This window comes from Phalangium opilio, unplaced genomic scaffold (assembly GCF_054372755.1).
Source record: "Phalangium opilio isolate 3A_F unplaced genomic scaffold, DU_Popi_V2 ptg000032l_1, whole genome shotgun sequence".
In the NCBI taxonomy this organism is placed as follows: Eukaryota; Metazoa; Arthropoda; class Arachnida; order Opiliones; family Phalangiidae; genus Phalangium; species Phalangium opilio.
This window is the reverse complement of record NW_028324159.1, coordinates 6,320,331-6,392,419: the sequence shown is the minus strand read 5'-3', so window position 1 is coordinate 6,392,419 and position 72,089 is coordinate 6,320,331. Positions and strand designations below refer to the sequence as shown.

Genomic DNA, 72,089 nt, shown 5'->3' with positions numbered 1-72,089 from the left:
CTAAGAGGTCCGTTTACGTGCCATTACTATGCATACCGTTTACGTGCCATTACTATGAACAAATGAGTTTTTTGTTTACCCGGAAGAGACAAATCGTCATCTTTTAAAGTGTAGAAATGGGCCTCATTAGAGCAAAATGAGTATATTCAAGAAGGGATTTATAAAGGAAGGCATAAGTCGCGAGATTTTTCACTTCTACTCTTACGCCAGTGTCAGTGGACAAGAAAGCCCCGCCCCTTTCATGCCCTTCATTGCTCTGCGCTTTCCTGTTGGATCCCGTGGGGATAGGTCATACAGTCGCTAAGGACGTTCTACGACTAGAGAAAAAACAAACCTCGAGCGAAGGAAACAGAAAATGGAGGCTGCCGCCGTTGCTGAAACTGTACGACGGTTCTTTCTAATTGGCATTAAGAAGTTAGTTAAAGATTTTGAACCTATCTTGAGAGATTTTGAGTATGCGTCTCTACGTGAAAATCGTTCATTCTAAAACTATTTCTAAATCGAATCAAGTGTTCTTTATTTATGATTTCGTGAGTTCCAAAAACCAAACCAAGGCTTAACGAAAAGATAAAAGAGATAAATGGTAAAAAACATAAAGTAAAATTCCACCCCACCCATGAAGGGGGATTGTCGACTATCACGCGCGAACCGGACGCTATGATATGCCTTCTTATATAAATCCCTTCTTGGTTTATTTTTATTCCTTCAGATTTTATTTTTATTACTCAAACCATTACTATGCATACGCATATATTATATATATATTCTTCAAATGAGCTCTTTGTTTACCCAAGAGAGAGATAATGATCGTTTTCAGTAAAGCAAATACGTACTCTCAATTATTTTAGATTTTAGGAATATTAAGGGGATTTAGATTTATGGCAGATACCAGAAGGTGATAATAGAAGAAGGACAACACTCTGAATCCTCTTAATACTTTAGATACGCAACGTCATTCTTCCCAGCCACTCACAATGTTTGTTTGCTCTCCCGCTCATCAAACTTCAGATGGGCATGGCTTCGTATTAGGCTGAATTCTATTTAACTGTTTGCTACTAAATCCTCAGATATCAAACAACATACCTTGAATTCTCGACGAGGGGTAAAAATCCACAAGTGCACCTAGGCAAATAGTTAAGCAGCACTGATAGAGTAATGATTAGGGTACTATTTATCGCATATGTGATTCGGTTTAGTGCCCTTGCTCCAAAATGTTAAGGGATGTTGAGAAGAGTTACGTTACACTTACCCCGCTTTGTGGTACACTTCTCTCGAAGAAAAGTATTTTATACTTCTTCGGTTACTGAAATAAAGAGAAATAAGAGAGTATAATGCTTCGGTCAAAATTTAAGTTTAGCCCTGCTTCCTAACTTGCATGAGAGTCTTCCTGTTTTTCACTTTTCTAGGCCTTCAAGTGGCCAATCAGGAGGCTAAAGGTTAGATATTGTGTTTCTGAAAAGCAGCGCGAGACAGTATTTTTAATAATAATAGCTACAAAACTTGTTAAGGCATCGAAATTCCGATAAACATATCCTCACCTTACAAAGCGAACATACTACTTTTTGTCCCGTATATTTGATAAACCTCAGTTCAATTGCACAGTGTTTCGGAAAAGAACTATTTAGTCGGCGAACCTACGAATCAAGTCGGGACCAATTGATTTTAAAACGGCATTTTAAAGTCGGGCAGTCATTAGTCGGCTTCTAATATCTGGGATTTGATCACCTGCCGTTGGTGGCTTCTTATATCTGGGATTTGATCACCTGCCGTTGGTGGCTTCTAATATCTGGGATTGATCACCTGCCGTTGGTGGCTACTAATATCTGGGATTTGATCACCTTCCGTTGGTGGCTTCTAATATCTGGGATTTGATCACCTGCCGTTGGGGGCTACTAATATCTGGGATTTGATCACCTGCCGTTGGGGGCTACTAATATCTGAGATTTGATCACCTGCCGTTGGGGGCTACTAATATCTGGGATTTGATCACCTGCCGTTGGTGGCTTCAAATATCTGGGATTTGATCACCTGCCGTTGGTGGCTTCTAATATCTGGGATTTTATCACCTCCCGTTGGTGGCTTCTAATATCTGGGATTTGAAACCTGTCGTTGGGGCTGGGAATTTCTAAGATTTGAAACCTGCCGTTGGGGGCTGTGAATATCTTGGATTTGATACCTGCCTTTGGGGCTGGGAATATTTGAGACTTGAAACGAGCCAATGGGGGCTGCTTATATCTTCGATTTGAAACCTGCCGTTGGGGGCTGCTAATATCTTATACGTTATTAATAAAAATGTCTTCGTGGACAAAGACTAGAAAAAGTAAATGATAAGAGAACAAAATGGAATGACCGAAGTAATAGATATTAAATTTTTTCAGTTTAAAGACATGATTATTATACTTATCTTCGTTTTTTTCACCAAAATTACATTTGCATTGTTTTCGAAAGACAGATTATTCATTCTATATATCCTTTTTGGTATTAACAGTTTTCGAATGAAAAGGATTAGAATAAATATCCGAGTATGGATATGGTTTATTTTTAAAGGTTCCTCTTTTCGAACTTAAGAGAAAACGTTGTTTAAAACGACTAAATGCTACCGAAGTTAGAAATCTTATCTTTCATCATGACTGACATTTTAAACGTCGCTTTAGGGTTGGTTTTGAGTCAGAGCTGTGTGAACCTCAAAATAAAATATTGAAGCCATTAATCAGATAGTTTGGCCGCCATGTTGGAAAATGGACGCCATCAATGTCATATAGATACAGTATATGGTTCAAAAATTATGAAAATTGGTAATAATTATGTTGAAGACCGTCTAAGCATCATACTTGAATTTTGAAGACGTGCTACTGATAGTTTGGGCGCCATCTTCGAAAATGACTGCTGGAAATGCTAAATATATTTCAAATAAATAAATCTTTTTGAAATTCCTGTTTTGAATAGATGATTTTCATTAACGTAATAAACAACAAAAAATGGATATCTCGAAGTCGAAATTATCGACGCCATCTTTAAAAATGGCCACATGAAAATCATTGCCCTAAATTCTGAAAGAAAGAAATGTTATTCTAAGCTGTTATTCTCAACATGTTGATTAGAGAATATGATTTAATATGGGGTTTATACATTCTACTGTTGTTTAAGATTAGAATTTTAGACAAATCTCTAGCATTTCATACATATTCATCGTCATCCTGAAGATTTTTCATAATAATTGCATGTCAGAACCCTTGATTAGGCGCTACACATAGCTGGGGGCCTAATCAGCGCCCCTCCCCATCATATACCAAATTGAACCTGCGGAACCGCCGTCATGGCACACGGGATCGGCCAGTGGGACCGACAAACGCCACTTGTGCAGGTGACAGAAGCTGGACACCGTCAGCGGCGAGCCCAGTCAGGAGGTGGTCGGTGACAGGGAAGGATTAAGGCAGCAGAAGACTCGAGGGGACAGGGGAGTTCTTTCCAAGCACAACAGTGCCATACGGCCCAAACAAATAGTGTATCCACGACCCCTAGAGGGTTGCCAATAGCGGAGGCGAGCCATGGCAACACCTGAGCGGGGGCGAAGCGGCCCAGCAAAAACTTCACGGAATGGGCAAGGAACGGTCTGAACCAAGGGCGAACCCAAGGAACTCCCGAACCGTCACACCGAACTCGGGCCCCCTCCGCCACGATAAGTCCTTTGAGTTAAAAAGGTTATGAGAACATTTCTTTCATTTACGTGCTGTAACTGGGTGTGGTTATGATAAGGCGTGGTTTAAAGTAATGACAGATAATCAACATCTTACAAATTTGTTGCGCTTTTTTAATGACCATATTGCATCTAGGGAAGCAATAGCTGCTGCCGAAGAGAGATTTCTTTTCGCTTTTTTAGGGTGATAATTGACACGTCACGATTCAACTATGTAGATATTACACGTATAATGGAACCGTTGTCACATATACTGTCAAGTCCTCATTTGATCTCGCTAAGCTTAATCCAACAACCGACACCGCAAAACTACATTTTTTCCGAGCGTTTCTTCAAGTCCAACAATAGCTAGGAAACGATTTAATCCCATTTACACCATTCTCCTTCCGGCATCAGATTATTTTGTAACACTCATTATTTGTACCTGCAGTCTGCAGAACATCTTGTATAAAGAACTGTGAATGTAGACGATCTGGATTAGCTTGCTTGGCAATGTGTGGTCATTGTCAAGGTATTAGCCGTAATAAAAAATCTTCAGGATGACGAGAAATATGAACGAAATTTTACAAATGTGTGTTAAATCTAATCCTTAACGACACTAGAATGCATATACCCCATATAAAACGGTTTTTCATAACCAAAATCCGAGTTATATGGCTTTCCTTTTCTTTTTTCGAGATTTTAGGATAGTAATATTTCAGGGACCATTTTTGAAGATGGGTGGATAATTTAGACTCGAAAATAGTTATTTTTATGGCGTTTTATACGTTCATGAAAATCATCTACTCAATAAAAAAATATCGAAAAAATTTATATATCGGTAATATATTTGGACTTCGAGCAGTCATTTTCGAAGATGGCGCCCAAACTATCAGTAGCACGTCTTCAATATTCAAGTATGATATTTAAACGGTCTTCAACATAATAATTACCAATTTTCATAATTTTTGAGCCATATACTGTATCTAAATGGCATTGGTGGCGGCCATTTTTCAACATGGCGGCCAAACTATCTGACTGATTGCTTCAATATTTTACTATGAGATTCACACAGCTCTGATTATAATACCTATCAATTTTCATAATTTTCCAACAACATGGTGAAATATACTGTACCTAGCATTCACGGCGGCCATTTTCCAATATGGCAATCAAACTATTGAACACAGAGCTGTAAAATTTTGCCAAGATGTTCATGTGGTTCTAATCATAATGTGTACCAATTTTCATAATTTTTGAAGAAGAACGTGGAATACATTGTAGCTGTAATTCACGACGGCCATTTTCCAATATGGCCGCGAAAGCTCGCGCTCTACAGCAGGGGAATTTTAGTATATTTTTTGTTGGGTGAAAAACAACACATGTACCAATTTTCATCTTTATGTTCAAATGTTCTAGGTCAAGCCGTTTTTTGGCCTATCTGTCCTGGCCTATTACAAGCGTGGAGTAGAAATCGAAAGATTTCGACCTAATTAATATCGTATTTTCAAGACAATGTTTAGTGATGTTATTTTTAATTTAAGGGTCTAATTTAAGTTTGAATTCTCATATTTAAATTTATTATTGTGATAAGAAAGCCATAATGATAACAAACACAGACTTAAAAAATTATACTAGTCTTTTTGCTAAAAATAGTCATATTTCTGTGACTGGTAATAAATCAAAATTCCTAATTATTCTTAAAATTGTGAGACTAGCAACTGATAGGTATTTAATTTAGAAATAATAATTAGATTCAGGGTTTTAAAGGGCAATAAATTGCTCTCTAGAATTTTATTCAGGTTTTATTACTTAACTACTGTAAATACTAATTTGTGATATAAATTTCCTAGCTTAGTGGTAATAAGAAGAATGTTGTACCTAACTAGTTGGATTTTTAATGAACAGAATTCGTAAAAATATTTGTTTTAAATGTTTAGGGTTCGAAACATAGTTCATGATAATCTGCTTATTTTGAAAGTATGTAACATTTTGTTTAAAATAACCTCCTTTTTGCCGCATCAATTAATATTTGTTTATCGGGTCGTGGAGTTGGCGCCATATTATCTCTTTAAGAAGAGGTCTTCATCAAATTGGCCAGTGGGATTTCATCTTCATCGGTTAATTTACGTTTGATAATATTTTCGATAATATCATAAATAAACCTGTATGACTTTGGCTCTTTGATAGGCCTGGGATGCCATTCACCAGTCGCTTTAGAGTGAAAATATTCAAATTCTTCTTTTTCGTGTTTGGGGTTGTTGACTGGCTAGCGTCCTTTTCTCTCTCGAATTAATTTTTCAGTCCACATTGAAGTTGTGATCTAAAGCTGCCAACATTGTACGCGCTTCCATGACATCTTGGTCGAATTCTCGGTGTTTAGGGCAGTATTTTATTACGAGGCTGTGGTAAGATTCTAGTTTAGAAGTATGGGAAAAGGCCCAAACTTGCTTAAGGTCTTTTAGAGTTTTATTTTTGTTAACAACGTTGTCTAGCGCTTCATAAGCAGGTGTGTTGGGTTTTAGCCATTTTTTTTGCCTCTTGAACTGGCAGAGTATCGTGGAGGCACTGTTTATAATGTGGGAGATCCGGAAAACTATGAACAATAGTGACGTGAAACATAACAGATTTCCACATATCAGTTAAAACATCTCGATCGACATGGCAATTTTCAGCCGCATACCACATGTGGCGAGAGAGGGATTTAACCCAAGATTGAAGATCATTGTTATGTTTTTTCTTTGCAATGGCGGAAATTTGTTTATTGACATTTTTAGACAAGTGCCAGACATCGAATTGGTGGTTTATATTTGGATAGTAATCCCTTAAAAAAAGCTCTAATTTGTATATGTCGAATGTCGACCAGTTGAGATTATGAATATTTCAACACCAAATGTTTCCAGTTTTTTAGGCACCTTTTTAAACCTTCTAATTCCATATTGCTGGATTGTAGTCTACCTCTTTTTTGTTTACAAATTCGTAATGGATACATTTATCTGTGACTTGATCAAGGAAAGTGTAACCGCAATATTTAGCCAAATGTGCAGGAGAATCAAATCTACCATCTATTGATATTTTTACTTGGGGACAGTCTTTCAACTTGCTTATGACATCATTTAGCTTTTTTCTCCAAGCAGCACGAATTTCGGGTATTACGTAGTTCTTTTGAATCGAAAAGAAGCATTATGTTTGAATACCTTTTAATCCCATAAATTCAAAAACTGAGTGTGTGCGCTGGAATGTAGCTCCTGATAGCAATATACTCGAAATCAACAGTAAATTGCCAGCCGGCATTTTTCCTAGCAATGGTTGCGAGCGCCAAATGAATTCATGGCCAGTAAGACACGTCATAGTGATAGTTAATAATGACCCTCTGCTTTCAGATTTGAAATCTTCAGTTGTGTCAATAGCACTATCACAATTTGGCTCATTACACCTCAATCTACATGGCAACTGGTTCAGTAGGCTCTTAAAAACAATATATTTGTTTTCTTAAACGATCTTACGAGGAAGAGATTTTAGAAGAGGTGAATAGTTTGAGGATGACACTGAGCTTGAAGGACTAGGTTCGTACAATGAAACATTTGGCGAGTTTGTAGCAATATCCGAAACGATGGTTGCAGGAGATGAAAAAATATCTTTCAAATTTAGCGATATTACAAACTCCCCAATTTCATCATTTGTTTTTGGTGTACTTTTTGCTGGAGTGGACGGGTACTGAAGCTCTGGGACTGGTGATATTGTACAAATATCCAATGTCGTACTACTGTATGATTGGTCATTTGATATTGCTTTAATATTATGTTCTAATAGAGTCAACAATTCCTGCTTAATTTTATTTTCGGTACATGTTTCAGTGGCGCAATCAATCTTTAAACATGGGCTAGTATTTCTTTCAGTTTCAGCCCACAGGTCTAACTCTGTTTGAGTTCCTATTTCCACAGATTTGGATTCCGCAATCAACGTGGTTTCACTTTCAGAAGGTACTTCGTTATCTTCAAACTAGGGTTGTAAATTTTCCGGAAAAATAAAACAAGGAAAATTTTCCGGAAACTTTTCCGCTAATCGGAAAAATATAAAACTAGCAATTGAGTGAGCTATGAGTCAATTCATCAAACTTTTGAAGATATTTCGATAGCTTCTTCAGTTTTGTTGTCGTGAGTTCGAAATTAATATAATAGATACATTTTAATATAGAAACTGCAGCCTTTTTATATAATTGAATTACGAATTTAACCAATTACACCTCGCTGACTTACCAAATGTAGTTGCATATCATGAGATGACTCATTTTTCGTGCAGTTAATTTTAAAACTTTTCAATACAGATGGGGGACACTTTTTGCACATACCAGATGAAAAGTGGCGTTTCATACGCGTTGCGTTATTTGCATAACATTGTTTACAATATATACATTCTCCAGTTATTTTGCCATCTTTAGTAGATTTATTAAAGTACCGCGAAATATTAGTGGTTGATTTTCCCATAATTTGTGACTTTTAGCAGGGTAAACAAACTATTTTTCCCTTCCGAATTCACCGAAAACAAAATAATGAATGTTTTGACCAGAAAGGCAATTGAAAAATTTCAAATTTTTAACTTTTTAATTGAGAAACCGGTAGCGGAAAAATACGGAAAATTTTCTGGAAAAATATAGCTCGGTCATTTTCTGGAAAATTGTCAGAGCGGAAACTCTTCCGCGGAAAATTTTCCGACTTACAACCCTACTTCAAACACTGGTTCTAACAGAGTTTCTGCTAGGTCTACCATCGGAATGTTTCGTGTTGGTATAGAACCAGGTTTTAGAGTTACAGTTTGTTTAGATAAGTTTAGGCCAAACTATCCGTTGGCAGGCGCAGTGGGTGCTGGCTATCTGTTGGCAGGCGATGTGGGTGCTGGCGATCCGGTGGCAGGCGAAATGGATGCTGGCGGTCCGGTCCGGTCCGGTGACAGGTGAAATGAATGCTGGCGATCCGGTGGCAGGCGAAATGGATGCTGGCGGTCCGGTCCGGTGACAGGCGAAATGAATGCTGGCGATCCGTTGGCAGGCGAAATGGATGCTGGCTATCCGGTGGCTGGCGAAGTGGCTGCTGGTTATCCGTTGGCAGACGAAGCGGGTGCTGGCTATCCGTTGGCAGACGAAGCGGGTGCTGGCTATCCGTTGGCAGACGAAGCGGGTGCTGGCTATCCGTTGGCAGACGAAGCGGGTGCTGGCTATCCGTTGGCAGACGAAGCGGGTGCTGGCTATCCGTTGGCAGGCGGAGCGGGTGCTGGCGATCCGGTGTCAGGCGAAGTGGGTGCTGGCGATCCGGTGTCAGGCGCAGTGGGTGCTGGCGATCCGGTGTCAGGCGAAGTGGGTGCTGGCGATCCGGTGTCAGGCGCAGTGGGTGCTGGCGATCCGGTGTCAGGCAAAGTGGGTGCTGGCGATCCGGTGTCAGGCAAAGTGGGTGCTGGCGATCCGGTGTCAGGCGAAGTGGCTGCTGGCTATCCGTTGGCAGGCGAAGCGGGTGCTGGCGATCCAGTAGCAGGCGAAGTTGGTGCTGGCTATCCGGTGGCAGAAGAAGTGGGTTCTGGCTATCCGGTGACAGAAGAAGTGGGTTCTGGCGATCCGGTGGTAGGCGAAATGGATGCTGGCGGTCCGGTCCGGTCCGGTGACAGGTGAAATGAATGCTGGCGATCCGGTGGCAGGCGAAATGGATGCTGGCGGTCCGGTCCGGTGACAGGCGAAATGAATGCTGGCGATCCGTTGGCAGGCGAAATGGATGCTGGCTATCCGGTGGCTGGCGAAGTGGCTGCTGGCTATCCGTTGGCAGACGAAGCGGGTGCTGGCTATCCGTTGGCAGACGAAGCGGGTGCTGGCTATCCGTTGGCAGACGAAGCGGGTGCTGGCTATCCGTTGGCAGGCGGAGCGGGTGCTGGCGATCCGGTGTCAGGCGAAGTGGGTGCTGGCGATCCGGTGTCAGGCGAAGTGGGTGCTGGCGATCCGGTGTCAGGCGCAGTGGGTGCTGGCGATCCGGTGTCAGGCGCAGTGGGTGCTGGCGATCCGGTGTCAGGCGAAGTGGGTGCTGGCGATCCGGTGTCAGGCGCAGTGGGTGCTGGCGATCCGGTGTCAGGCGAAGTGGGTGCTGGCGATCCGGTGTCAGGCGAAGTGGCTGCTGGCTATCCGTTGGCAGGCGAAGCGGGTGCTGGCTATCCGTTGGCAGACGAAGCGGGTGCTGGCTATCCGTTGGCAGACGAAGCGGGTGCTGGCTATCCGTTGGCAGACGAAGCGGGTGCTGGCTATCCGTTGGCAGACGGAGCGGGTGCTGGCGATCCGGTGTCAGGCGAAGTGGGTGCTGGCGATCCGGTGTCAGGCGCAGTGGGTGCTGGCGATCCGGTGTCAGGCGAAGTGGGTGCTGGCGATCCGGTGTCAGGCGAAGTGGGTGCTGGCGATCCGGTGTCAGGCGAAATGGGTGAGTCTCCTTTTTGCCTTGCACCGTTTCTCGCTACCGCATCTCTTTTATTGCTTGTCCAGCTGGTAGAGTTCTTCACCTGTTAATTTATTTGTTGGGACCTCCATCACTAACGTCATTAAAGAAAACTAGTTATCATGTAATCATTCATCAAATAATTATTGCTTATATTAGTTGGTCCAATTGAATTTGCGTCACTCGTTACTTTAAATTTTCCTTGACAGGGCCGACCTCTGGGCAAGCTAACTACGATCTTGATCACACCAATATGGTTTATATTACCACTCTTGGTCAAAGGGCTCAAAATATGAGGCTTTACTTTTATCCACGTCCTAATACTGGTAATGTTGATATTTCCCGAAACCTCCGCTGAAAGCAAGAAATCTCCAATTAGGATATGAACAAACCTTAAATTGGTGTCTGTCACTATACGTTGACGACCTTCAGTCTCTGCCAAGTGATGCAAATTTCAAACCCTTCTTGTGGGAAAAGAGGGAATTCAATTGAGGACAATTACAAACTGAAATCATCTTAAAATTTAGCTATTGATCATTCTAAAAATTAATTGGCGTAGTCATGGGTTCATGTTCTCATCTTAAGTTGTTAGAATTTTCATTATATTCGCTATTTGTCAATTCCTTGTGACTTTGATTATTCAATATTTAATTTAAAGAATTTAAAGTTTTAGAAACATAGCATTGAGTTGTTATTAAAGAATTTTCTTCTTCATCGATTTCACTATGTCATCTTCTTCATCACTTTGATTATCTTGGTTTTGTAGCGTGGTTAATGATTGACAACTTTCTGTGCCCCTAAGGCAGTGTTGCCATTTGCAAATATGAAAATTGCAAAATTCATTGGTTTCATTCTAAATGTTTAAAAATGAGACAAATTCCTAAACGAAAATGGCATTGCCCAGATTGGAAGAAAATTATTCATGCGGAAAAGAAAATGAAGCCAAAGAAAAGAAAGAGGGAAAATGTTAAATAATAATAATAATAATAATAATTTTAGCTGTGTTAAAAAATCTGTTAGTGATAAAATGTGATAGGCTTCGACATATTCACTTAATATTATAGAAAAAGGGAATATTAAAGCTATGTAGGATTTCTTTACGCATCAACACAAGGTGAACTGCTAAGGCGGCGCACTATTTTAACAACGGACGTACACACACAGACAAACACATAGACTGCTCTTAACTCTTTCCGTATTAATTTGAGTTGAGAAACAAGATTATCTTGAATATTAAAATAAATATAATTAATATTAAATATTTTCTTCGTTATTTGTTCGCCTTATTGAGCGTTACATCGTTTAAAAAGAACATTTAAACATTCTTCAGAGACTTGACTAATATAAACGTTTGAAATGAAGCATACGCCTGTTGCTTCGCCTTACTCAAATAGGTAGTATATAAAGGATTCGAATCGCAGCTGTAGATAAGAACATCGCAATTACTTGAACCTTTGGAGGAAGACCCCGCCATTGGAAGGCTAGACGTTTCTCGTAACCCTATCCGATCGCCGCGTATGTCTTGACCTTAATGAAGCTGGAGTAGAAGCCAGCATGTACAGACTGGTGTCCATGTGGGATGGACAAAAGATGAGATGATGGTGGTATTTAGAAGCTAGTAAATACAGACTGGTTTCCGTGTGGGATGGACCAACGACCAGAGGATGATACAGATAGACAGGCATTGGAGCAATAGCCATTGTAAGTGGCGTACAATTTTCCAAATTTCCGGGAACTGTAAATGCGGTCCAGAAATTGAAAACACATTTGCTCCGATTTGTCAACTGCGAACGCGGTCCCCTGGGGTGTAACAACAGACAGACACACACACAGACGCGTCGAAATTACAACCTCTCCGTGACATACGTAATTCGGAGAGGTAAAAAGTACGCGGCTATCGGCTAGGCTTACGAGAAACGTGTAGCCTTCCAATGGTAGGGCTCCTATTAAAGGTTTACGCAATCGCGGCTTTTCTTTTCATTTATTGTGAATCCATCGCCGTATGTACCCTAAATTTTCAAAAATTATTAAAGAGGCTTGAATTCAAACGTTAACAATAGATATGTTTAACATGATTTTAGGAGTGAAGTTTCTTAAAACGATTTAACTCCAATTAAGATAAGTTAATGACGATAAAAATAACTAATATCAATAATATTTATTAAATTTTTTAAGAAAAAGCTCAAAAATTTCGTCTCGACTCGGAGAGGTTTATTTTAGTTGCCCTAATATGAGGAAACGACAAAATACTTGTTTTTATTATTTTTCTTTTTTACAAAAACATGACGAAAAACATACTTTTTAAAATTTTTTTAAAAATAAACATAACAAAAAACTTGCTTATTATTATTTTCCTTTTTAACAAAAACCTGACAAAAAACAGAATGCAATCTCTTTTTAGTATTAACAAAAATGCAATAAAATTAAAACTAAAAAGCAAATTATTTGATAATATCAAAAGTGAATAGGTTACTACGTACAGAAAGTGAAGAAGTTCCGCGTTGTTATGAAACGTGTTATTTCTCTCGCTCTCTTAAACGTCCCCGCCTTAGCGGAAATCACAGTAACGCGGCGGCGAATCACTGGTACCTTTGTATCCCTACCTCTTGAAAATATAGTTCCTGGAACACGTGACTATGTGAGAGCATCATCGTTAGCAGACGATTTGTTTGTGATCACTGATCAGCTCGCTCAGGTGGGGTTTTAATGAGTTTGGTTCTATTTTCTCTTGGTTGTATGGATTGACGGAAACATAATTTTAACCAAAATCAATGCTGAAACAAAGTAAGGGTTTAAACTTTGGCATTCAAACTAATACCCACGAAACATTAATGATGCAAATTTTCTTGTAGAACACTTATCAAAATGAAAGTGAAAACCGACAAAGGCTTAACCCCCCTGCCCAGCAACCTTGAATTAAATCTAAATCTTCTCTTAGATAGCTATAATGATGTATTTTTCCGGATTGATTCAACAGGGAAAAGAAAGGAAATTTTAGAATATCTATTGGAAAAGGGGGAACTGGAAATGTTTTTTAATAAAATGAAACAGACTTACAATAAGTTAGGTGAAAAACTTAAAACGTTAAAAGGAGCATATTCTCTTTTCCTATATGAATGGGCAGAATTTGTTCGTCAAAGCATTGTAGAACTATTGGAAAACAAGAATTTGAATAAATTTAATGAAGACGAAGTTTTCGTAACCATTCAGTGGCTGGGAATGAGATTTGTAGATTTGGTTGCTTCTGTTAGACGCGGAAAATTACCCCATCCTAATGAAAATAACTCTCCAAGAGTTATTACAAAGAGCACTTGTAAGCCCATAAGGCATAAAAAATCAGATAGGATATATACACTAAATAGGTTGGGGGAGGTTGTTTAGGAGAGATTTGGAAATTGAGTAAAGCCCGAATGCAGGTTAGAATGAGAGTTATTAAAGGATTAAAGCCATTCACACAAAAACAAAGGGATGCTGCCCATACCCTATACAAAATAAGCCTCTCCTTACGAAATATGGATCAAAATTCAGATACCACTCTACCAGCCATCAAGATGATTAATAAAGGAGGGTTATTTTTGCCTGATACCTCTCTAATACCATACATATCAAGAGTTAGTGATCTCGTCGTGGAAGAATACACAAAGTGGTCCAAAAGTAGACTCGCAGGACACTCTCTGAGTATGTACTAACTATTACCAAATCTTATAGAATTACCATTTAATCATACCACTACCTAGAACATGCAATGAATCTCCTTGTCCAAGACAAAGAGTGTAAAGTACTATTTCACGAAGCAGTGCCTGGTATTCCTAACGTTAAAGTTCAGGGTTTTACTACAGAGGAACTTGAAATTTTTCGCAAGGAATACCAAAGAAAGCTTGGTCACGCCAAACTAGCGGACCTTGTAAGAAGTACCGACTTACAAAGAAATGAACGGAAGGGAAAAAGAGCTAAAGGAGGTCAAAATCTCAGATGTACGCTTTATGGATTGGGCAAAAAGTCCACAAAAAATAACAAAGCAGTACATTCACAAAAGAAGGAAAATTGCCAAAATAAAAGAGAAAAAAAGAATGTTCTGAAAAAGAAAGATGCCCCCAAGGTCAAAGGTATCTCAAAGATAAAGGATGATCCAAATCCGGGAAACAAGAAAGCCTCCCCCTGTAAAATTATTAAAGCTTCTAAACCAAAGAAACCAGATGCTAGTCAACCCTGTACGTCCAGAGAAGTAAACAGTCCAGTGAGGCGATCAAGATGTGGAAGGGTGATTAAGAAAAGAATTATTTAAAGATTTTGTGATATTTTATCAAAGATTTTATTCAAAACCGTTAATAAAGCAATGCGATATGATTTAAATTTGTTAATAAAACAAATTGACACTTCTATGGCGTAGTTATCATTGATTAATGTTACAAAATGAAGTAGGCGGGTTATGATTTCTGATAAATTACATGTCACAATCCAAAATATCAAGGACAACCTTTCTATAAGAAGCCTCTGCATTTTGAGATGTTCTAGTACAATTTTTAACGACTAATGCTCTCATCCCACTTTTGTAATTCAAGCTGGTCAGTTTACCACCAGTAATGTATTTCATTTGGCTAAAAATTGTTTCAACCGCAGAGCCATTAACTTTGACAGGGTAAACATACTGGGTTGGATGTCTTTGTAGAAAGTCTTCAATAAAGCCGATAAATCCGTAAACTGTGATTCGCAATAACTCCCATGTTTGCCATGCAAGGAATTTTCCATCTGTAAGTGTATTCCCGTTTTCTAGTCTTTCTGTTGCCCACTTTTCAAAATAGTTTAGTCCTTGTAACATGGACTTTATTGGTTCTGAATCTAGTGACGAAACCTTTTTGTGCGAAAGCAATCCTTCTTCAAATAGTTTGTGACAGGCAAACAAATAGTTATACGTGGCCATGACTTCCTTCTCATCTTTCGGTTTGTTTTCATAAAGAGGGTTAGCATAGTTATACGATTCTCCTAAAACAGGCATTCTTTGCATAATCAATGCTGGAGCAACGTTCAACTTGGTCCAAGGATCTCTATCAATATGTGCTTGGGTCAGTCCTTTTACTTGTGTTAGTTCATGGTTATTGATACGATCGTCTTCTCGTTTCTTCATGTCTTCAATTTGTTTCCATCCAAATTGTACACCATTAACAGTGAAGGTCTTAGAGTCATCAGCCTTTGAATGATGAATTGCATTTATCATATTTTTCATCTGATGCGTGGGGCAAGTGACCCAGTGAATCCAGCGATCTCGTAAACATGGGTTTCTGAATTTTGGGCTTAGAGAAAAGTCATAGGTGCCATCTGAATTGACAACGTGTGTTGGGGCTTTTTGAAAACCTAAACTGTGCCTTAAGGAAGCGATGTTGTTGCTCCCTCCGTCACATATTAAAGCTGCTGTTTGCAAACCAACACTTTGGAAAGCCCAAATTACTTTAGTAATAGAATTGGTTATAAATAAATGACATGCTGGCTGCTAGAGCATGAAATACGGTCCAATAATATCAAAGTTTGTTGGGATAGCTCGCCAAAGGAATTGGATAACATATTCAGCTTCTAAAGTTTCTTTAATTGTATTTTCTTTGAATAAGTCTTCCATTGAAGGGCATTCTTCTGGCGTGATAGCGCAACCAATGAATTCATCAGTTTTGGAATTCCACATTAATTTCCCAATAGTTTTGACTTCATCAAATATTAGTAAACCTTCTTTAGGTGGCTTATTTTTGGTTGTTAATTTGTCCACATGCTCATCAAATTTGTTTGACCAACTTTTCAAGTAAAATAGGTCTATTCCTTGCTCACATGGAACATTTCTAGCTTTCTCTTGCACGCTGTAAACACTGGGTAGATTTAAAATGTCAAAAGACGCTAATGCTTCATAGGCAGCTTTTGAACGGCTATATACCGCTAGGGCAATCCTATATGTTAATGGGCCCCACCTGTTCCCTGTTGAACCTTTTTTGTTACGCTCTTGATCTTTAGTGGAGTCGTTTTGATCAGAGTTGGTTCTCCAAGCCTTTCGAAGAGCTAATCCCAACATTTTATTCTTCGAACTTGCCATTTTAAAAATTTCTTCAAGATCCCCTTTTCCATTATTATTGACTTCTGTAACAAGTTGCCTCATTTCTTTGTCTTGTTTTTCACTTAATTCTATCATGTTTTCTACCACTTTTTTCTCCAATTGTTTAATCTTCATATTTAATGTAAACCGCAAGCTTCTATTGTTATATATCCGCTTGGATCGGGATCGAGGCGTAAGAACACCAATACGACATCTGGATCTCGCTGACTGCTGGCGTTGCCGTCTTGGTGGTGTTACTTCCTCTTTCTTTCTCTTCTGGTCCACAATATACCTTTGTAGATAACGGCATTTCCCGCACTGGTAGGTTTTTTCTTTCAGATCTTCTGTTGGGGCATTAGATGGTGGTTCATACCACACCAAACAACCAAGAGCCTGAAATCGTGGTAACGGATAACTTATCTTTTCCAAAGTTTTTGTTTGTACATTGCGGCAGAGCTCCTGTGTGAGACCAATTAAACAGAATTGTTAATTATATCCTACATATTAATCGTAATCCAATACCGCACGCACCTCAGACATTCCTGGGCAGAAAACGTGTTTGTCACTCAGATTATTCAGAGCATTGTTCACAGCATTTTCATCTAATTTGTTCACCTGTTGTAATTAATGTTAAAATTACAATTAAATATTTTTCACTCTAAAGTTCACTTAATATAACAATAATATGTACCAAATTTAGATAGGTGAATATTTCAGATGCATTAAACATAGTCGAAATTACAACATGGCCTTTAGATGAAAATAACAGTCGAACTGGAGCTTCGTAATGATCATCGGAAATGCAAATTAAGCCGCTGGCTTTGGTAACTTCAATTTGCTCCATGCTCCCATGTTGGGTTTTGTTATGTGTCATAATAAGATCTCCTAAATTTAATAATAAAATCTATTGTTAGAATTACACCACTTAGCTACTATTGCGAAGGCTTACGATACCTCGATTTAGATTTTCAATATAATCTAGGAGCATTGAAAGTGATGTGTTAGACGTTAACTTCACACGTTTAACCATTGGTTCGGAGTCGTCATGATTATCACCTTCATTACAGGGAACCAATTTTCGTTTCAAACTGTCGCTGGGTTTCTCTAAGTCACTATCTAAACCACTGATGTTCAAAGAAAGCCGACTGGCTTCTAATGTGGCATTATCACTAGAAATATGGAATATTTCTCCTGGCACACTTAGGTTTAACACGCTTCTGTCAGAACAGGTTATGCCAGTCTGACTCTGCGTATTCTTTAGTAAAACAGTCACAGTTTTTTTTTCATGGCTCGTTTCATTGGGGCTAGGACTAGGACCAAATACGATAGGGTGTGTACAAGGCTTAGTAGATAACAGACCTAAATCTTCACTTTTCACTTGAGTGCACTTGAAAGAAACCTCTTTTAATGTAAAATCACATTGGGTGAATTGATTTTTCACTCCGACTAATTTTTTACGAGGCATTTTTAGTGCAATTGAAATTTGTTTACCCGGATTCTTGACTTTCTTGTTAATCGAAAAACCGGCGACCAAAAACTACAGATTCAGTGTACTCAGTGATGCCAGATTGCAAAAAATTGAACTTCCCTAGCTCTTTAACTTCCCCTGTGGGACCAAAATTTCCCTACCAGAAAACTACTTTCGGTGATGTAATTGCTTTGAAGCACGATTGGCTGCTCTAAACGGAGGGAAGTTCGAATACCACCAATCTGGTTTGAGTTTATCTTTTACGCGTCGTCTGCTCAAGAATTTTCTTTAAAACCACAGGAAAAGGCGCTACAGACTTCAATTTCTTCACTTTCTGTACGTAGTAACCTATTCACTTTTGATAATATCACAAGTGTAACGATGAATGTACGTTTTTCATGTTTCATTATTTTCAGTTGGCGCTGTTGTTCTGTTAGGGAAATAGGCTATTCCAAATCCCCCTTTTCCAAACATGCCTACTAATCTAACACTAGGGAGTACTTGCTTCAATACATTTGTCTCAACATCTCCCTCTTCAAAATATTTAGAACCGCTAGCGCAACATGGAAACAGAAAGGCGATGCGACATTTTTTAACTTGATTTCGTTAAGTTTGTGTAACTTGTCTAGAATTTTACTATCAGATTTTGTAACCCTTGGTTTGAGAACAGAAGCCGCGTTAATATCTCCCGCTTTTTCCTTTTCAGCTCCAATATAGATAGATCTCACAGTTAAGCATTCGGAGGGTTTATAAGAGACGTTCGTTAGGTTTTTTAAGTATACCCAATCTTTCAATTCATCTAACAATTAAACAGTGCCAACAAATCTATTCCTCACCCAGAAATAAAACTTGCGGCTGTAGACAGCATAGATTGCTCCAAGTATCTGTCAAAAAGGGCACGTAAATGTATAAAAAAATATCAAGATGATGCTTCCATGACAGCGGGGCTAGAAGAAAACATAGTCATTAAAATTGGAGCAAAATTGATGTTAAGAAGAAAAACTGTCTTGGCTTAGTGAACAGTTCAATAGCTCTTTCAATAAATTTCTCTCTTCGTGGTTCCCCCCCCCCCCGACACGAGAGAAGATGGGAAACTTTGATACAAAATTTCTGGCATAGAGCACCCGACCAAGCGCTTCACGAGGCAAGCTGCTCGCGCCACGGTCGATTAAAAAAATCGGTCGCGCCATGCCAAAAATCCAGTTTTTAACGGGTTCTTCTTTGGGAAACCGATGAAAACTTATTTTAATTTGAAAATTTGTAGCTATTGCATTCAGGAAAGCAACAGGTGTTTCTCCTAACACGATTGCACGACTTAAGTCTGTGCTTGAAGTTTACATATTTCAAATTTTTCTTCAAAATTCCTCACCAGAATGAGTACCAGACAACGCGTTCTTCAAAAGCACAATAATAAATATGTTGTCTATTCTGCCGCGAAGCTGCATCTCCTGCCCTCGCGTAAGATCCTTACTCCTACTTGAAACTTTGATAGAAAATTTATAGAAGCATCTATTGCCCGGACGGTTTTTGTGAATACGTGGACAGAAACGAAAACCTTGTTGTCAGAGGATTTTTCAAATGAAAACCAGACGCTTCACTCCAAATTCTTTGAAAATCAACCGCCCTCTGCGAGTCTGCGGCACGGAACTTCTCAAACGAGGCAGCAGAAAACCGATTTTTATTTACAAGATATTTCAATAGCGATGAAGGTGCCGTCCCTTTGTAGTGGAACTTGCTGGAGTTCAAAGTTCGAATGTCCCCCATGATGTTGATTAAAATAGCGAGGCTTTTTCGAACATACTTTATTGCGCCTATTTTTAAACTAAATGAACATATATAATATTTAAACCATCCAATTTCAATTAATAGTTGCCATCTGCATAGTCATTAATTAGTTGAATAACTGCCAGTTCACACAACCTTTTCTTAACAGGAGTGAAATGAGCCATAAGGCTTGGTTATATAAGATGCAAAATGCGTTTTCTCCTTTTTCAAAGAAGTGCATATTTCACTAAAATTACAAGATTCAAATTTTTTTATGATTTTTCATGTTGTTTTTCGTAATTTCATTAAAAACTGTTTCTTCAAAGGCATTCGGAAGATTCTGTTTTTTGGATGGTGGCTTAGAAGAGAATTTGGGGACGGAAATCTCTTTTCGCTTATGGTTTTCTGGCATGTCTACAATGATAATATTATCATCAATATTTTCGGTTCTAGAACTGGAAGTCGATTCGTCTAGAACTTATTCTTCACAATCGAGTTCGAATCTCTGAACTAACTTTAATTAGACAAAGTGCCGCGATTTCTATTGAATTTCTTCTACCGTAAGGAGATTGTTTGCTTCTTTGGTGTTATTTCCTTTGTTTTTCGCACCCTGGGATTCCTTATGAATCTGAATATCCGCTTTTCTTGATAGTTACTTGTAATACTGAAATATTACCGTGTTTAGTTACCAAATTTTTAGAACTTGCTTCTTATTTTTGCTTACTCTCGTCGGGCAACAATGTCTTTTAAAAATAAAATATTTTGGAAGTAAGTCCATTTGATACAATGGAAAGATTCTTCTTCAAATCCTTGCCCACTGCGTGTAGCAGTATGAACATTGAAAATATTTTTAAATTGATCCACCAAATTTTATAGCTAGGTAAGTGGAGGTTTCCAGAAGATGCAAAGGACTTATAGAGACCCGGTGATTTATAGTACATAAAAGGACACCACTGAATCACCAGTGGATGCCATCTCCTCATTGTTTTGCTATTCAAAGGGCTCATTTTCAACTGAGTACATAGGAAAAGTTTAGGGAACTCTACTTTTTCTTCTTTTAATCCTTTGTGGATGACATCTTCTAGCCATTCTTCCCCTCTAGCGCTGACAGTCTCTCCAATCTTCCAGATCAATTTACTAACTTTTTCTCCCTCCGATTAAATTTTCCATTCAGCTTTATTTCCTTATAGTACAGTCATTTTATCACAAAAATAGAGGGAACCCGGAACAAATTGAAACAAAGCTGAAAATTTCAGACCTTATAGATTTTTGGGCGCTCTTTAACGTGGTAAGGTCTCCCACACTCTCCCAGTGGTGGAAATTCCGCCATATTGGAAAATGGCGGACAAAATCGAGATAACGTCTAATAACTATGGTTCTACTTAACCGATTAAAACGTAATTAGGCTTCAATTGTAGATTACCTTCAGACACAATTCAACTTATAAGATAGTTTGCCCTACAACTAACCGGAAGTTGACAATCTGACCCTGAAGATTCTCATATAGAAAATCGGGATTTAAAGCATTTTATGGTTTCTATTTTCAGAATACATTTCCAAAATCGAGAAAACGTTTAATAACTCTGGTTCTACTAACCCGATTAACACGTTATGCTTCAATTATAGATTACCTTCAAACATATAATTCATCCCAGAGATATGTTACCCTACAACTAACCGAAAGCTCACAATCCAGCCCGGAAAGTAAGGCACATTTTTGAGTATTGCGAAACGGTTTCAAGCGAAATAAGTGCATACAGGGTTTTAAGCCTAAAATATATAATTCCCATTATATTTTTACCTCTTTGACGATGACGTCACGGAGAGGTATTATACTGGACGTGTGTGGGGGTCTGTCTGCGTTCGTAGTATGCAACGTTAGGATCAAGAAGTGCGTGACGATCAGCTAGGGTTACGAAAAACGTCTAGCCTCCCAATTGCAGGGCTTCAACCAAAAGTTCATGCAATTGCGGATTTCATATCATTTATTGTGAACCAATCGCCTTATATACCCTAAATTTCCAAAAATTGTTAAAGAGGCATACGCTAGAATTCAAACGTCAACAATAGCAATGTTTAAAATTATTTTAGGAATTAAGTTTATTACTTTTTTAAAAATAATTACACTTTTTCACTTAAAAGTATTTTATTATCAGGTATGCAAATTGTCCTTTAATTTCAAATTTAAACCTAGATTCCCACTCGACCGAAAAAAACCGGCGAAAATCACACAGCCAACGGTAGAAATTTTAACTTACGCCGACGTCCGGCGGTAGACCGTTCACGCTACGACTGAATTTTCAGTTTGGCGGTAGATATTTTTGGGTCACGTGACAGATATGAGTTGTTTCCACAACATCCATTTCACACTCTGAATTAGTATCTTTGTCCCCTTGTCGCTTAGATCGTAAAAGAAGGGAATTTTTCTAACCTCATCAGTAAAGTCTTCCTTATTAACATCAAATCTCTTTTTACTTCCGTTAGTTTAATTTTTCTTTCTTGGTGGTATGTTTGCGATAAGCCTTGGTCAACCACAAAAAAATGGCGGCTATCAATCGATCTCGCGTAAGCGGGCGCTCTTGAAATTTATGACGTCGTCAGTGGGATAATTTCATTGGCTGAGACACCGGCGTAACGCCGAACACGACCGAAATAATAGAACACAAGTTACGCCCGACTGAACGGAAATTCCGTCGGGATCGGCGTAAAGATTTTTCGGTCGAACCCCTTTCTGCCGGGTTTCCGTCGTGTTTTCTGTCGAGTGGGAATCTAGCTTTAGGCATAACAACTTGTTTCAAAGTTTATGTTCGCCATATAAGTTATTACAAATGGTCAGCAAAATTTGTGGAATTTAGTCAGGGAAATTTATGGAATTTAGTCCTGGAAAAGTCAGGAAATTTCATTCAAAAACTTTCTTACGGACCCTGAGTAACATGATACTACATAACTACGTATCGCTTGGCAAATTTTGGATTCCAGTTGGCAAAATTAAGTGGGCTCACCCCCTTCCCATCCTAGTCTCTTCGGAACGCCTCTGCCGAACACTTTCCACAGCCACAACATCCGGAGCGAAGCACCTTTACAGACCTTGGCAAACACCTTCGTGATTTCGGAAATGCAAGATCGCGGACGTAGAAGAGACTTTACAGAATGTAACGAGGATGGAGAAATTGACATCGTAACACGTTTTGAGACCAATTTTATGCTAGAAGTAGAGCGGTGGAACAAGAAGTTCCACTAAGCCTTTCAACTATTCTTGCCAGTTTACAAGGGTATCACTACCGGCAAAATCATATCCTGCTACCCGAAGCCTTAACAGACGAGGAATACCCAAAACTTCAAGACTTTAGTCTTAGCATACGTGAACTAATTAAAGCCATTGCATTACTTTTGAGAAAGTTACCGTTTTCTGACGTGGCTAAATTTTAAAAGGATGGCACGATAAACCGGCTTAACGTACATTACTTTACCCAACAAAATTATAATTTAGTACAGCGTAATTTTTTATATGTATAATTTAGTATAGTGACGTCATCCGTTAACAGTATTGGGGGTTGTCTACAAAGGAAGGTGTTGGTCTGATCTCGACCACACTGTATAAAGTGATTGATTCAAAGTAAGTTATAAGAAAAGCCGCAATTGCATGAATCTTTAGTGGAAGCTATTGGTTTATACTTGTTACTTCTAGGCACCATAATGTGCTATCCACATGCACAATGTTTATGCTATCCACACGCACCCTATCTATCAGTCCATATCAATATATAGTTTATGTACTGTTATACTAGAAATGATTATTGAGATTAAAAGTTAGTTCCTTTTAGTCCACCACGATGATTTCATGATAGATGAGGGACGTGATGATAGTAGGTTCACTGTTAGAAAAACATGTTCTTTATTGAACAAAGTGGCGTTCATTGGAGTGTCCCCGTACGAGCACAGCGTTTTGTTCGGTACAGAACACTAAACGAGTGTTCAAAACTGAACGCAAAAAGAGTGTTCAAAACTGAACGCAAAACGAGTGTTCAAAACTGAACGCAAAACGAGTGTTCAAAACTGAACGCAAAACGAATGTTCAAAACTGAACGCTAAACATGTGTTCAAAACTGAAAATGTTCTCAGTTCTAAGCCGCACGTTACGTTGTTCAATAAAGAACTCGTGTTTGATTAACAAAAAACTAACACCTGTCCTATGGCGCGCGGGTATTCGTTCATAAAAGAATTCGTGTTTGTTCGATGACTTTCAGGGTTTCGTTTTTGAAAGAACTCGTGTTAAAAAACAAATTAGATAATTAGACATGTAAAAAATGAAATAATAGGTCAGGCAAGATTAACGTATAAAAATACATTAGCCTACTGATAAGAGGTCTTCTCGAACGTAAGGTTTATAAGTTAGTTCAGTTTTAGGGCTCGCATATCAGATTACGCCTTTTGAATTAGAAACCTAACCTAGTCATAGTTAAACATATTTTACCTCATCGAGTGACGATGACGTCACGGAGAGGTATTATACTGGACGTGTGTGTCTGTCACAGCGTTCGCAGTAGGCAAAAAGGAGCAAACGTTTACGCAGAAAGGAATTTTTGGCTTTTACTCCCACCGTTATGATTAAGAAGTACGCGGCGTTTGTCTAGGGCAACGAGAAATGTCTAGCCTCCCAATGCCAAGGCTTCCACCAAAGGTTAACACTTTTGCGGGTTTCCTGATCATTAGCTATTAATCAATCGCCTTATATATCCTAAATTTGCAAACATTGTTGGAGGCATAGGATTGAATTCAAACGTCAACAATAGCTTTGTTAAAAATTGTTTTAGAAGTAATGTTTCTTAAAACGGTTTAACTTGAAATAAGGTAAATTAATGACGATTAAAATAATTAAAATCAATTATATTTATTTTATTATTTAAGAAAAGCCTCTTTATTGCGTCTCGACTCGTAGAGGTTTATTTTGGTTTCCCAACTTTTAAATAAACTAAACGACGTGTAATGATTTTGATACTTACTAACACGCGTATAAGAATAAGTATAAAGTAAATGTGCGTTTTACGCATGGCAAAAGTTATCCTGCCATTGGGGCGTACATGACGTCATTATACTAACCTAAGCGACTAAAAATTGAACGAAATAAGGTATTTGAACACACCATAGAACCCCAAAACGACGCTTTTAAACATAACATCAACATAAAATTTAAAATAATTTTTTTGGTCGTATATACTCTGTGACGTCACTTTCCTCTCTTGGTTCCAAATTAAACAAACGAATTATTTTCGATGGAATCTTTGTTCACAGAACAAAAAACAATACCGTTTCATGTTCAACAATATTAGTTTAAAGCGAAATTTTGTAATCATAATCGAACGACCCACTTTGAACGATTCTAGTCCGCGACGTCATTTATTTTTTAAATTCTATATTGAACGAACAATTTAGAACGATTCTAGTCCTTGACGTCATTTATTGTTCTGGTTCTATATTGAACGAACAATTTAGAACGATTCTAGTCCATGACATCATTTATTATTGTTTTGGTTCTATATTGAACGATCAATTTAGAACGATTCTAGTCCTTGACGTCATTTATTGTTCTGGTTCTATATTGAACGAACAATTTAGAACGATTCTAGTCCATGACATCATTTATTATTGTTTTGGTTCTATATTGAACGATCAATTTAGAACGATTCTAGTCCTTGACGACATTTATTGTTTTCGTTCTAAATTGAACGAGTAATTAGTACGATTTTAGTCTTTGACGCCATTTTATGGTTTTGGTTCTAAATTGAACAAACTCTTAGTCATTGAACAAACCATTCAGTGCACTGAACAAATTTTGAGTTTTGTTCAATCTAGAACGCGACTATCTATTTTGAACGGATTGTGAACGCCTTTTTCTAACAGTGTTATTAAATCCTTTGAGTTGTTATTTTAACATTAGTTATGTTTTAATACTAGTTAATAAATGGTTATGTTTGTTTTTAAATTGAGCCTGGTTATTCAAGTAGTATAAGTCAGCCTAAGCCTTGGACATTATGTCTATAGAAAGATACTGCCTACCCCTTCCCTGAACAAGTGGTAGCAGAGCGTGGTTAGGGTTAAGGTCGTGAAAGAGAACACATGGTGAGACAAAAGAAATCGGAATGGCTGACGGGTATGGCTCAATACCATTTAGAAGACTGAACGGAGAAAATTATTAACAATGGTCGATTGATACAAGAGCATGGTTGTTGGACGGAGGATTATGGAAAATAGTCAGTGGAAAAGAAGTTAAACCGGATGCAACTACAGCCAAGGAGGAGAAGATTGAGAGATACGAACAGAGATGCGAACCACAAGACGATAGACAAGTTCACATACAAGAAGCAGAAGATCAGAGGGAGAATCTTTGTTATAACACAAGATTACGTTCCAAGAAAGAGTTACCAGAAGAACGAAGACCACCCGAAGAAAGAGGACCAGAAGACGATAGACAAGTTCACATACAAGAATCAGATTACGTTCCAAGAAAGATTTACAGAAATGTAAGACCATAGACAAGAAGTTCTTATCCAAGCCTAAGGAATCAATAGATAAAGAGACGTCTATAGACCCGAAAATATGGAAGCACTTTGTATGGAAATTCCAAATTCGTTTGACGAAGCAATCAGAACTCTAGAAGAAATGAAATGGAGAGAGGCGATGACTACAGAGATGGATTCAATTACCAAAGAGACGTTTGAGATGTAGTACCAGCTCCAGAAGAAAGGAAGATAGTCGGATGCCGCTGGGTGTATGTAGTTAAGACGAAGGCAACCGGTGAAGTAGCTAGATATAAAGCAGGGTTGGCAAAAATCCGGATTTTTCTTGAAAAAGCCACTGGTATGGTTTTTTGCTGGTTTAAACCGGATTTTAGTGGTTTTTTCCAGCTTTTTTTAAACTACTCTTTAGTGCTTAAATTTTAGCACTTCTTGTTACATTTACTGCGATAGTTGTCTTCTACTAGGCCGTCTTATTGAGAATCATTTTTATTGTACATAAAATTTGTTAAAACTATAGACATTTCCCTTAGAGATTAGTAGGGCCCCTGATTTAATCGAGAATTTTCAATACAACCCGACATACAGTATATCGGGTCGAAAAATCCTAGGTTGAATTAGAAAATGACTTAAAACTTTTTGCTGGTCGGGTCGGGTAGGGTTTTCATGCCGTCTACCCGGGTAGACATTTTTATTATCTTCAATAGGGCAGGGTTGGGCCCAGGTAAGCTCTTTTTGTGATCTTCAATGGGGAAGGGTCGGGCCCGGGTAGGCTGTTTTGTGATCTTCAATAGGGCATGGTCTGATAAAGATTTTTCTAAACGCGCGGTCCGACCAACCAATTTAGCATGGGGAAAATTCAACTCGGTCTCACGAGTTTCGGGTGGAGCAGTGGGAGAAGGGTGCGTCAAAATAACCCACAATATATGGGAATGGACCATTTCCATGAAATAAAGAGGTAAAGACATGTGGGTCAAACTTTTCCTTCCATCTCACTTTATGGTGAATGCGCTGTACTCTCTTATTATAGTTTTTGAAAAATCCACTGGATTTTTCAACTAGGTTTAAACCGGTTTAATCCAGGTGGATAAAACCGGACTGGATACCAGCGTGCCAACCCTGATATAAAGCCCGGTTAGTCGCTCAAGGGTTCACTCAACAATATGGATATGACTACAATCACACATATGCTCCAGTTGTTAACTTTGCTTTAATTCGATTGATAATCGCGCATAGCTAATTAAAATAGGAATTCATTGCTTGTATTTAAATCTGGTCGTTTGTATTTAGTACTCTCAAATTCAGCATTCTGCTTTTAAATTAACAAAAGCGAGACAACAAGCCGCTCGCACTTAACTATGCCGTATAGCCAGCTTATTGGTAACGACAACACCAAACTTCTGGATTTGGATCCTTTAATTTATGATAGGAGTGAATAGTAAGTGATGAAATTTATTTGACAAAAATAGCACTGTGGTGAATGATTTTCATCTGCGCTAGCGTACAATTGTATACCAGCTCGGTTTAAGAATTGGATAGCGTCGCTCGGTTTTGCTTTTGACCCAGACAGTCGCCGAGAGCAGTCTGGGAAATAGCACACTTTCTCTGGTCCAAAACCAGTTTATTACTTGCTTGGACTAGTTTTTTAATTCAAAAAGTGGGGTTACTGGTCCTCGGGACCACTTTATTAATTGCAAATTTGTAGGAGAACAAAGACTGGGACCACTCCGGAGACCAGTTTATTATTTAGGAGACTAGGGGGTCACTGGTCCCAAGGACTAGTTTAAAATATACCCTTATTTCCCAGACTAGTCGAGAGTTCCCTAAATTGTCCTATCACGGTCCTTTCACGGATGTGTATTGTGGTCCTATTACCAAACAACCAATCTAAAAAGGAATTTAAGTCCCCTTTATGACGTCGTAACGTTGAAATCAAGATTGCTGGTATCAGGGTCGGAAATAAGGATTTTTTTAAAAACTGGACATTGGGTCAGCGACCCCTCTGGCCTGGAATAAATAAACTGGGCTATCACCACTGACCAGGGCGTGTCGTCTGCTAAATTGAAGTAGTGGATAATTACAATATATTAGCTAATATCTGGACTCTGGAAACGCTTGAATTTTCTTAGTGGTCTTGTGGACCACTGACCCCCCTCCGATTTAATTTTTAAACTGATCCACGCAATTTTTAAACTGGTCATTTGCCCTGTGCCACCGCCGTATTTCCCACGCTGGCTGGTATTTCGCGGTAGCTTTTCACGCTATAGGATCGGCAACTCCCTATCTCGAACGAGAGCTTAATCTGTATATACTCTGTTACAGCATCGGTTTTCAGCACTCGCGAGTCGCAAAGCTAGATTACATAGAGACTTAGATTTGTACGTGCTGTCAAGAGGCGAAAAACTTCAGAACTTCAGGATTTAAAATATCCGGGAGTTTTATGCTCGAGTGCACGGACCTCTATGCCTTTTAGTTTCAAATAAGTGTAGTAGGCTGTAGGTAAATTAACACGTATTTGAGACTAAGGCCTAGAGGTCTGTGCTGTTTTCGGACAAACACACTTTGCATGTGCTGTCAGCCTGTCGCTGTCAGCCTGTCATTGACAGTTGGAATTCCTTGCCCAATGAATCATGTCGTCATTCTAACTAATAAATCCCATTTTCGTCGTAAATTATTAGACATTTTTTGTATTAAATTGTAAGCATTATACTTCTTTCACCCTTCAACCTAAATGATTATTATAAAAAATGCATTAATGTGCAGGGAATTCCTAATTAACTGACATTGTTTTTATTGTTATTGTTATTTTTTTAATATTACATTATACATTTTTGTTCTCGTATTACTCTACTCCATTATTGTCTTTCCGCAACTTGCCTAATGTATTAAATTCCGATGTTGACACATACGTCATATTGTTGACTTTGTAAACAACACATTCAATAAATAAATAAATAAATAAATTATTAGCACTGACATAAACGAATTATTTACACTGACATAAATGAATCGTTTATACTGAAAATAATGAACAAACATGAATACTGACATTAATGAATCATGTCATGAATGGAGTCATTTAGTTATTGTTGTCTAATATTAATAATATCTATTAAAATTGTCAATTTATTTATAAATTTGCGTTTGTCCACATAACAAATTTCCACACATCTCAAAGCAAAATATCTGTTAGGGTTAATTTAACCCGAGGGGTTAGACACTTGAGAACTCAGGTGTACAATATGTATTGAACTCAATGTACTGTCAAAGCTGAACTCTGAGTTCCGAAGGCTTTGAACTCAATGTACTGTTAAAGCTGAACTCTTTTGAACTCAGGTGTGCACAGAGATCCAAAGTGTCTATCCCCTCGATTTAACCCGACGGCACTAGATGCTCCGCTAACCTTGGCAAAATAAACTTTTTCTACAAATGAATAATTTTACAACATTAGGAACATTGGTTTTTTTATGGACAGTGACTGGACACGCAAATATTTTATTTATAATCAAATTTTTACCTAATAACAAATGTTGGGCATTAAATACTGATTTCAACATTCCATTATTCGTTGTTCAGAAAACTATGTTAACGCTAACGCAGAATTTTCTCCGCCAAACTGATGGAAGTATTTTGTTGAAATAAAATAAAATACTAGCAGCATTCTAGGAAATTATTTACTATTTTTGATTTATTCACAATAGTCTATTTGGTTAGAAACCATTGTTCGTTGGTTGGCTCGCGTTAAGTGGCGTCGTACCAAACTGAACTTCATCCATCAAGTGTTACATTCATACAATCACAATTAATAAAACTTGTTAAAAGCGTGTCAATTAAAGCACTTTGAGCTAAAATTATAATAAATGAGGACTATTTGTTAACAAAATAAGGTCTGCAGTCATTACTTATAAGGTGTGCAGTCATTACTTATTTCATTGGAAAATCACCGTTAACGGCAGTGCTATTTCTTGTGTTTAATAGTTTACAATGTAAACAAAGATGTTACGTTGGTTGTTCTGTAGTAAGCGTGGTCTTTCAAAAAGCATTACCTAATTAAATATTTCAATTATTTGGGTAGAAATGCTATTTTTTATTTAATACAATGCAGATATGGAAATAGCGGTAATAAATAAAAGCCCATGTGTACTAAAGAACACGACTACATTGTTTTCTACCCTGATTTGAGCAAATTAGATAACGGTATCGTAAATTAACTAGCGCTACTGTTACCTATGTTGACGAGATAAACAAAGCATAAAATCATAGCATAATTACGACTTCGAAGTTAAGAAGTACCGTACTACGGATATTGTTTTGACCAAGGCTTAGTGAAATGAAATAGATTAATTTACAATAATTTACAAATTTAATGAGAATTCTTACCTTAAGCGTTTTATATTTAAATAATATTAAGTTTTAGCAACTAAAAATACTAAAATTAGACCAAATTACTTTCCTAAAGCTTCACAAAGTTCATAAACGCTATTTAAGGCGACGATTTAGACTCAGTATTTTAATGGCGTCGCCGACTTGCCGTTTTAACGTCACCAAAGAGAGTATTCTAGGAGAGCGATAGCTCTTTTAGATAAGACCTCATACCGACTTCAATGTATAAGGATGGTTTTTTGATTGGTTATAACTTTTTTTGTATCAAATTAACTGCTTTGAAAAATTTCCACAGAACTACAATTCGGGCCCTCAATATGTGGTTAAAATTTCAAGAAGATCCACCCATTAGTTTATTGTATAAAAAATAAAGTTGCTAAGGGTGGTTTTCATTTCCATAAAATTAATCAGCCCTTTTGGTGAAAAAGTTAAATTTTCCAATAGAAATAACATGGAGTTTTCTTCAAATTTAGCCATTTTGTCGCCACCCTTTTGAAATGAAATATTCGTTTGTTACGTTTGGGAATGGTTTTATATCAAAATTTAAACCTTTTTCTAGGACCATTTTTAAGGTTTTTGAGAAAAATTAATTTTAAGTATGTTTAATTTTAAATTTTAAAAACTACCCCAATCTGCGATATTTTAGCATGGATACGCTGATTTATTGGTAAATATCAGCGCGACCAATATTGGCCTTTTTTTACGTATAGTTGCGTCATAATAATCCGATTGTTTTTTCTTAATGCCTTTTGGTTGAAATGGCCTATCGATAGTGAGATAAGACTGCTTTAATATTGCCGCCGTGATAAATTACCCCGTTTGTGGCCGCCATTTTTTTAAGGGGGAAAAAATTTGAGAGTGGGTCCTTTTTCGTTGCCATTTTCATATTTTTTGAGGATTTGCTCATGGATGGATTTTAAATATAATATAAAGTAGGTTTCAAGCTTTAATATAAGCCTAATTTCATAATTTTCCACCTTTTTATTGTCCCACAATCTATTTCTAAACTTGGCACTTTTGTTAAGGCGGTGAAATTGCGCTAAGGCTTGGCTTACCATTAATTTTTGCCTTTTAAAAAAATGTTTACCTCTCGTTGCCCGTTACTTCGCCTTCTCGTATCGTCGTACTTAAGTTTAGACTTTGAAAGTAGTGCTTTGTTTTCTTAAATATTACTTAATTGTATAAAATTTCAATATTATAATTGCGTAAAACGAATTCAACGTTGTTTGTTGATTGGACGCGCCTTGCATTTGAATTTCGTTCCCTCCCTTTAATGGGCCGGAGAATTTTTCTTTACCGCCGTCTTTCGGTCGTTCAGCCTGAAAACAGCTGTAGTGAGAAATTTTATTTACTATCGCTCTCTCAGATATGACTTCATACTGCTCTTAATGTATAAGGAGGGTTTTTTGTTTTAAATGTATGCGCTCAGTGTGTTGTTGTGTTTGCATTTTAATGCTTCTAATCGTTGTGCGCGTCGAGGTTTACGAATCCAACGTGTGTTACGAAATGAAAATCAAGGGTGGATACTAGTATGATTTAGGCTTTAAAAGGAATTTGACGGCGACATGCAGTCAAGCAAAACGGTATTAGGCCTTGCATATGAAAATTTAAACCTTTTTCTAGGACAATTTTTAAGGATTTTGAGAAAAATTAAGTTTAAGTGCTAAATTTCATGTCTTTTTGCAAACTCTACGCATAAGGGTTTGTTAACAGGTTTCTAAACTGGTGTCACCGGCCAATGATAACAAATACGTACATCATTTTGTTCGTTGAAATTGCTGGTAAATTAATCGATAGATCACACGATCACTAAACCCTGTCAACAAACCAATTAATATTTTTTATTCAGACTCTTCCAATCATTTTTGTTGGGTAACTATTAAATTTTTTATTATTTTTTTAGTGCTTATTTTTAGTTACCTAAGAAGAAATTAAACGATGACCAGTTTATTTATATAATGATTATTTTAACATTGCCCAAGAAAACAATAAGCAATAGCCTGTTTTTAATTTTCACCAGGTGCCAATGATAACTGCTACGAAGATAAATTGTTTGTCAAATTGCTGGTAGAATAAATGATTGATCACAAAACCGTGTCACCAAAAAAACCAGAGCTGTGCTAATTAACTGGCAACTAATTGAATTGGAATTAGCAATTGGACAATTATGATTTAATTAGCAATTAGGCATAGAGGCTAATTAAATCCCTTTACACACTGATAAACAAATAAACCCTGTCAACTCCACTCTTGGACTACGGGACCATCTAGTAACGTTTGTTTAATCGAAACCACACCATTTATTTGCTTTAAAATTCGACAAAATTTCATTGAGTTATGAAGATTGAAGAAATTGATTAACGCGAGTTGATAAAGAAATTGTTTCATTTATTAATATTTGCTTACAGCAATTAATGATACATTCATATTAGTATAAATTGTTTATTTCTGTTAATAGGAGTTAAAGGGATAAGAAAATGTTTTTATGAAATATATTTGTAGCTTCAAACGGGTCAACCATTTTTTAGATAACTGGAAAACTAAATGGTTTTGAATCAAAAACAATGGAATAAGGAAGGAAAAGTTAGTTTATTTTTTCAAAAGATAACAAAATGGTAGGGAAATCATTTCCTATGTTCAAGGGGTAATGAAATGACTGGTAAACCTTTTCTTCAGTTAAAGGGATAATATTTATTAAACTGGATTAATTAGAACGAACATTAATTTATTAAAATGGATCAAAAAGAATGGAATAATGATGGGAAAGTTAATTGAATTTTTTAAAAAATAACAACATGGCTGGGAAAATGAGTCTTCAATTCAAGGGATAAAGAAATAACTGGGAAACGTTTTCTTAAGTTCAAGGGATAAAGAAATCACTGGGAAACATTTTCTTAAGTTCAAGGGATAAAATTTATTAAAATGGATTAATTAGAACGGTCCTTTAATTTATTAAATAGATGAATATTGATGGAAAAAATTATTTGGTTCAAGAGATAACCATTTTTAAGTCAAGGAATAACGTAATTGCGGGTCAAAAGTGTCTTAAGTTTAAAGCAAAGCGCGGGTCCAGTGGATCCCCTACAAGTTGACTTTCCTTACGAACTCCAGTTTTGGCTTGGAGAAGGCAGGATTTTAAGTCAAGGAATAACATAATTGCGGGTCAAAAGTGTCTTAAGTTTAAAGCAAAGCGCGGGTCCAGTGGATCCCCTACAAGTTGTCTTTCCTTACGAACTCCAGTTTTGGCTTGGAGAAGGCAGGAGGCATTTGTGGGCGGGATTTATAAGTGCCCATATAAATCCCGCCCACTAGCCTTTGCCAAGCCAAAACGGGAGTTCAGGAGGAAAGCAAACTTGTAGGGGATCCACTGGGCCCGCGCTTTGCTTTAAGGTATTAGAAAATGGCTGGGAAACCATTTCTCCCGTTCAAACCATAAACAAATGATTGGGGTAACCATTTATTATTTTAAAGGAAATAAAACTTTTCTAAAATGGATTAATAAGAATGGAATATTAGTCCATTAAAATGAATTAAAAAGAATGCAATAATTTTGGATGAAATTAATTTATTTGGTTAAATGCTTTTTGACCAAAAAAAAATGAATGAAAATTAATATGGTGATGATGCTACAAAAAATATAAGAAAAAATATATTAATTATCTTCAATGAAAATTTTTAATTGAAACTCAAGAAAAGAATTGAGAATGCAAAAATATTTAAAACTTAGGCTTTCAAGATATTAATGAAAAAAAACCCCCAATAGTAACTTCTTTTCCTGTGCCCCAATATAATAAAAGTGTTAACTTTTTTAAATGTGGTTTAATACTTACAAAATATTTACAGTGATGTTTCCATATTGTTGGTTGGGATGGTGGTGTTTGGGGTGGTGGTGGTTGTGGTGGTGCTTGGGGTGGTGGTGGTGGTGCTTGGGGTGGTGGTGGTGGTAGTGGTGGTTGTGGTGGTATTGACCGGCAACGGGTCGTCTATCATGTAACCGTATATAAGACAACTATATATATATGCTTGAGCCTTTAACACCTTTGGCTGATTTGTGTGCGATATACTTTTTTATATATTTCATTTTGGTCTTACATGCAGAGATTCTCTGTCCTACAATTTCAGTCTAATATCCCCTTTTCTCTAGATACTTTTATACCATAGAATATCTTTCTACCCCATTGCCAATATTAGAACAATATTACGCTATGAAAGCCATGGCAATAACAGGCTCTAACTAATTTTGCTTGCATTAGGGCTACCTAGGGATAGCAGGGAACTTCACTGTCTTTTTTATTTTCAGTAGGGAGCTTTCAGATGGGATAGTAGTACGTCACACCCTCCCAATTCTTACCGCTGTTCTGGTAGCCATATTGGGTGGTCTCGGCTTCATTCCTGCTTTAAACCCTCCAATATGGCAGCGTAAATTATGTCACGAGACTCAGCTCCAACTGAAAGCTCTCTATAACATTTTATTAAATTTAAAACTAGTTTCCCTAAATGAGACCTTTAACGAAGTGCATAGAAGTTTTTAGGTAGCCCTGGGAAAAGCAATCGAAAATATTTAGTACCTCGGTTTTGCGGACACTCCCGCATTATGTGGCCGGCCTTCTTGCACTTATAGCAAGTCCGGACCCATTGCCAAGGTCCGCGACCGCCGCCTCGTCGTCCGCCCCGTCCTCCGCCTCGTCTTCCGCCCCGTCCTCCGCCCCGTCCGCGACCGCCGCCGCCTAGTCCCCCTCCGCCGTAAAAGTAGGCATTTACTACTTTTATATTTTTGCCTTCCATTACTAAACCCAAACAGACAAACAAGAAATTTCATTGAATAGTTTACAATCAATTACTTTCTATCTAGTTTAAAGTTTAACAATAAATTTAAACATTATAACTTCAAATTTTATGACTTAGCTTCAAAACCCGTTAAATAATAATTTTAACTATTAGAAATTGTGTTTAAAACATACTTACGAGGTTGATATACTGCTAGCTTGCTTTAAATAAAGTAATAGCTTTGGCAGGGGCTTTGGTAACAGTACTTTCCCGCCAAAAAATTCCCTGGGCTAGGACAAGCGGCATAGAGCAATAAAATGGGATTGGAGACTATGATTTTACAGCAACGTATCCAGTTATAATTGCTCCATGCTACTACTCCAGAGGGCACTAAATTCAAGTAGCTTATGCCTTATTCCCTCGGCACTTGGCAGCCTTGGCTTCTATTTTGGCGGGAATTGTTACAATTTCCACCTCGTTCCGTTCTCTTACAATTCCGAAGACTTGTAAAAGAATATTAATTGCCACGAATCTTAATTTTTAAGGTTTTATATGATTTATAAACTTAAGTATTTTTGGTTTTTTTATGTTCCTATTGTACAATAACTTTTGTTCTCATTTCAGATTGTGAAATTGTCTTATTTACTCTTAGTCTTAATAGGTTTCACTTTCCCTTGTAATTATATTATCTTCATTAATTTATATTGTATTTTTTTTTCTTTTTACAATTTGCAATTCTGTCAGAAGTTTTTTTTTGACACTGGGTTCTTTCTGTGCGCCTAAAAGGTACCCTGTGTACCTTTTATTCAGCCAATTCTTTGTGTTTGGCAAGTGGGTTCTCTGTGCTCTCATTAATTGGGTTCTCTGTGCTCTCATTAATTGGGTTCTATGTGCTCCCATTAATTGGTTTCTTTGTGTTGCCATTAATTGGTTTCTTTGTGTTGCCATTAATTGGATCTCTTTGTGTATCCAAATTGCAAGTTCCAGTGTGGGATTAAGGTTTCCTTGTGACCCATTGCAAACTGTGTCAAATACAGTACTGCTTGAACTGATTAAAACTCTGCAGAGGTTGAAAAAGATTTGCTCTCTTGTGCGATTCATAAATTTTCATAATGTTTTGTCGGGAGAAAATAAAGAGAAAAAATAAATGCTTAGCAAAGCAAAAAGAAAGAGCCCAAAATAAATTGGAACTGTTAGTTAACAGTAAAGCTTTGCAAAACAAGCAAGCTAAGCAAGTTAAGAATAAGAAATTATATCTGAAAAACCAAGACAATTTTCAGAGAAGAAATGCAAATAACTATGTTCAGCGTAAACTTGCGCTTGGTACAGCAAAAGGTTGTAAAAGGGCTATGGCACCAGGTGGCACCACTAATGTTGCTTTTTGCTCAAAAAAATTAAAACCCAAACATAAACCAACTAAAGTAGATAAATTTGGTTTTGCGAAAAAGCTCCTCAATGCGGGGATTTTCAAAACGAAAAACAAAAAAATTATAGCCGAAAGCTATAAAAGGTTTTTAGTCAACCGTCTAACTGAAAGACTGGTGGCGTCAGAGTCTTTTAACGGTGAGACTAAAAAACAACGCACAAAGTCTATCTCTCACAAGCTAAAATGCCAAGTGCTAGCTGGTAGAATATTGCATTTGAAAAGGCAATTATATTCGGCTTACCACGCCCAACTAACGAGCATTGTTAGTGAATTTAAGGATTTTGTTCAGAAAATCAAAGAAATTGGGTCCATTGACCCTGGCAATTTGGCAGAAGTTGTGGGTGGGAAAAGGCTTCACAGTAGCATGAAAGAGGCCTATTTTCATGAAACTACCTATTATGTGATTGGCAATAATGGTAAAATATTGAAAAATGGCGATGAGTCACATTACGGCAAAATTTTTAAATTGAATTCTGATGGTAGTATAAGAAAAGTTCTGAGAGATTGTGCTACCAGTTCGACTAAAGAATTGTTTGTTGACGAAATGGGAAATATCGTTGACATGAAAAACAATAACGCAACTAGTAATGTTGAACTAGTTTTACAAGTTAATGAGTCAGGTGTTGTTACGAATCTCTTCAACATTGTTGAAACTGAAGAGAAGAATCCAAAAGCAAATTTTGTGATCAATGAAGGTGGGTTTATTGAAACCTTAAACAAAACTGTATATTGGGAATGCAGTGATATTTGTAATGTTCGAACTCGAGCCATTGCAAAAGTACTAGCTTTCGTAAACACAGTTGCCAATGCGAATGAAAAATCTTTGACTAAAATTTTTGACTCTGATTTGGACCTTTGCGAATTAAGAAAACAATTTTGCAAAAAATCAAACGTGTCTATACCACCAGATGGGGACGAAATAGTGGTGAGAATAGTTCCGTTCCTAGGACACACTGCTTACTGCGCTGATAGCGAAGAGTGCCAAAGTCATTTGCGTGCTTTAGCTGAACTGGCTCCTCACTATTCAGGAATTAGAAATATTCTGAATAATATTTATCACGTCAAAGCGTTACTCAACGCGTTAACTAAAATCTCAACTGAAATTGAAAGTGGTGATTACGACTCTGTGACGAATGTCATGGCGGAATTAAGGAAAACCCTTGCTACACGTGGGAAAAATTTAAATAAGGAACAAAACGATGCTCCCGAAGGAAGCGTTAACGCTCCTCAGCCGAGTCTCGATGAAAGTCAAATCTTGAGTCTTTACGAGAATCAATTCGCTCGGGCAATGCTAAACACCAACGAGTTTCACGACACGCCCTGCGACTGCTGTTTAAGATTACTGAAAAAATCTGATTTAAGAGCAGTAGAAAAACTGGTAAACAGAGCTGTTTTTGAGAACGAGGCCTATCTGATTTTAAGAGCTGGCTGGATAATGAATAATTCCGACACGAGAGAAGCAGACATGCTACTATGTCGTTACTGCGCTACGGATTTGGGAAAGGGTAAAGTTCCCATCAGATGTTTTCTGAACAACTTGGCGGTTGACAATCCTCCACTAGATGTCACCAGTTTAAACATGTTTGAGAAAGTTTTAATTCAGCTTGTGAAGGCCTTCCACACTGTGGTGCGGTTAGGCACCAAAACCAACTCCAACATGCAGTTTGGCACGGTTAAAGCTTTGAAGGGAAGAGTAATTTATCTTCCAATACCCGTGGAGAAAAATTTGAAGATGATTCCCAAGACATTGCCCAAAAATCACGAACTGCATATCTTGGTCAATGGCGTTCCCACAGCGGACAAAAAAGTTTGGCAACAGGTTGTTTGCCTCGAAAAAGTGTTGAAAGCATTCAGTGTGCTGAAAAAGATAAACCCTTTTTACAAAGACATTGATATTTCGACAATGAACGAGGATTATATTTGTGGCACGCAAGAAATTGATGGAAATGAAAATTCATTGACTCCCGAAGAATTACTGAGCGTAACAGATCCACTTGCGTTAATTAATGATGGATCTGATGCGTTGACACGCGCTTCCGCTGCGCTTCCAACAGAAGGACCAGCGGATAGTAGTCACGACGTCCAAGGTGACCAAAACGCTTCGAACATGCAGGAGCACGATGAAAATCAGTCTAGCCTTGCACCAGGCGACGCCTACAAAATTCTAACACAGCCCGAGGCTTTGTTGCGAAAACTTTCTGAAGGCGAAGCCAATGATCTGTACGATCATTACTCTATTCATCCGGTGAACGTCCAACCACCGAAGGATTTATTGGGTGCTTACCAAATGAAGCGCGTCGAGGCGGAGCCGGTTAGCACTTGGGACAAAAATCTGCAATACTTGAGCTTCGTTCATTTGTTCCCTCGGGGTCGCTTTGGCAAGCACGATGATAGACCATTTGGGAAAATAACGGAAACCGAGTATCGTTTATCCCGTCTTTTGAACAAAAGTCCAATTTTTAGACGAGATTACGCCTATTTGTTCCATTCTTATCAAGAATGCGAAATGAAAGCGATTTCTAGCAGTTTGAACTACGTTCTTCGTGTTAAAAAACCCATGCCAATTGGGGTTGAAAATTTGCTCAATCGAGTTGAATGTGGCGATAAAGAACTTGAGAGTAATTTAGCTACTTTCTTGGGTCATATTCGAGGAACGAAAAGTTCTTAGATACGTTTTAGCGATGATTCGGGAATTTGGTCCTCCCACCTGGCTTCTAACTTTTAATCCGGCCGAGTACGATGATATGGAACTGCACGATCACTTGAGAAAAGTGAATTAAGACGTTCCAGGAGTAGAGTCGATGACGGTCGCTGAATTGTTGAATTTAGACCCACTTAGCTTCAATTTGCACTTTCACAACAAAGTGCGGTCGCTGTTAAACAACTTTGTCTTGTGTAAGCAAAATCCAGTTCTTGGCATGATAGAACATCATTTTTGGAGGGTTGAATACCAATCTCGGGGTTTACCTCACTACCATATGCTTTTGTGGGCCAAGGACGCTCCAAAGATTGGAACTTCTTCGACCGAGACTATTTTGGATTACGTGCAAAAACACGTCACGTGTTCGATGCCAAGAGCATCGGTAAGTCCGGAACTACACCGGCTGGTAAAAAAATTCCAAACTCACAAATGCACCTCCAGTTGTTATAAGAAGGTGAAAAATTCTAAAAAAGGATTGAAAGTGTGTCGTTACGGTTTCCCTCGAAACGTAACAAACATTGCCACTATGAATTCTGTTAGATCAGTTACTCGTCACCGTAAAATGAAAAAGGTGCAGAAACGACTGTACGACTTGCCGAGAAAACAGCACGAAGTTTTAATCAATGATTACAATCCCACGCTACTTTTGGCTTCCAAAGCCAACATGGATTTGCAATTTGTCGCTGACAAATCGGAAATAGTGGCAAACTATGTCACGGCTTACGTGACAAAGGGAGACCGGGCTGACATGGACCAAACTTTTGCTGAGTTAGGCAACGAAAGTTTGTCCAAAAAATTATTTGCCTATAGATTGAAATCTTTGACGTGCAAGCAAATAGGAATTTACGAAGCTCTCGATATGATGCTGGGCCAAGACCTTTTCAACAAGTCCGACAGCACTAAATTTATTAACACTAACTTAAAAGAAAACCGATCGAGAGTTTTGAAAGGTTACAAGGAACTCGCGCGTTTGAGGGAAACTGACCCCGAAAGCACGGACACTTGCCAAAAAGGGTTCGTCGACGACAAATATCCGAATCGTCCTGACAGCTTGGAAAATCTAAGTTCGCGGGAATTTGGTCAGTTTTTCGATTATGCGATGCGCTCTGAGGGTGTCGAGAAAAATGCGAATGTAATCCAGTTGAAAAACAATCTGGGTTTCATGAGAAAGAGAATTAAACCGTACATAATAGAGCACTTTATTCACGACCCGATAGAGGAGAAAGAACAGTATTGTCACGCTCTACTGATCCTCTTCAAACCGTGGCGTGACGAAACTGAGCTATTGGGCGATTTTGAAACATACGCCGATGCTTTCGAAAACTCGCTTTCGGTGTTAAAAGACATGAGAGAATACCACGAGAAACTCTCGGTTTCCAAAGAAGTTGAAAAGAAACGGAAGGCTTCTAAAAAGGCGAAAGAGCCAGAAACCATAGTCTCGGAGACTGAAAGTGACGACAATGAAAATGCGCTGCAAGGGAAGGAAATTGTTATCGAAACCGAACACGCGATGGCTGATGTGGAAGCTGCCATGGAAATGAATTTCGAGACTGATGTTGACAATGTGGCGTTACTAAACTCGGATCAAAGGCGAATTTATGATCACATCATGGATCACTTCTCCCAAGAGGGAGAAAAATGTAGAAACAAGTGCCTTTTTGTGTCGGGACCTGGTGGCACTGGCAAATCGTTTCTTATCGACACTCTCGCCAACGCCGTAAGGCGACGCTTTCAAAATCCTGCTAGCGTGGCAATTGCCGCGCCAACGGGTTTGGCAGCGTTGAATGTTAATGGCGTAACATTACACAGATTACTAATGTTGCCGGTAGATCATGGGCGTATTGCCGAATACCATTCCCTAAGTTCTGACAATATGAGCATTATGAAAGAAACTTTGGGTAATTTAAAACTGTTAATTATTGATGAAATTTCTATGGTCTCATCGGTTTTACTGACACACGTTCACTTGAGGCTGAACGAATTTTGGGAAATGAACCAACCATTTGGTGGAGTTGTATTTATTCTTGTCTTGGGAGACTTTTTCCAATTGCCACCGGTTCAAGGAAATCCCGCGTTTATCAAAATCACTTCCGAAGAAGCCAGACTTAGATTCAATTGCATCGGAGGAAGTGATCTTTGGAAGTTTTTTAAATACGATGAACTAACGCAAAATGTTAGACAAGCCAACGACCAAAGATACGGCGACATTCTAAGCAGAGTTAGAATTGGAAATATTTCCGAAGCTGATGTTGCAACCTTAGGAACTAGATTGGTTGAGGGAGGTCAAAACATCGAGGTGGCTATGGACCTTTTCATTAAGATGTCCAATGAAGGGTTTCACCCAATTTGTTTGATGCCTAAATTAGCCATGTGCGTAAAATTCAACTTTGATATGCTGCGAAAAAACGGCCAGAAAGTTGAAGTCATTCCTTGTCAGGATAGACTCGCTGACTATGGCAGAAAAATGAATAAAAACATTTTCAGGAGACTGCAAGGGCTACAAAACGAACCGTCCAAAACAGGCGGTTTGGAGAGCGAGTTAGTTCTTTGCGTTGGCTGCCGAATAATGGTCAGAAGGAATATCAGTTTTGAAAAAGGCGTTGTAAATGGTACGATGGGTTTCGTAACTGGGTTCAAGAAGGACGAACATGGAAACGTTACTGGGATTTTTCTAAGAGTAGATCGCGAACCGAATAACGACGACGCTAACACTGACTTTTTAGTTGAGAAAATTTGCGTCAAATTTTTGCTCATGGCAAACATTTACGTTAAACGCTCCCAGTTTCCCGTCATCCTGGCGTACGCTATTACGATACACAAAAGCCAAGGCATGAGTTTAAAATGCGCCATTATGGATTTGGGTCCGAATTTATTGGGAACGGGCATGGCGTATGTGGCTTTATCGAGAGTGACGTCCTTGGCCGGACTCCATCTATTACAGTTTGATCCGACTAAAATTAAGGCGGATGGACGAGCCATTATGGAGTATAACAGGCTTCGCAAAAAATATAGGCCAGATCTGCCTCTTTTGGAAATAACGGAGTCGAAAGAAAGTCGAGGTGGCAAAAGAAGAGCGCCTACACTATCTAAAAGCCTTTTAGAAGGCGAGGAAGAGAGATGTGCAGAAACACCTGTTATCGTTCATAAAAAAAACTGTAGACTAACTATTTTTTAATACACTAACGATTTATCTAAACCCGCTGTGTTAAGCTATATATAAGGAAAATATTTTGTAATCGAGATGTAGTCGTTCGAGACCGGCCCGCTACGTAACTGTAACCTTTGTTCACTTTTATTTAAAAACATTAAATTAAATCTTGTTTTGATAGAACGTTCGTTTTAACTTTAATCACATAAGTTAACAAATCAGAAGTGGGATTAGCAATCCATTTCGGTTCAACACCGGAGTTAGAATACGTTCCATGGTTGTTGGGACACGATCCACCGTTAAAGAGGCTTCCATGGCCACCCTAACCGCAAAAGAACTACAGGATGTCATGCAAGCCGCGATAACCACCGCTGTTCAACAAGCCGTCGCCGCTGTCACTACGATCCAACAACCCGGGGCACAAGGTGGTCAAGGGACGTCTCAAGTTCAACAACACCGATGGGGTGACGGAGATCAGCTCATTCCAGTATTTGACCCGATAGAATCCCCACATCAAACCATAACATCATGGATAGCAAAGGTTGACGATATCGCCTCCTCGTACACCTGGCCAGATGCCGTAACCGTCAGCCATGCCATACCGAAGTTACGAGGAACAGCAAAAACATGGTACGACGGCCTTGCAACAGTCAGCTACACGTGGACTGAATGGAAACAACTGCTTCAGCAATGGTTTCCCGAAACTAAAAGCACCCAACGACTACATCGGGAAATGGAACGTCGTGTCAAACAACCCGGAGAATCTGTGGAGACTTATTTTCATGACAAGCGAGGGAAAGCTACCCGTTGTGGCCTTTCCGATACCGCCATGATCGAGTATATCATCACCGGTCTCAACGATGAACGACTCATAACGGCACTTGGAGCGCGCGAATTCACAACACCACAGGAGTTGCTTAGCGGTATGAAGCAAATGGAAGATAGGTACTTGATGGCTCGTCAAACGTCAGACAGTACCATCAGGATCAGCAGACCCAACGTAAGAGATTCAAAGGATAATAATCAGCATCGTTCTTCCAAAAACGAAACTAGCGACGGTCCACGACACGAGAAACGTACGACCAACGGCTCACGGAAACCACGTTACAACGACAAGGGAGAACCCATTTGTTTCAATTGCTCGCGCTACGGACATTACTCCAGAGACTGCTCCGAACCTCAACGAAAACCACGGTGTCCTACTTGCCAACGAACTGGGCATACCGAAGATAACTGTCCGGACAAAGGCAAATCGAAATCCAATCTCACGTCAGCGCATTTGTACGACAGTACATCGAATCAAAACACGAACCTGAAATATTTCAAGGATGCTACCATCAATGGTCACCCTATTCAAGCGTACGTTGATTTGGGAAGCCAATGCGTTACCATCCGTCTGGACAAAGCCCTTGAACTTCATCTGGAATATCAAAAACCACCATCGAATTGCACCATAGGCGGCTATGGAGCTGGCCGTGTTGGTCCGATCGGCGTCCTTACGGCTGAAATTATCATTGATCAAGCCAGCGCGACAGTTGAAGTTTACGTAGTACCCAGCATCGCTCAAGCTATACCTTTACTCGTCGGACAGCCGTTCACCGATAAACCACATGTCACCGTCATTCGAAGAAAAGCAACGTTGCGACTTTTCAACGAAGAACATGATACTAACGATAACGACGACGAGTGTCTGACGACGATGAGAATACCAGAACTACCCAAACAGAATGTCAGCTTGTGGGTAAAAGAAGCCACCGTCATACCACCCAATTACATTGGTTTGGTTGCGTTATATACGACGGAGGAAAACTGGTACGATCAGGATGTTTACGTCGAAGCCCAGCTACGAACACAGGCTGGGAGAGAACACTACATAGCCAGAAGCATAGTGAACATCGATGCGGATGGATGCACCATACTACCAGTCGTCAACGTATCGAACACGGATTTACAGTTCAAGTCCAATCAGAGGGAACTTAGAGTGGACCGATGCGAAGAACAGTCGATTGACCCTGCCGTACTTCAGGTCCTAGCCACTGATCAGCGAAAAAGGCGACCGATAGACATAAACGAAGTCAACGTTGGACCGTCAGTATCGACTAAACAAAAACAGTCCTTGCATGATCTCATCACCGAGTACCGCGACTGCTTTGCAGACAACATCTACGAGCTTGGAAGGACCACGGCTACGAAAATGACGATCGAACTGACGACTGACCAACCCGTCACGTTTAGACCTTATCGTTTATCTCATAGTCAACGAGAGAAGGTCCGGAACATGGTTGCCGAATTGAAACAGGCCAACATAATCGAAGATTCATTCTCTCCCTACTCCAGTCCTGTCCTGGTGGTCAAAAAGAAGACGGGTGATGAACGACTCTGCATCGACTACAGAGGGTTAAACAAAATTACGAAACGAGATGCCTATCCATTACCTCTTATCGATGACCAGCTCGAAAGACTTAGCGGGAATAAATGGTTCACCGCTCTGGACATGGCTTCAGGATATTATCAGATCCCGGTCGATAAAGAGTCCCAAGATAAAACGTCGTTCATCACACCGGATGGACAATATAACTTCAAGACCATGCCTTTCGGACTAGCGAACGCCCCAGCAGTATTTCAGAGGATGGTCAATGCCGTGCTTGGTCCGTTGAGATTCACGATCGCCCTAGCGTATATGGATGATATCCTCATACCAACTACGACAGTTGAAGAAGGCCTCGACCACCTACGTCAAATTCTCGACGTCTTCCGAAACGCCAACCTCACCTTGAACCTGCGGAAATGCTTTTTCCTACGCAATGAAATCGATTACCTGGGATTCGAAGTTGGTCAGCATGGTATACGTCCTGGGAAAAGGAAGATTGAATGCGTCCAACACTTTCCACAACCAACCAGCGTCCACGACGTCAGGAGGTTTCTCGGACTGACAAGTTACTTTCGGCGTTTCGTTCACAAATTTGCTTACGTCTCGGAACCATTGACTCGATTGTTGAAGAAAGACTCCGTATGGACGTGGACTGAACATGAAGAAAATGCGTTTGTTGCCCTAAAGAAATGCCTGTCAGAACGCCCGCTCTTGGGACAATATCAGCATGATGCCGAAACAGAAATCCATACAGACGCTTGTAGTATTGGTATCGGAGCGATGTTACTTCAGAGAGGGGACGACACTCTGTTTCACCCTATTCAATATGCAAGTCGCCGTACAACCCCAGAAGAAAGTCGGTATCATTCAAGCGAGCTGGAGACTTTGGCTGTAGTCTGGGCATTGGAAAGATTTCGTGTCTATTTACTCGGTAGAATGTTCACCGTGGTCACTGATTGTAACGCCGTACGAGAAACTATGTCCAAACGCAACATTCTCCCAAGAATCGGACGATGGTTCCTCAAATTACAAGAGTTCACATACGATATCGAACATCGACCAGGGACAAAGATGGCCCACGTGGATGCACTCAGTCGCGCACCATACGACTACCCGGAGGAAACTGATTCAGTTGATGGGCTTCACGTTTTGAATGTCCACATAACGCTTGATGACTGGTTAGCCACCGCTCAACACGAAGATCCAAAACTACGGCTAATCAAGGAAAAATTGGAGCGAAAAACAAGACTTACGAAAGATGAAAAATCCGTTCATCAGGAATACATACTGAAAGATGGAAAAATCTTCAAGCGAACGTCCAACGATAGAGGAGACGAGAAGTATCTTTGGGTCGTACCTCAAAAGGCTCGCTGGCGAATCGTCAAAAAACATCATGATGACATAGGTCATTTTGGAGTGGATAAAACTTTGTCGAAAATGCGTGAAAAATTCTGGTTTCCCGGCATGAAGAAATACGTCCGCCGCTACATCTCTTCTTGTTTGGACTGTCTGTACCACAAGTATCCCGGAGGAAGAAAGCCAGGTTACCTGCACCCAATTGAGAAAGCAGCCCATCCGTTCGATACCATTCACATGGACCACCTGGGACCATTCGTTAGAAGCATTCGTGGGAATACGTACCTCGTCGTTATCGTAGACGCATTTACCAAGTATACCATACTTCGCCCCGTACGGAATGCCAGCTCGGGTCCAGTTATGAAAATCCTTGAAGAACTTATTGGTTTGTTTGGAGCACCACGACGACTTATTACTGACCAAGGAACTGCGTACACTAGCAAGAACTTCGAGGCTGTCTGCGAACGGGCGAATATTATCCACGTTAAGAATTCTACAGCCACTCCCCGCGGAAACGGTCAAGTAGAACGGTATAATCTTACCATTACGCCTTCAATCGCAAGCCTTAGTTGCAGAGATGATGAAAAAGACTGGGACGAACGGCTGCACCAGGTCCAATGGGGTGTAAACAATACGGAACACCATTCCACTAAAACAACGCCATTTTCCTTATTGTTCAATTATGAACCACGACACCCAACGGGAAATCAAGTCATCGACGCTGTTAACATAACCTTAGACAAGGACATCTTGGAGCGGCGGGCAGAGGCTATAGACAAGATCAGAGCAGATCAAGAGAAACAGAGTCAGCGGTACAACGCCAAACGATCCAAAGCAACGACGTACGAGCCTGGCGATCTTGTCGTTGTTGAGAGGGAACCCGCAGCAACAGGACTGTCCAGAAAAACCAACGCCAAGTTTAAAGGTCCGTATGTAGTCTCCAAAAAACTGGGCTACGACCGGTATCAAATTGAAGATCTTCCCGGAACACAACGCACCCAACGATTCTACCGAAATACAGCCCCAGTGGACAAACTAAAGCGATGGAACCTGTTCGATGCTCAGGACGAATTCAAGTCGGATGAGGAAGGCGACAACGACGACGCATTCTCAATCATCACAGACGAGCCAGTTCCAACTAGTACTGATTCGAACGCTCCCGATGGCAGTGCCTGGACACCACCACCTCTTTCGGCTATCAGAACGCGTAGCCAAACGAAAAAAAACTAATGTATTAACGACACCTATAATTGTTAATATTAGTCAGGGGCCTAATGCTTAGGATGGCCGAATGTTATCGTTCATAAAAAAAAACTGTAGACTAACTATTTTTTAATACACTAACGATTTATCTAAACCCGCTGTGTTAAGCTATATATAAGGAAAATATTTTGTAATCGAGATGTAGTCGTTCGAGACCGGCCCGCTACGTAACTGTAACCTTTGTTCACTTTTATTTAAAAACATTAAATTAAATCTTGTTTTGATAGAACGTTCGTTTTAACTTTAATCACATAAGTTAACACACCGAAGAAGAAAAGAAAAGCTCAACAGAGTTTGGATAGTTGGCCCTTGAAGGGTTTAGCTAACGATGACCAAGTAACATGCTATTCTAATAGCGTTTTGCAACTACTCTTATTAGTGCCGGAATTAAGAGAATTGGTTAAATCTTACAATGGATCATTCGTTGAAAAACCAGTTTTACGTTGCCTCCATAACACGATAAACGACATCGAGAGTTCTCAAGGAAGCTTCAGTCGTAAAGGGTTGGAACTGAGAATGGCTGTCGGAAATCATTTTACGCAAAACGATCAACAAGACGCCAGTGAATTTTTGATGGTCCTTTTGACGACACTAAGCCAAGAAATGGAAGCCGATTACTCTAAGGCTCTAAAAGATCTTTTTTGGTCAAAGTCGCGAAACGTTACCAAATGCCCCAAATGTCAAGTTGAACAAAATTCGGAGAATATTGTTGAAAGCAACATTTTCAATCTTCCACTAGAAAACCGAGACAAAATTGATTGGAAATCTCTAGAAAAAAGGATGAGATTAACAGAGGTGCCATGCGTATTTTGTAACAACCCAAAAATACAAGAGCGTGATGTATTGATATCCAGCGGGAAGTACGCATTTTTGTGTCTTCTCCGTGGCGATTACAAAGATGGTCGACCAATTAAGATTTCGACCAAAATATCAAGTTTTGAAAATCAAAATGTCACTATGAGTAAGATGCTTTTTAAAACTAAAGGGGTGATTATTCATAAAGGTGAATCTTTGGCCGAGGGACATTATGTGAACTTTGTGAGAAAAGACAACGGCTGGTACGAGGTCAGTGATACAATGATCAGAAAAAGGGAGAGATTCGTCAGTAACTTGACTGACGTCACTGTTCTGCTCTTGGAAAGAGTCCAGACGCATTAAAGGGAATCTAACGTGCTTGAAGAATCCATATCAAATTTACCCCGAGTAAAGTCCAAAATTTCAATATTCGTACCAGAAAGGAGCATCATATCTGTCAAAGATATACTAATACTTTCATATTCCCTTTAAAGTAATTTATGACTGGGTAAGATTGTTAATCCTAGAGCAAGTTTAAGGTTAACGATGGTTCTGGAGTAATTTTGATGTTGCCTACTATAATCACCTTGAAAGGGAGAGGAGGGAGGATTGTAGGGCCATGCTATTGTTACGAAAAAAAGGCGATGATTCTTGCATTAATTTTAGAATTTTCTAGTGAAGGGTTTTTAGTACTCTGTATTAGTCTTGCCCCAATGGTGTTTTGTGTAAAAAACACGCTAAAATCGTAACCCCTGTTGGTAATGCTATGTGATTAAATATAATTCTTTAATAAGCTGGTGAAACTATTGAGACAAACTCATCCTATTAGTTAACATTGAACAGATTTTTTGAACTGAGATTTAGACACTCTTATCCAAATTTTAAATAAATACTTATTAAAATTAATATATTCAAAGAGTTTTCTAAATATCAGTTTCGCATCTTCCATTTTTTTCTTTTTTAAGCGCGCTATTTTTTTTTAAATTTAGACGCCCATAACTTTTTTAGATTAACAATTTAAAACCATTCAAAAACATTAAATTAAATTAATCTAATCTAATATTATCGTGTTACAATATCAAAGATTAGCAAAGATTTTATGTTTAAATATTATCTATTAATATAACCTTTTCTTTCTATAACATATCAATAATGTTTACCCGTCCCAATCCGATGCCACTTACAAAAATAGATTTTTAAACTATTTATTAGTTAGGCTTAAAAAAAGCCATATGAACTTATTAATTTCTCCTATAACTAATATCCTACTATTGTTGTATATTTTGTTTTTATAAAGTGTGAAAATTATTTCCCAAATTGTGGTTACCAATATATATAGACATTACCCTTGTCATTAAAACAACTAAGCCATTTTTCCAATTAATATTCCAGGAAGTTTTGCATAGTCTCTTTGTGTTTCTCACCAGCTGGGGTAGTCTGCGTGGCAGGTTGCATTGCGTAAATCCAACAGGGGTACAATTTGCAAAGCCTTCTGGAATATTTTTTTCCCCAAAAATTAATAACCTTTTCATTGTCCCTTTGGTAACCCACGCGCAAAACAATAATTGCCATGTTCTAGCAGCACTGTTTCCAAACTTAAAGTTAAGAGTTGCGTGACAAAATTTTAAAAATAGACCCTCAAAATCTTATATTTAAATGAACATATAATTGCCAGTAAATTGTAAAGTTTTCTTTCAACCCCCGCCCCTTTACATAACTAATATAACGAAGATCAAAATTATTCCGAAATAAATACTACAAGCAGTGTATATTTTCAAGTTTGAAACATACAATTTAAAGACTAATTTCGTACAACTACATGCGTATCGTATCAACACGTGCCAACTGCTAAGCTTCAACAGAAAGATAATTCATCATAGCTATTACCAGTGTAGTAAAAGATTAAACCTACACAGCTCAAAAATATGATGATCATCATCATTATAAAAAAACCCACAACAAGACATCGATAGACAAATCAAGAAATATATTCAACTTCTCCACCGAAATAACAGACACTTTATACTGGCGTGTTCAAAGAGTGAGAGCGTCTTTGGATTAAGAACAGCAAAGATATTCAAAGAAATAACTTTTCTATTGGCTTGAGTCAGTGTCTAAAGAACATCAAGCTGTATCAAGGCCAAATAATACATGTCAACTCTTTGGTTTCCCTATATAATTACGTTACGGTTTGGCAAGCCGTGCCTAGAAGTTCATAACAGCTATAGATTCGCGAAAAAACCTTTTTCGGGCAAAAAGTTGCCTCAACGTTGTTAAAATTTAGAACAGCAATGGTTTGTTACTAAAATTATGTGCTTGACTATGTTGGGAGTTGGGCGCACTCCTGTAAGCCAAGCTTCTGGGCAACAAAGTTTTGAGGGAATAAGGGACTTGTCAGCATGCCTACCCTACAGGAACTGACTACCCCGCGTCCGCGGGTGGTGAAATACCCCAAATACCCCAAATACCCCCTCCTTCACCACTCGATTAAACCTCAAGTACTTCACTCGTTACTCTAAAATACCAACTGATTAACCTTGGATTTCAATTTTCATCAAAACGCCTTAAAGCTAATATACCATGATGGTATATTACATTGTTTAACGGACGTTTGCCAAACAAAGTAAGGTCGAGGGAACCAGTAAAAATTGCTGCCAATTAATGACGTTAAGCAGTAATGCCTTCTGAGTTCAATAGTAATAAATATAGAAAAAAAAAATAAAATCAACTGGATTGGAGATGTCGCTACCAAACACAAGGCACCTCATTAACTCTCTGAACTGAACTGCAGATTCTACATCAACAAAACAAAATCAAGCGCGATGGAACCAGTAAAAAAACTACAATTAATGACATTAACTCCCAACGCCATCTGAGTTCAATAGTAATAAATATAGAAAAAAACCTAAAATCAACTGGATTGGAGATGTCGCTACCAAACACAAGGCACCTCATTAACTCTCTGAACTAAACTGCAGATTCTACACCAACAAATCACTACCAGTTTTAAAAAGCATCTTAAAGTATATTAGGACTAATTTAACAAACTCCCCTTCCCTTTTTTATACCTTAAAAAAATATAATATTGAAACACATGCTTACTATTTTTCTGGCAATTATATAGTCTCAATTTGACAATCCTAGGATTAAATGTGTGTAAATATTTTTTCATCATTGAATTGTTCACTTGAGAGATTAACAAAATTATTAGAGGCATTCATACGATAATGTTGAAGTCTCTCACTTTTTAAATCCAACCTACACGTATGACTGTCCTTGAACATTTTTTTAATCCCTCTCACGCATTCATTGTGAAACTTACATTTTAGATTCATTTAAAATTAATTATAGTTACTCTTAGCTTTTCCCTGTTAAGGTCTATTTTTTGGCAGCAGGACGCAATCGCTAATTATCCTCAAAAGCCTTTCTGGTGTCAAAAACAATTTTCTTTGGATAAACCCTTTAAAATATGCAACTTTTACCTTTAAACGTAAAAAACAATATTTTTATTGACTGGAATAATTTTATAATGAATACCATAATTAAATAACAACTAGGGAAATTAAGCCCAAATTACATGCTGTAAATAAACGTGGCAAGTATCAAACCAAATGTTTATTTAAATAAATATTTTGCGCCTTCCAATATCATAATCATGCGTGTTTAAAAACTTGAAAATAGTCAAACAAAAACATTCTTAATGCAATTTAGTACTTGAAAGTAATTTTTAAACAGGCATTACTTAAAAACATTCCTATTTGTATTTTAACTATTATATGAAATAATATTATTAACCCTAAATTTTGTCATCAATAAATTACCGTAACTGTCATTTAACTTTATTTATTAAAAATAAAATAGTTTACAGGGCATAAAATAACATTAATTTCATGATTACAAGTAAATAATAATTTAATCCTGTTATTTCCTATATTTAATGATAAATCAAAGCATACTTCCATTGCCTGATTTCCTAGCATTCTGGCAAATCATTTAAACACCAACTTCAATTTCCCAAAGGCTGAATCCAATTAGAATTGTACTTAAGGGCGGAGCTAATAACATTAAAACTAAATGTGTGCCTGTTATTGTATTTCTTATTATTATCGAATTGACATCTTTCCCAAAATGTTGCAAAATTGGATTTGTTTTCACCCCAAAATATTGCTAAAGTATTGCTAGTTTACTAATTTAATGCCATTTTCGACAAAAAAATACTATCTTAGTTCTTTAAACTAGGTTAAAGTTAGAGCGACACAAAAGATGGGATATTCCATATGTTTCATTTCCTGTCAAGGTTAAAAGAAATTATTCATTTTGAATAAGATCTTGTTAAAACAATGACATTGGAAATGGGGCTCAAAAATTTGTAATAGAACATCTGGTCTAGGTCCACCTGAAACAGAGAGCTTTCAGTTGGAGGGGGAGCCGAGTCTCGTGACGTAATTTACGCCGCCATATTGGTGGGTTTAAAGCAGGGATGAAGCTGAGACCACCCAATATGGCTACCAGAACCGCGGTAAGACTTGGGAGGGTGTGACGTACTACTATCCCATCTGAAAGCTCTCTATAGTGTGGTACTACAATCTTTGTCAGCTTTGGTCATACAATTTAGACTAAAAATATTGATGTGACGTTCCCATAGCTCCGATCTCTCAACCATTTTCTATTGAATGATGAACTACTTCCTATACGGAGCTAACAACTGGCTAGGGGGAAGAGATAGTCTGATGTCACGCAGCCCCTATCTGGTCGGCATTTTTGCGCGTAGAATACTGTTTCCAACCATTAGGGGAGATGAAACTCCAGTAAGAGATAGAAGGGTGTGACGTTTCAGGGTCAGAACTGTTAGCTCCCCATTCTACGGCATGCAGAAATAAGCGTTGAAATAATCAATATAAAATCACCAACGTGTCTACACAAAATTAATAAAAATTAAGACTGAAGTCACAGATATTAATCAAAACGTCTTGGATTTAACCAAGACCTAAAAAGTATCGATAAGAAGAGAGTTAAGCAAGTGACTGAAGGCCCAGATATTAAAAGTTTTTTTTTAAATTAAGACTTACATGCTTAAGATGCTGTTCGGACAGTGGGACAAAGGACGATCTTCCTCGTAGAGCTTAACATGGCGGGTAGGTAAAAAAGGAGAGGGCGTCGGCCGTCGGACAGCCCCTTTAAGAAACTAATGTTCCATCACCCTATTCCATTGAATAAACTTAATTTACTGGTAGTCAATTTATTCCCTCTCAATAATTTGAAAAATTTACTTATCTCGGGTTTTCGAGCACAATTCCATTCCCCGTTTACATTTTATAACTACATTTATCATTTTTAGGGGATTTCGTCATGAAAAATACCATAAAATTACACGTAACAATGACAAAACGATTTAGTCGTAGTCTGCTTTAGCCTCTGCTATGCCCGATACGAGCAAGGAGGATGCATAGTTGTATACATCGACTAGAAGTACGCCTTGTGCCACTCTCGTGCCTTCTTTCGCTGGCCTCGTCACCAAGGTAATAGCCCACTCAATTACGCGTTAAGCTGCTCCAAAATTCCGTGTGAATATACTTTTTAAGGTATTCGTCACCAAATAGTAATTGTTTTTGAGAACATTCCTACTCCTAGGCTTGAAATAGGTCAACTACGAAATAATTCGACCAAATTTTATTTTGTAAATAATAATAATTTCAATTTCTATAGAAGTATTCTACCTATTGCGTACAGAGTGCTACCAGAAGTCTCTGCGGCTACTAGAAATACTACATTTATATAGGAAGATTCGCAGCGACAAGTATATAAATCCAGGGCTATCCCTGATAAATCCCATATTCCTTTAAAAACCGTTAATACATTCATTAACCTTGTTCCTGAACATATACAGACCAGGCTAGGAAATAAGACAGGTTTACAGGTCAAAAACCAGTTTATTAATAGCTTGGACCACTTTTTTATTCAAAACGTGGGGGTCACTGGTCCCAATGACTAGTTTATTAATTCCAACTTTTATTAAAAATTGATATGGGGACCTCTTTAATTATTTTCATTTTAACATAAATTTCGACTCCATGAGTCCAGTTGTGTATACAACCCTAAGCCGAGAGAGATTTTTTTAGAAGAGAGAACGGCCACAAGTCCTGGGACCAGTAGAAAAATAAATAGGGGAAGGGTTACTGACCCCGGAACCAGTTTCATATTTAAGACATCAGGGGTCACTGGTCCGAAGGACTAGTTCAGAAATAAACCTTATTTCCAAGCCTGATACAGACTAAGTAGCAGAGTCGAGTCACAGCCTCCTAGATCACGCGACTGGGTGAACGCAGGCTATATTGCAAAATAGCCAAGTCAGAATTTTCAGGCTACGACCGCGCTGAGTGAGTCCAGCTGACACTCTCACACCCTTAGCGCCCTTAAGTTGACAATTACAAGTTTACAACAAAGAAAATCAAAAAAATTTCGAATAGTATGCACCCCCCTACTGCTTGCGAACCATAGAAACGATAGAGACGCCATGGGCCTGGCATAGAACCGTGTGACCGTTGTCTGTCGTACCGCTGCTATAGACCCTTTCTACTTAAAAAAGAGAGATGTCAATCCTCAGTATCGGGATATACAGGGGGTTGACCCCTCGACGTCTATACTCTTTTTATGATCTTTCCATCGAGCGATATGGAAGGAAAAGTATTTTCCCCGTGTCTTTCCCTCTTACATATATTAAGTTTAACCAAGACTAAAAATCATAACGTCCCTATTGAATTTGACGCCATTGTTGAAATTTGCACAAAAACAAAAGGTTTCACTATAAATCGTTCAGACCATGAACGGGGATATGTTAGCAACCTATTAACGACACAAAGTCATACACGTACTCTCCTAAAAATGATAAATGTAGTTATAAAATGTAAACGGGGAATGGAATTGTGCTCGAAAACCCGAGATAAGTAAATTTTTCAAATTATTGAGAGGGAATAAATTGACTACCAGTAAATTAAGTTTATTCAATGGAATAGGGTGATGGAACATTAGTTTCTTAAAGGGGCTGTCCGACGGCCGACGCCCTCTCCTTTTTTACCTACCCGCCATGTTAAGCTCTACGAGGAAGATCGTCCTTTGTCCCACTGTCCGAACAGCATCTTAAGCATGTAAGTCTTAATTTTAAAAAAAACTTTTAATATCTGGGCCTTCAGTCACTTGCTTAACTCTCTTCTTATCGATACTTTTTAGGTCTTGGTTAAATCCAAGACGTTTTGATTAATTCTCTTTGACGTCACCGTTAAAGCCAATGGCCTATAGAGAGCGCAATAAGACATTGCGCTCTCTATAGGCCATTTCATCCATAAAGCATCATGAAGAAACTTTCAAATTATTATGAGGCAACTAAGCGTTAAAAAAGGCCAATTTTAATCGCGCTGATATTTTCTAGTAAATTAGTGTATCCACACTGTAAAAAATGAGCGTGCTTTTGGCATTCAAAAATGGTAGCGACCGTTTAATTTTGAACAAGCCTCTATTGACGCATTCAGACTTAACCAGAGATATTCAATTTTGAACGAGGAGTGTTTTACGCGTTCAAAACTAACCATTAGCATTCGTTTTTGAACAAACTACCGTCATTTTGATTAGAACTTAACTATAGCATTCATTTTTGAATAACTTATGTATTACCATTCAAAAATTAATCTTCATCCCATTCAATTTTGAATAACCACCTTGCGATAATGAAGCGTTCAGTTAAGGTAGTTATGGCGTTCTATAGGTTATATAAGTATTAAAAGAAGAGCGTTTTAGACGTTCAAATAACAAATATTTCGCATTCAGACGAGGATGTTTATAACGTTCCAACGAGATTGTTTTTGACGCACAAATGAGAGCGTTATGGGCGTTCAAACCAATGTGATATAGGTGTTCAAACGAGAGCGTTATGGGCGTTCACACGAGAGTGTTTTTGGGGTTTAAACGAGTGGTTTTGGCTAGAAAACAACACTATAAGAAAAACAGCGTTCAATGGGTATTCAAAAGTGAGCGCAATTGTTCATTATTAGAACAGTTTGGAAATGTCAGGCGTTCAATCAGGAAAGTTGTGCAGTATCATCCAAGATATTGGGTATGAAAACAAAACTTTCAATAATAATCCAATAATATCTCAACAATTTACTGTGACTTGCTTATTTACCCTGAATTAAATATATATTTGTCTGTATAAACATCATTATATAATAATATCAAAGTAAAGGTTACGGATTATGGTGTGTTTCACCAATCCCTTATATTTACATAGGCCTTCAAATCGGATGATAACGTAAAACATACTCCTTTATAATTGGAGGGAACTGGATAATGAACACGTCCCTTAAAAGTGGAGTCTCTCTTCATATAATTGAATTATTATTTAACACAACGATTAATGTATGTGTTTCAAGTCCACCCGCCCTGAGAAGATGTACTAGCTTTTAACACATTAGCTTTCTTCCTTATCAGTGCCTACATTTAATATAGTTTGGCCTACCATAAGGAATTCAATAATGAAATTTGGAATCGAAGTTCTCTATTCAAAGTTGAACGCTACAACTGTTAAGTGTCGATGCTTCATCAAACGCTTGTCCACCATGTATTGTTAGAAGGTGAACTGATCAATTTGGAACGTAAGCAATTGAATATGAACGCTCGATCAAACTCTCCGATGTTGCTCAATAATGATTGCAAAAACATACAATATTAAACGTTTAATTTTCAATTTAAATTAGAACGGTTTCGTGCTTACATTTACACGATATACTAACCTCTTACGCACCGTTCAAATTTGAATGCGTGAGCGTTTAATTTTGAACAATAGTGTTCTGTTCAAATTTGAACGCACAGAAACTATTCAAATTTGAACGCAAAGAAACTATTCAAATTTGAACGCACAGAAACTATTCAAATTTGAACGCAAGTAACTATTCAAATTTGAACGTTAAAGCGTACCACCACAGTGTTGGGGCTATGCACGTCTAAGCATTCACAGATGAATCTCCCTTTTTTACAGTGCATGATATAAAATCGCAAATCGAGTTATGTTCTAAATGTTTTCAAAATTAATACTTAAACTTAATTATGTTCCATGAAAATCGCTTAGCGGAATGAGAAATGTTGTACCTTTCATTTAAGACCGCTCCCAAAACTAACAAACGTATATTTTTTCTAACATCAGAAAATTTTCCATGTTATTTCTATGGGAAAAATTCCGGTTTTTCAACAAAAGGTGTGATGAATTTTATGGAAATGAAAACCACCCCTAGCAACTTTATTTTTTATAAGAAAACTAATGGATGGATCTTTTTGAAATTTTAACCACATATTTAGGGCCCGAATTGTAGTTTTGTGGAATTTTTTCAAAACAGTAAACTTAATACAAAAAAAGTTAATTCCAATCAAAAAACCACCCTTATACATTAAGGGCAGTATGAAGTCTTATCTAAGAGAGCTACCGCTCTCTCAGAATACCGTTAACCATTTTTTAATTTTCACTATATTTTAAGATGTACAGAAACTGATCTTAGAAATTGGTTGTAAAATCGAAAGTAACAATACTGAAGGTGTAAAGCGTAAGAGAAACTTGATGAAATTTTAATAGTGTACGTTATTATAAGTGCATTGGTTTACATTCATTCACTTTAGAAACTCAACGTAAACGAGTTAAAATCATGTACTTTTCCGACGATTCTGACGGGGAAGATTTTACGCCAGTTTCAAGGAAGAAAACGAGAACAAGCCTTCTCGGCGAGCTTTCTGAGAGTTCATCAGATGATGATTTTGATGGGGAAGTACGAGCTGGAAGCAATAATAGTAAGTATTTGATTTACTGTGCTTTTAAAAAATATAAATAAAAAACAATTATTTATTTACGTTTTTGTAGACAATGTATTTACAGAACCAATTGCGCTTTCTGTTCAATCCGAAACGAATAAAGCATCCATGCATTCCTTACCTGCTGAACCATCCTTGCCAACCAAGTCTAACAAGCCATCCTTGCAAACCGTGCCAACAGAACCAGACTTGGCTTCAGACCAATCAGTCTCCTCCGTCAAAACGGTGCAGTGGGAAAGGGGAGTTAAGGCCTCTTTGCACCATGCCGATTTGTACAGGGCATTTCCAGACACAAATCCTGTTTTACGTAGATTTGATTTGTATATGCGTAATGAAGAGCAAAACGAAAGTGAAAGTAAGTAACTTATAATAATTTCAAAAGTAATATAAAAAACTAATATAATTTTTAAGAATCCCGCCGAAATATGGTACGCCATATGGCTAAGCTATTCTTTTTTTTTTTGGCTACCAAGGCAAATTCCAATTCATTGGATGTAAAATATTTACAAAACATAGAAGGAATAAGGACCTTTGTCCAATTACATCGAGAACAAGGAGTATGTTAATTTATGGCGGTTGTTTGTTTTGCATGTTTATTTATATATTTTGTTTTGTAGATGGCCGCGGACGGGATCAAAAACCTATTTAGTGCCCTATAACGTTTTTAACGTTCGTAATAACAGGGACAACAGTTCAAAGTGAAGGTATGTTACTCAACTCTAGATATTCTTTCCAAAAACGACTCGTGTTGTAACATTTATTTGGTTTTAGACCCTGATTTTTACAACTACCTCACGCATTTGCAAGACTGCGTGAGTGCTTGGAAACGAGGAAACAGTAGGGCGATTTCCCACGAGTTGGCACAAAAACGTTTCAATTTAGTGGTGCACGGAGACGGAGCCCAAAAAATTGTGTACACTTTAAAATTTTTCCTTAAGGAGCCATTAAAGAGAACAATGGAAAAACACTAGGAAATTTTAGAGGAAAAATATGTCAAATCCTCTTTTGTGCAGTTGACGAGGTAATTTTCAATAAACATATTAAAATTGTAATATAATCTAAAAACCACTAGATCTTTAATATATATAATTTATAATACGCCAATTCTAGATATCTTATGGCATATTCTGCATTATCTAAGGGCAGAGAGTCGGTATTCCCGAAAATTTGACTATTATCGAGTTCGGAAAGGGAAAGTGGAACGAAAGTGAGGACATGTTTATTGTAATGGTGCAAAAACATAAAACATGCACCACCACATTAGGAACGTTGGCAATAGACTGCGCTATGAAAGGATTTTTTGACGGGTAAGTTATTTCTTCAAAGGGAGAGTGCAGAGAAAATTCAAATCAAATTTTTTTCGTTGAGATTATAAAACCATTACAATTATAGGTACCTAAAGTGCAGACAACAAAGGCCGTTTTGCGGATCGTGCAAAAATTTCTTTGTTAACACAAGAGGCAACCCCATTAACGCCGCCAACGAGATATCAAGGTAATTATATAAAACATTAAATATTTTGATTTAGACATTACGACAGACTTAATATGGCTATTGTATCTCTTGTTCTATTTTGAGCGTACTATACTAACCGCTAATTACGCTATCTTATATTATTGATTTGAAGAAAAATCAAATCTACCAAAAACAACAGCCACTCAGTCGAGAAAGGCTATTCAAACGGCTATGACGCATAAAGACGTTACTGAACGAGAGATGGTGTCCGGGGTGATGGCCCATTCTGAAAGCACCGCAGCCAAGCACTACAGGGTCATTAATGTGGAGCAGATTTCCGCAAGAGTCAATAAACTACGTAGTGTTCGGCAAGGTATTTTGAAAAATAATGTTATATTATTTCATTTTTTACTAAATTTTTATATTTACAGAATCGGATGTAAATGATGGCGCTAGCACCAGCTCGTCAAGGCCAAAGGATTTTCCACCAAGTGAGACTAGCCCACCAAGTGAGATAAGCCCACCAAGAATGTCCAGTTTGAATCTAAATTCGACCCCCGAAGGTAATATAATTTAAATTAATTGTCAAGCATTACAATTCTTAGATGAGGTATTTCTTTTTATTAAGATATTATTTCACAGACATTATAATTATGTTTCAATTATCCAACAGATGAAAATACGCGTCATAAGAAGTTGAAGATCATTTTGAATGTTCTGGTTCCCCCGCCACCACGCGTAAAATTTCCTAATACACATTCTCAATTATGTCAGTTTTCAATAAACATTGAACTTATGGAAAATATTTGAATGTTATATAAAATTAAGAGGGTATGCAATATTGCACGTCGTACTCAAGAATGGTCCAAGAAGCCTTCAAAAATCAATGCAACTTTGGTTTTGTTCTATCAGAGGTGGTCCCGACTCGGACACGTTCTCAACTATTTCAGTTTTCAATAAACATTGAACTTTTGGAAAATTCTTCAATGTTATATAAATTTAAGAGGGTATGCAAAATTGCACGTCGCACTCAATAATGGTCTAAGAAGCCTTCGAAGATCTATGCAACTTTGGTTTTGTTCTATCAGAGGTGGTCCCGACGCGGACACGTTCTCAACTATTTCAGTTTTCAATAAACATTGAACTTTTGCAAAATAAATAAATGTTACATAAAATTAAAGGGGGTATACAGTAACAGATACATATATTGCACGTCGAACTCAAAAATGGTACAAGAAGCTTTCGAAAATCTAGGCAACTTTAGTTTTGTTCTATCAGAGGTGGTCCCGACAGAGAATATGCAGCCAGTATACCGATCCAAGATGGCGGCCACTCAAGGGGGGAGGAGCTGGTTTTTCCCGCTCTCCTCTCTTTACCTCTCAATATTTGATTGATTGATTGTATAGGCCTGTAAATTAAGAAAAGAAATTATTTCACACGAATGGCAAATTTTATTCTAATTGCAATAAAACTAATCACAATTAACATATAAAAGAAACATTAAAAATTAAACAAAAAAATCATTTATTTGGAAAAAAATGTCTGCAGACAAAAACCCCAGTTAACAAAAAAAAATATATCTATATCTATATAAATCAAAGTCCTGACTAACTGACTGATAATCAACGCCCAGCCCAAATAGCTTGCCCTAGAAGGCTGAAAATTAACAGGAACGTTACTCGTAAGTAGTAGGCGCGTACTAAGAAAGATTTTTCAATCCCCCGCCATCTTATAAAATGGCGCCCAGAAATGTAAAAACTCTTCTCTACGCAACAAAGTCCGCGCGGTTCAACTGATTTCACAGATATTTAGTACCAGGGTTTCCTTAAACCTATAGACGGGCTGAATGGTCTTTTGGGTTCGATTTGTTGCCACCTTTTTAAATGTTGGCCAAAAACTAAAATCCCTTCTTAATGGAATAATGTGCGCGTGAAAAGTAATAAAAAATGTCCCGACGGGCAAGGCCGATTGCCTTCGCTCCTAGGGTGCTACAAAAATATTAGATTTTTCTGACCCAATTATTTTAAACAATTTAATTTTTTTCAATTTCGAATTGGGATAGTTTAAAGTCACAAAGCCCAATTTTTAATAATTGTTTTTTGATTTATTTATTCTTTTTAATTTTTGTAGTAGATAGTGGCTGTCCATTAACTCCATGGTTATTGGTCTCCATAATAGGGCCCGAATTCGGTTTATGTCAGTTTTTTAAGGCTACATATACCATTGAAAGGTGTAATGGATGTCTAAAGCAACGTTTTCGGTGTTTGCTAAAGGCTAGGGTTCTCCATTACAATCCGAAATTCGCGGCACATATCATTATGGCAAGTTTTGTTTTACATAACATGTGTATGGCGAATGGCCTTTGGGAAGACATTGACTTAGAAGACGACGATGCCCCATATGTGTTAACGTGTTACCTCAGGGCTGATACTAAGTCACTTTTTTCCCTGAAAGTCACTTTTTGTAAATTCGGTTACTAAAAGTCACTTTTCCAAAAATTAGTTACTATTTCTCACTTTTTTGGATTTTTGAGCCTTATGTGCCATTTATCTCCTTGGGAATTAAAATATGGGAATTAAAAAAAATAACAAAACAGAAAGTGTTTTAATGATAAAAATCAATACTTTAACTTAATTTTTCATATTGAAACTAAGGGAAGGCACGTCTATGGAATGTTATCTTTCATTTAAGATGGTTCCCAAACGTAACGAAGGAACAGTTTTTTTTTTATGCACTATCCCAATTAAGGTCATTTTTCAAAAAATTCCCATGTTACCTTTATGGAAGAATATAGTATTTTTCACGAAATGTCTGATTCATTTTATGGATTCTAAAACCACCCTTATCAACTTTATTTTTTATTAAATTAACTATTAGATGGATCTTTATGAAATTTTAACCACAAAATTAGGGCCCGAATTTTAGTTCACTGGCAAAATTTCCAAGCAGCAAACACAATACGAAAAACGTTACGGTCAATCAAAAAACCCTCCTTTAGCATTAGAGGCAATAAGTATCAAGTCTTATGATGAAATACTTTATTTAAAAAAAAGTATGCTGCCCTGACAATACAAGGTTGTGAACACACAGCATACCATTCAATCGGTTATCGACATCGTTATAATTATTTTTAAAATTTTCTGTATGAGATTTTTTTCTTATAATAGTATATTTATGGCATTATATATTTAAAATCAAAAGAAATTGAGTATTGTAAAAGCGTTAAAATGTGTATTAGTTGCCTGAGTATTTAAAATTTGTATTGAGTTTCTAAGAACGGACATGGCTACGTCCGTTAAGGTAGTAGGGGGCAGACCGAACCTGTCTATAACATCCGCGAGAAAGGATGTGATTGTTCCACGGGAGCCCATATATAGTCCTATCGTTTCCCATTCGTGGATGAGAGGGTATTTCTCCGGAAAATATTCGTGCGTTGGGTCCATATAAGTTTTTTTTCCAAGTTGACTCTACCAGCTTGGTCTTCGTATTGTTCAAAACGAACTGTCGGGTCAATTATGAATCCTATTGGATTCGTATTTGGAGGAGACGTCCAATCTCTTACCCTCGCCCTGCCCTTTAAATCAACGACAACTAGATCGGCGCGTTTATTTGTTTTGGTGGCCGAATCCACGCAGTGCATTTCTTTGTGCACCTCATATCCCTTATTAATTAGTGCCGCCTCAAGAATATTAACGACGTTGTTGCGTCAGGCAATAACCATCTCGTTGGTACCAGGGCAATCCTGCAGAACTTGGCATAGAGTTTCTTTCTTCATGCAGTTCGAAAATCTGCATGACGTTGTTCCGTCAGAACGTCCCTTGGTACCTCGTGTGGCACAACTATTCGTGTTCATCTTTATGGCGGTTGTCCATTGGGAGGATGATAGGCCCTTCCCCGTTGTCATCCATCCATTTGCTTTGGGATATTGCGCAATTTGTTTGACCCCGAGGCCTTTTCCCGGCAATTTGCTCCATTCCTCAAACGCATTCGTACGTAGAATGTCCCGTAATTTTTGTGAGGATGGTGCATTTGCAGATTCATCTACTTGAATGCATAAATGCTCCAAACATTCCAGTTGCTCCTTTGGTTGGTCACGACAAGCGTTAAGTAAGGGGTCATTAATTTTTTCAAGTTTTTGGGCGATACTATAATGTTGAAGGTACGCTTCCCAAGACGCGCGCACCATTCCCAGACCTCTTAGTTTCCTCTGTGCGTATATCATCGAGTCCGGGCCATCTGTCGGTATAAGAAGTATTTGTTTGACGGCGCCTCGAATAAAGCTGTCAAAATCCTTCAGAAACTGCTTTGTAAGATTTTTTAACGGCGCACTTTGAAGAGGATATACTAACATGGGCCATATAAATTGGTTGATTATATTGTGTTTTTGGTTGGGGGTAACAGAGGACTCGCCACCAGTAGGTCTAGATTAGCGGCCACCAATGCTAATACTTCTGCTTTGTCGAGTACAATTTCATCCGAAAAGTTTACCCCAAGGTATTTAACGGATTCGTCTTGTGCAAGAACTGGTATTCTTTCGTCGGTACGGATTTCAATGTACGTCGGTAATTGGTCCAGTTTGCCATTGCGCAGAAGAATAGCCTTACTCTTTTTGCAGTTTATCGATAAGTCGATTTCTTTTAGGCCTTACATAACAATTTGCACCAACGCTATCGCTGATATTTCATCTTTGGCTATTATTGCCGTGTCGTCAGCGAAACCAAGGACCAAAAGAGGTGTCCGGCCTTGCAGTAATTCAAACCCGTGTTCCAAGGCTACGGAATCCTGCGTGAGATTTTTGAGAATAAAGTCGATCGCGATGTTAAATAGCGTGGGTGATAGGGGGGCGCCTTGAGGAACGCCCCTTTTTATAGAAATTAATTTCGTTTTCTAACCCTCCGCCTCAATCTGTACTTCGTTGTTTCGGATTAGTAGTTTCCTTTGCCTTATAGACAAGGGAAGAGTGTTCAAAGTTTTTTCAATGTGTTCCTGACTGACATTGTCAAAGGCTTTCGTGACGTCAAGAAATATGATTACACAGTCCAGGGATTTATGTTTGGCCCTTTGTAGAACCCCGTTTATCACAGATGAATTAATGTGTGTCCCCGGGGTAGCCACAAACCCACGTTGGGCTGCGCAAGGTTGAAATTGTTTTCTAATGCGACTATCCAAGGCACGCTCAATAATGCGACGTACGACCGAGAAGATCAATATAGAGTGCCAGTTGTTTAGATCCTTCTCATCGCCTCCTTTATGTATAAGGACAGCTCTGGCCCGTTTCAACGGCTCTGGAACGCAGGACCACCTGTCCATTAAGGACGCAATCATTGCAATTAAGTGATGGCTTTTAGTTTCCTTTACCGCCCGCATTAGCACGTGATCAGTACCAGGAGTGGTATCTATCGCGATTCCTTTCATCGCCGTTATGATGTCCGATGCCGTAAAAGGGATGTCTACTTCGTTATCATTAATTTCTATTTCGGCCTCATAATGTTGTCGAGAGGATTCATTTGGATTCGATAGTAGGTTTCTAAAATGATTATGAACTTCAATGATCGGTACTTTACACGAGGTTCTTAATAAACGAGTGCCCGGGATATGCATCGTGGCATTAGTAGTGGTCTTGTTAGCAGATGAAGGCGTATCAACAATTGACGAGTCTATTACTGATGTACTGGTCATGGGATTCGTGGAAGATTTTGTCTTCTTTGGCTTTTGATAGTTTGCTACTATCATTGCTCGAGAGATTTCCTTATGTGAATTTGAGATATGCACTCGAATACCTTGGTCGCCTTTAAACACTTTGCCGCAATGGGGGCAGTATTTCATTATTGGTACTTGTTTAATCATAGTTGGCTGCGAGGTTTGACCTGTAGCTCCCGCAGGTGAAACAATGTGGCGGCTACCTGATGTTGTTGAACTACTTGATCGCCGTCGAGATAAATTCATTGCTTACCGTGGGGGAGTTATAAAGTTGGCGTGACCCACTTGTTTAAAATGGCGGCGCCCGTTAACTCTCACGTACAATGCGCTGACAATTAGTATGGACGAATTTGTCGATATTCCGATGTTGTTTTCAGATTTTTATATTAGAAATTGAAAGCCTAACCCGAACACCAAAACGTAATACCGAAACTACCAACCAGTTAGATCAATCTTGAATATTCACGACATTAATACGAGACTTTTCATAAAACAGACCGAGGCTTAACACCCAAAACCGGAGCTTAAAAACATGCGACTTAACCTCACGAGAGAGAGAGAGAGAGAGAGAGAGAGAGAGAGAGAGAGAGAGAGAGAGAGAGAGAGAGAGAGGTCTGGCTCTCCTAGAATAACGCTAAGTGACGACTCCCTCGTTAGAGATTCTTTCTTACTCAAACACGTCCATCTAGTAGATTTTCTAAACCAGATTTTACCAGTAAACATTTCATGTTAAAACTGGACTTCACTCGCTCGCTAAAAAATCACTTTCAAAAGGATATATAATTTTCATTCTCTGAGTGAGAGTGAAGTTCTCGAATTTTTTATATTTGAAAGGCCTTATGAGTGATTTCGTCTCGACTTATGAAAGTCACTCCCGACAAATGAAAGAGGCATTGGTGAAAGAAACCTTATCACTCTTTTAGTAAAACATTATTTCGCGAGAGGGAGATATTGTAATTCACGTGCATGAAACTCTCAAGCCACAAGTGCTAACAAGTCACTCATTCTTGTCTCACTCTTTCGGCGCGAGAGACTTCTTTAAGTGAGACGAAAAATCTTTCGCAATGCGAGTGACACTCGCGATTTGCCAGCCCTCCTTAAGCCTTGGTGTGGAGGGACATTGACCTTGCCCATCAGCCCGCCCCTTTCTCAACGCTAAGCCTTGGTCCCATAAGCGGCCTTTAATGAACGAGTACTCAATATTTTAGGCTCTAGAATACAAATCCAATTATGAACTTTTCGAAAAGAAGGCAAAAAATTTGACATCAGAAAAAGCTGTTGCAATTCCAAGTGAGAAGGTTGTCAGTATACCAAAATCACTTGATGATGCTAAAGATGATTTAGACGACATCGTTCTGTTTCAAACACCGGCTTACGACCTCGCCGAATACGCTTACATAAATGGGAATTTCGTTGAAAGTGATCACGAAAATGATCCGATATTTGGTGTGACGAAAAATAGGTCAAAAGTTGGCAAGAAAGGTAATGGAACGGTGAAGAAATCCAGGAAGTCGCAAGAAAAGACATCTGTCCCGTCAATTCAAGAACAAATCGACAATTTAAACGAAAAGATAGCGAAAGCTGAGAATTTTAAGTTAAACATTGAATACAATGATGAAAACAGTTCCCGTAGATACTATAACAAATTTCTATGGATCGGACTTTGACAAAACGCCTGTTGTTACACAGAGACATGCTTCTAGATGCTGCGACGTCTGAAAAAAAGACGCTTTGTCATGAAGCTGATGTCATTTCGTTTTTACTTGAGCGCGAATCGCTTAAGACCATGCTTTCAGAACTAACTAAGCTTTTTAGAGTTTTGCTAACGTTACCGGTAAGCTCTGCCACTGCAGAAAGATCTTTTAGCGGTTTAAAAAGGCCAAAAACATATTTACGAAACACTGTGGGCCAACTGAGGTTAAACAACTTGGCTATGATACACATTTATAAAGGTTTGGCTGACAACATTCCCCTTAATATTCTAGTGAATAATTTTATCGATAAAAGCGAAATTAGGAAAAATACATTCCATAAAACAAATATTTAGCGCATCAATTTTTGGCAAGCAGCATGACGATTTTAAAGGCCGCATTTGTGATCGGAAATTTAAGATAAAATATACGTTGGAAAGACACATCCGCTCTTAAAGTTCCAGAAATTTTTTAAATAACGTTTGTGCGTCTGCTTTAGGAACTTCCACTAGTCCCAAAGACATTTTTTCTTTGGGGGCTGTTTTGACTATTTTCACCAGATCCTCCAGATTAACGTTATCAAAAATGTTTCGTTTCTTTGACTTTGAAAGACTTTTTTTCATTTGCGACTGCTTTGACTAGATCCTTCTGATTATAGTTTTCAAAAACGTTTAGTTTCTTTAATACTGAATTTGAAAGACGTTTTTGTTCTTTTGCGTCTTTTTTGGCTGAACTTGTGACTATTTTCATTTGGTCCTCGTGATTTTCGTTTTCAAAAAGGTTTCGTTTCTTTAATATTAATTTTGATGTGACTATTTCAACTGGGTCATCATCATTTTGAAAAAGTTTTCGTTTTTTTAAGGTTGGTTTTAAAACAGATTTTTCTCCTTTTGAGGCTTTTTTGACTGAATTGGATCAGAAGTTTCCCTTTTATTTGTTCTTTTTGTGTTTGATTTTTCTACCTTCTTTGACCCCGATGAAATGGTATACAGCTGGTCTCTTAATAGTTGGCCTCCTTGGCCACGGTCTTTGTTTTTCCTGTTTTTTATATCACATTTAGCTAAGATTATATCGTTTAAAAGTGCATGGTCCATCTTCCTTAAGTGTACAATTCTAAATTCTTCCAGAACCTCTTGTGGGAAGCAGCATTTCTCAAAATCTTTTATTGATGACACAGCTAAGATTATATCGTTTAAAAGTGCATGGCCCATCTTCCTCAAGTGTAAAATTCTAAATTCTTCCAGAACCTCTTGTGGGAAGCAGCATTTCTCAAAATCTTTTATTGATGACACAGCTGAATAAAACATTTCTTTCAAAGTTTCATTACATTTAAGAAGATTCATTGTGTTTTCTAAAACAGAACAAATTAGTAGTAAAAAGCTATGACTATCAGTTTCTAACAAACTTACTTATGACATTCCTCTCATCCATTTTGCTAATACCTCTGTAATGGGCAGCAATGATAGTAGCTACTTCATTTGCATACTCAACAAGTGATTCATGCAAGAACTACATGCCACCATTGTCTCTGTTATGCATTGCTTTTGGTATTGTAATGGCAGATTTAATGGGATCACAAAGTAGCTGAAAATTTTTAAAAGATGTGAGGCTTTATTGACTTGGGAGAAAGAGAGGTTTGAATTGTTCATTCGCGCCTTATTTACTTTAATAATTTCCCCAAGGGTTCCTCCCCCTAATCTGTAAGCTGCGTCTAGAATGTCTGTTTCTTTGTGCCTCAAAGATATATTTTCAATATTTGCACCAGCGCTTGCATTGCCTTCTGATCCAGATAAGAGCTCAGATTGTACATTTGTTTGTTGTTGGTTATAGCAATCAAGAATTGCATGCCCCATCCAATTCAAAATGATCACTATGTCCTTAATGACTCCGTCAGATTTAGAATTAAAATTTTTCCGCACAATTTCTAAAATTTCCGCCTGACTTGATTGACTCTGATCTTCACTTTTGTCAAACCCAAAGGCTAAAGATATCACATCAGTTCTCCACTGCTGCCAAGAATTTAATAACAATCCATAGTTTTCATTAACTGTGTTAATTTCTTTCATCTTCATTAACTCGAAAATCATTATCTGCGATACTTTTTCTAGTTCACCTGTTGTTCTTAATTTGGAAAACAACTCATAACGATTTTTGTAATTGGAAAACACTTTGAATTCCTCCTTAGAATGTTTTAATATATCGTTTAGGTCTATTTCAACTTCTAAAATTTAATGTTATCATAATGAATATTATACTTTAATAATTAGACTATTATTAAGTTTAAAATATATAATTAAAATACATACTGAACAACGTTTTCGGTCAGAGATCAGAGAACCAACATACGAACTTTAGAAAATAGTTCAGTTTGTCATGTGATCTATGTGTTCCTCCGCGGTTTCCCGCCAAAAAGTGTGGTTAAGGCGAGGCGCGAAAAATCACGTAAAGTGACGCCTAAAAAAATACATAGAGAAACCTACTTCCCCCTATTTACTTCTGCTCCATGGTTATTGGTCCCCATAATAGGGCTCAAAGAGGGTATCCTAGAATTTCGCATTATGACAGATTTTTTAAGGCTAGATGTACCATTGAAAGGTGTAATGGATGTCTAAAGCAACGCTTTCGGTGTTTGCTAAAGGCTAGGGCTCTCCATTACAATCCGAAATTCGCGGCACATATCATTATGGCAAGTTTTGTTTTACATAACATGTGTATGGCGAATGGCCTTTGGGAAGACATTGACTTAGAAGACGACGATGCCCCATATGTGTTAACGTGTTACCTCAGGGCTGATACTAAGTCACTTTTTTCCCTGAAAGTCACTTTTTGTAAATTCGGTTACTAAAAGTCACTTTTCCAAAAATTAGTTACTATTTCTCACTTTTTTGGATTTTTGAGCCTTATGTGCCATTTATCTCCTTGACCACTACGTTAAACGTTATATATTTGACTGTATGACGGTTTAAACGCAAAAATTGCGAGGTCACAGTTGATTAAATCCCAAAATCATAGAGCTCGCTTCGCTCGCTCAGAAAATGTTTAAGTTATTATTTATAATAGGCAAATCCGTAAAGTATATACAGGGAAAACAAATTCCAGGGGCGGAAGCCTAATTAGGCCAGAATTTGTGTAACCACATTTCGCCGTTTGATGGCACGGAAAGAGTAATAATTAATATCAACAACAACTCTTTCCGTGCCATAAAACGGCGAAATGTGGTTACACAAATTGCGGCTTAATAAAGGCTGCCGCCCCTGGAAGTTTTCCCTGTATGGACTCCCCGAATTTGTCCATTATCATTGGTTACCAAATAAAAATTTCATTATTAAGCAAATATTTCCATTTTTTCTTCTTCATCATTATTTAAGGGGTTTTATCTGGTTAAAGTTTTTGACAGTTTTCTGTGGTTGGGGTTGACTAGTTCGAGCAACCACATTTTGACGTATTTGACGAGACACATCTTGACTAGTTTGAGCAATCCCATCTTAACTAATTTGACGGCGCGGATTTTGACTAATTTGACGGCGCGGATCTTGACTAATTTGACGGCGCGGTTTTTGACTAATTTGACGGCGCGCATCTTGACTAATTTGACTAGGTGAATCTTGACTAATTTGACTAGGTGAATCCTGACTAATTTGACTAGGTGCATCTTGACTACTTTGACTAGGTGCATCTTGACTATTTTCAGTAACCACGTCTTGACTAATTTGACCAGGCGCATCTTGACTAGATTGAACAGGAACATCCTGATTTGGCGTCAAACGTGGAAAAGCGGGAGCAATGGGTGGTCCAGACTTGGAATGCGCAATATAACTGGAAACCTTAATAAATAAATCACAATTTTAAGTTCTAATGGGGCCATTCCGAATCAAGACACACTGCTAACGGACTCGATTCCTGTGTACACAAGTTTTTAGACTAGGAGGAATTATACCATTTACACAAGGAGGCGGGGCTTTGACTCCACCACCGAGTCAGGGCCCCTTGTGTAAATGGTATGAATGCTCCTAGTTTAAAAACATAGCACTGAAAGTAATATATTATTGCAAGCCCTGAGTTGGTTCCTTCCCGAACCACACTTGACAGTAGTAGATATAATACCTGCTTTTCAATTCTGTCTAAGGTCGCGAGGTCAAAAAGTCCTCGTCGTCAACGAAAATTCCTTCCACGTCCGTAGCTTTTTTCCCGCAGAAGTGCTGGGCAGAGGCTGAGAAGAACTGTTGACGCGGTTGTTCGGAGTTACTCTATGCTTGGATTTGTTTTGAGAACAATCAGCTAAAAAGTGCCCTAAATTCCCGCAACCGAAATATTTTGATCGTTTAGAGAATCTTCTAGGTGGAATTGGTACGTCATCTGGTTCACCGTACTTCGTCTTAAATATATTTTTAATTGCATTTCATTCAGGGGTGACGCCTTGTGTTAATGTAAACATTCTAGTTCTAAAGACTATGTTTGCACCAAAACCACAGAGAGTTATGGCGCCTAATTCCACAAAGTTTTCTTTAGTAGAAATGAACATTTTATGTCCTTCCAATTGCTTATTTTCTAGTTTGAGATTTTCTAGTGTCATTCCAATGCAGTCTGTTACATCTTCGACTGCTTTAATGTTTTCTGTTAATCTATCAAACGGGAAATTGCCAAGCCTTTCCCAAAGCTTTGCTGACAGTCTTGAAAAATATCTATCACGTCGAATGAGACAATCACACGTTATCTCCCAACCTTTACTTTCAGGAAAAATGGTGGTGTTTCGGGTAAATAATAAATATACCAATAATTTAGTTAGTATCAATTACTTAAACCACCTTATTTCCCTATCACCGGAAGTTAGCCTTAATTTAGGGTTCATACAACTATTGGTAAACCAATTTTCCTGAAATAACCAGGTTTTCTCCTATACATTTCATTCATATCCCCAGATGCAAGCGTAATAAATATTTTAAAACGTAAACAACAAAAACGAATGTTACTTATGTTACTTCCATACATTTATCAGGGAAATGTTTAATTTTTTTAGAAAAAAAAGGTAAATTTAGAGGCTAATTGCAGGAAAATTAAGCTATAAAAGTTTAAATTAAGGAACATATAGGATACAAAATACAAGAAAATAAGCAGTTATGATACACATATACTAAAATGAAATAGAAAAAGACTTAATTTTAAAACAGTAAACGAAAGAAGACAAAGTCAGTATTAAAATGGCCAAATTAAACTTTGAAAT

At 38.1% G+C, this 72,089-nt stretch overlaps 1 protein-coding gene and 2 long non-coding RNA genes across 4 annotated transcripts; 1 reads left to right on the top strand and 2 right to left on the bottom strand.

The window, feature by feature from the left end:
- Positions 1–14,431: 14,431 nt before the first annotated feature.
- Positions 14,432–17,792, bottom strand: LOC149685502 (uncharacterized). 2 transcript variants are annotated; one of them, XM_089871134.1, is made up of 5 exons: positions 17,273–17,792; positions 17,171–17,194; positions 16,908–17,101; positions 16,748–16,831; positions 14,432–16,675 (listed from the first exon to the last, which is right to left on the bottom strand). In XM_089871134.1, exons 1-5 carry the CDS (start codon positions 17,679–17,681, stop codon positions 15,632–15,634), a joined length of 1,755 nt encoding a protein of 584 aa, XP_089727260.1. In that variant the 5' UTR covers positions 17,682–17,792; the 3' UTR covers positions 14,432–15,631. The 2 variants fall into 2 exon arrangements, with proteins under 2 accessions (XP_089727260.1, XP_089727259.1); XM_089871133.1 differs by having other exon boundaries at positions 17,171–17,792.
- An 11,541-nt stretch (positions 17,793–29,333) lies between these two features.
- On the bottom strand, positions 29,334–29,822 carry LOC149685501 (uncharacterized). Its single transcript, XR_016384079.1, has 3 exons — positions 29,660–29,822; positions 29,481–29,579; positions 29,334–29,386 (listed from the first exon to the last, which is right to left on the bottom strand). It is a non-coding gene; the product is annotated as an uncharacterized LOC149685501 (long non-coding RNA).
- A 1,860-nt stretch (positions 29,823–31,682) lies between these two features.
- LOC149685500 (uncharacterized) lies at positions 31,683–32,431 on the top strand. The gene is made up of 3 exons (XR_016384078.1): positions 31,683–31,929; positions 32,047–32,218; positions 32,367–32,431. It is a non-coding gene; the product is annotated as an uncharacterized LOC149685500 (long non-coding RNA).
- The last annotated feature ends 39,658 nt before the right edge of the window (positions 32,432–72,089 follow it).

What these genes read in the sequence shown, in the direction of transcription:
- LOC149685502 (XM_089871133.1), bottom strand. Translation starts at nt 17,681, where the DNA reads ATGCCTCGTAAAAAATTAGTCGGAGTGAAAAATCAATTCACCCAATGT. An exon ending in TATTGAAAATCTAAATCGAG is followed by an intron (nt 17,102 to 17,170) that starts GTATCGTAAGCC and finishes TATTAAATTTAG; the next exon opens with GAGATCTTATTATGACACAT. An exon ending in TCTGCCCAGGAATGTCTGAG is followed by an intron (nt 16,676 to 16,747) that starts GTGCGTGCGGTA and finishes GGTCTCACACAG; the next exon opens with GAGCTCTGCCGCAATGTACA.